The 72,089-nt window shown below is 39.5% G+C and overlaps 2 protein-coding genes across 3 annotated transcripts in view; both read right to left on the bottom strand.

Annotated features, from left to right (window-relative positions):
• The window catches only part of LAPTM4B (lysosomal protein transmembrane 4 beta), a 60,210-nt gene extending 48,545 nt beyond the window's left edge, over nt 1-11,665 (bottom strand). Inside the window, exon 1 of the mRNA XM_039706274.1 lies at nt 11,505-11,665. Within this exon, the coding sequence (XP_039562208.1) occupies nt 11,505-11,600 (96 nt within the window). The 5' untranslated portion in view covers nt 11,601-11,665. The remainder of the gene's footprint in view (nt 1-11,504) is intronic.
• Nucleotides 11,666-24,715: 13,050 nt separating this feature from the next.
• MTDH (metadherin) lies at nt 24,716-60,750 on the bottom strand. 2 transcript variants are annotated; one of them, XM_039706037.1, is made up of 13 exons: nt 60,145-60,750; nt 54,182-54,286; nt 49,884-49,965; nt 49,295-49,474; nt 47,816-47,884; nt 45,062-45,313; nt 42,205-42,291; nt 40,308-40,406; nt 38,008-38,132; nt 37,334-37,453; nt 34,712-34,831; nt 30,780-30,936; nt 24,716-28,528 (listed from the first exon to the last, which is right to left on the bottom strand). In XM_039706037.1, the coding sequence occupies exons 1-13, from the start codon at nt 60,547-60,549 to the stop codon at nt 28,458-28,460; spliced, it is 1,872 nt and encodes a 623-aa protein (XP_039561971.1). In that variant the 5' UTR covers nt 60,550-60,750; the 3' UTR covers nt 24,716-28,457. The 2 variants fall into 2 exon arrangements, with proteins under 2 accessions (XP_039561971.1, XP_039561972.1); XM_039706038.1 differs by lacking the exon at nt 34,712-34,831.
• Nucleotides 60,751-72,089: the final 11,339 nt, after the last annotated feature.

The following is a 72,089-nucleotide window of genomic DNA, read 5'->3' as shown; positions in this document are numbered from 1 at the left end:
AGATACTAAGGAAGCAAATTGCCAAGGACATTAATTTTAGTAGTAAGAAATCCTAAACATTTTTAGTAAAACTTAAGAAAATCTCAAGAAGAACCCATGTACCTTTTTCTCTGTTTGTCTCCAAAAAATTCAAGGCAATTTTGAGTCTGTTCCTTAGAAATTATAGGAAAAAACCATCAGTCTTAAACTACTTTTGCTCCTTCAAACTAAACAGAAGAGTATTTTCTAGCACTTGGATATTTGAAATCAGTATCACTATCAGAAAAAAGTAAGAATGAATGGAAAATGTCTATTTAAGTATCTCAATGTCTAATTCTCCCTATCTACCTTTCCCTTTTCACTAGACATGTTCTTTGCATATTTTCTTCATTTTTTTCTTTAGGCATAGAAGATATTAATAAAAGCAAGAACACTTTTGTTCATCAAAAGGACAAAAGAACTCTACAAAGGCAAAAAAAAATCAGGTTCAGGATTTAACTATCTGGCGTGTCTTTCCCAAACTTCTCTGTTAGTGTAGATAACTAATTAAGGTTTATTGCCCCACAAAGGAAGATTTTTCTGTCTGTTCTCTGTCTCCCTGTTAGGCGAAGCTTTGTGTTTGTAAGTGTTCAGTGGGGGCTTTTTCTGAACCCTGACTGAAGAAGAAACAGGGAGGCAATTTTGTCAAATAAAGGTTTTACGTGAGTGCTGTGAAGAGCAGGCAAATAGCACATGAGGAACAAGAAACAAGATGTCCCTTCTGTGTACCCAAGTTTCTTACAAGTCTCACAGCAGTGATTCAATCTCTTTCCCTGTGGGGGCACAGGAGCTACATCTGAGCACACCACAGCCACTGGTGTGAGCTCCAGGGATGGAGGAGCAGGAGAACCCTGGCTGTCTGAGCAGACACCTCTCTCTTCTTCCTGCTGTGTAAGCCTTCTGCCTCATGCTAATGAAAATGTTTCAACTTCCCAGTGCTTGGGGACAAGCTGCAGATTTGTTAGTGATGCACAGCTTAATGAGTGGTCCAAGTTAGAAACCCAGACACCCTCAACTCAACTATCTTTTCATCCCATGGAGCAAAGCAGCCTAAACAGAAACAGAAAGAGGGACACTTGAACTTGGGTAAAAAGAGAATCCTTCACTGCTTTGACCAGTGAAACTCATTATCAAGCATTATTACTGAAGCCAAAAGGTTGAAGGAATTCAGAAAAGGATGAGCTATTTATTAAAAGGAAATGCAAGTGTTTACTCATATCACAAAAGATCTGAAAAACAAAATATAAGCCTTCCTGCTTCAGGTGACTGCCCAGCCTTAACATTACAGGATAATAAAAGAAAATGTTGTCCCTGAACAAGCTGTTCTTTCTCTCTGTGTGGTTTCTCAAAGCATGGTTCTGGCTGCTGTCTGAAATACTGCACTGGAATAGGAAGAGCATTAGTCAGGTCAGAAGTAGCAATTAGGTTTTTATATTCTTTAATTTGGAGAAGATAGGGTAGAGTCTGCAATTCTTGTCACTATTTTTCCATGCTATTTATGAGAAGGAAAAGAATCATCCAGGCAGGCTCAGACTAGCATATTACAAAGTCCATATTATAGACAGCATACAATAGAAAGCTGCATAAAATATTTCAATCAGACTTTATACACAATTTCAGCTTTGATTGCTATGACACCAAACACTGAACTTTAAAGACTATGCTGATTAAATCGATGTAGGAAGTCCAGAATGATTTACCAGCACTCTTCTATGCAAATGACTCAACTACTGCCTACTGCCAGCCTTCTAACAAGTTTAAAACCCAAACCACAAGAGGTCTGTTATTAGTGAAATATGGTAATAGGTAAACTTATTTTAAAAAATAGATGGACAGATTGTGCAATATGCACATGAGAGGTTTTTGCCTTCCTAGAGACAGAGTTTAGTTTGTTATATACTTGTGAGAGACTGAAATGTTATGGTTTGTGGTTTAAATATTGTTATGAAGGACTTTTTGCCCATTAGGGCAAAACTGTATAAAAAAGCTGCAACCACCAAAGTCCTCCTCTCCCTGAAGATGCCTCCTGAGAGGAATTTGGGACAGTGAGTAAAGCTGCCTAAGGGAACCTGAGATAAGACAAAGGTGACACTACTGTTCAATCATCTCAGGTCTAGGGGGAAGGAGACAAGACTGAGGGAGAATGAAGTATTCCCCAGAAAACCAAACCCAGCAGCTGTCCTGAACACCAGCTCTGGCTGGGTTTGAGGTGGGGGAGGCCACAGCCCACAGACTCATCTGCTGAGTTTGCACAGACTGCCCCCCAACCAAGGGGGCAGGAGGAGAGGTTTGGGTGTGTGGCATAACCTCAGGTCAGAGACAGTGAACACCCATCCTCTTACACCAACCCCACAGGCCACATCCATGGGACATTCAGGAGAGGCAGCTGAGGGGGTGCCAAAATCCATCAAAGACGCCCCAAAGTGCTCCCCAGACTTATTCCTGAGGCCTTGCACCAGAGCCCTGCACGTGATGCCAAGTGATGCAACTGCTCCAGAGTGTGGCAAGAGACTGTGTCAAACTTGTTCCTGCTGGTATCCCTGGGTATTCCCAGCTGGCCTGAGTGTACACTAGTCCACTGAACTCTGTGTTTTGAGGAACCCTCACCACCAAGAAGACCAGAAGAACAGGATCAATAGGACACTATCAGGATCCATGGAGTGGTGATATTTTCTACTTAATCTGTCTCTGTGTCACACTCTTCTTCTCCAGTCTCCTTTTTCTATTTCCTTCTTTCTCTTTCTACCTCACATTTGCTGTTAAATAAAATCCATACTACTGACTTTGGCATATGGTCTTGCTTGCACCTTAATTTGGGCAGAGGCATCTCTTTCCTAATTTTACATAATTTTTAATGATTGGATTATTTAATCTTACATCTTTCCCTGACTCCCTGATTTAAGGAAATAAGATATTTGTATACAAATTTATCAGTGGAGTGTTGCTTTTCCATCGTATTTAAAGAAAGTTTAGCCTGTAGCTAAGGAAAGTGCTGAAAATGATTGCTGAGGTCTTCTGCCAAGCAAGACTTCTAGGGAAATATTTATGAAGAAATATAATCACTTACAACATTGCCAGATCAACTCACAGTTTCTCCTAAAGGTCATCTTGGTTCAGAATGCAGTGGAGAACTAGCAGAGAATTGGTATGCAATAAAACCTTATTAGAAAAAGGGTTGTTCAGCTGGGATTTGTTTGGTTTCTACATTTGTCCTTGACTTCCAAAAATGCATGTTTGAGCCTTGCAGCTGACTGAAAGCTTGAGGGCAGACCTGCTAAAGTGTGACTGTGAAGTGAGCTGTGGCAGCTCCCACAGATCTAGACCTTTGTGTGGACTTGTGACAGAGGATGGGCCAGGCAGCATCGCTGTGGCTGTTACCTGGGCTGGACTGGCAGGCACCCACTGGCCCTGGCAGCACTCTGCGTGTCCTGCAGCAGCCCACAGCCCTGTCGTGCCCAGAGCCCCTCCACCCTCCCTGGGCTTGGCCACGGCACTGCTGACTGGACTGTGCTCTGCTTTTGAGAGCAAGCCACACACAACCACTTCATTTAAAAAACAACCTAACAAAAACCAACACCAAAACACACCAAATCACTGATCCATCATTCTTATGTAGCCACCACAGGCAATACCCACAGAAGCCATACAAGTGACTGCACCCTTGAAGCACTCTGCAGCCCAAGGCAGGGATTTACTTATGCAAGGAAGAAGTGGAACAGATAATTGCAGAAATAGAAAGGAACACGATCACATGTATCCTGTCTGGCTGGCCACAGCTGTTTCACTGTTGGGAAATGCGTCTCTCCAAGGTGAAAATCTCCCACAAATCTGTGTTTCTGCCAAAAGTATTTGTCCTGTCTGTTTTAAGCAGCTTAATGTGTTTCTGGGTAGAACAAGACCTTGCTCAGCACATGCCAGCAACAAAATGAAAAGCAGTCACAGCACTTCCAAAACCCCTTTCAAGGCTGAGTCCAGGATGACAATAGCCAGAGCTGACTGCAGATACCTGCAAAAGAGCTGACCCCCAGGAGGTGCAGGAACAGTGTGCTGGGCTCAAGCCCAAATTAACTGTTCAGGGATGCCTCCCTGGCAATTCACCTCACATCGACCAGGAGCACTCTCTGACACCTTCAGACACAAGTGTGGGTTTTTGCTTCTTATTCTGCTGTTTGGAGATTTGGGACTTTAAAGCTCCAGCCCTGCTTGAGAACAGCACAGAAATTGCCCTGCACATCTTCAAGCCTCGGCCACTTTAAACTTCCAGAGTTTTACAGTCAAAGCACAAGCCTCACAATAAAACAAGAGAAAAAGAAAGCAATCAAGGAAATTAATTCCTGGCTATTTTGCAACATCCGTTCCATATGTCCAAGAATATATAAGACTAATTGCATTTTCACTGACGTCAGTCTAATCAACAATCAGTTTAGGAAGCTTAATGTGTTCTCCTCTGGCTCACTAGGAGATACATATTAACCTTCAACAGAACTTCCAAACACATTTTACTTGATTAATGTAATACCTCCTCTCCTTTCTATAAATATATTCATGATTTTTTGTATAAAAACCCAAATGTAATTATAGCATACTGAACTCTTAATGAGATTCTTTCCTTCAACAAGCATTTATGTAAACTTTGCTCCTCTTACAACCAACCATCTGTTTTCTCACTGGAGGGAATTTATTAAACAATTGAAGGCCTTGATAAGAAAAAACTGGTATTTTACAAAGGTTTGCAGTTTCTGAGATGATAATTGTATTGATTACATGAGAAAACTGTCTCATTATCAAAACAACTGATGCAGATTATCAGCTGTCATTGCAATGATTACATAGTCTATGAAATATCCTACCGTGGTATTTGGGACTATAAGAAAAACTGCCTATGTTAGGGGATTAGAGCTTAAAGACATTTTCATAAATCCTTCTGTTATGCCACAGACTAATAAACAGTTCAGTAAGTGCAAGGGCTGCCCAAAAGACATTTTCAAGAAACTTTATCCCTCCAATGACTTAAAAGTTTTTGCAAGAAAAAGCAATTTTAATAAATGTTTTAATGTCACACTGATGTATGAGAGGGTCTGGGACAAACTAATAAAATGCTGCTTCTACTTCTTTCTGCAGCACAGGGAACACAAATTTTCACCCAGCTATTTTTACCTAGAGCAGAAAGCACAGGTAAAACTGGGGATATGGTGTACCAATGAACCCATGAAAGGTTCAGATAACCTTTTAGCCTGCTCAGGGATGGATTCTGTCACACACAGGTAAGTGATTAGGCTCTTTGCAAGCAATTTTATGGATGGTGCCATTTAAATTCCTCCCATGTGCTCCTTTATTTTGTAATTCAACCGAAGAGCGCCTAAAGCATGAATTGGAGAAAAAAGATGGGATATGGTCCTGCACTGCAGGAACCAACCTGGGCCTGTGCACAGCACAAAAGAGTTCTTTAAGAAGTTCTCCTGATGCCATTCTTGAAGCTAACAACTATTAAAATCATTTAACAATGTATCTTGTTACAAGAAGTGACAATCAGAATTTGATTATTGAGAAGGTCCTTCAGATAAGATCATTTTGTTTGTGCTAATGATCATTATTGATTTTTATTTTTTGCTATGCCATACCTAAAATTAATCATACATATGCTTTCAGTTTGTTAAGAAAATACCATACAGGGCCTGAGCAGGTATTTGTGTGCAGAATCAGTCATTTTTTTCCCCCTGGTCTTGAAGATAATGAAATGGATGTAATCCAGTCCAAGAGCATATACCCTGAACCTCCTTTGACTCCAGTCTCAGCTGGATATTCAACATGTACATCAATCATCAGGGAAGCCTTTAAAAGTAAGATTAATATTCTCCTTTATTCACAATGAATTTCAAGTTTTCTCTCCACTCTCCACAATAGCAAGTATGTGCATAGGAAAAGTCTAATGAGTTGGGAATGTTCCTGGTTTTTTTCCATGATCTTGTCTTTCATCTAATGAAGTACAGACAATAGAAAAACTAATGATCACTTTATAGACATGGCACTTGGGACATAAATATTTAATCAATTCAGCCATTTCTATCAGAAGAATTGGGAATCTCAAGAAATTTCACATTATGACACCTTCACTTGCTAGTGGAGAAATTTCATGTACTGCTGACACTACATCTCCTACCAAGGGATGGGAATTGGGAATGTCATTGGCACCATCCAGATCTTTCCCCTGAATGTACAGCCCAGGTCTGGGCCATGGAGGGGCAAACACCTGGAGAATCCACAGCAGACCCCCTTCTGCAGGAATCCTTTCCCCAGGGCCAGGGAAAGGTGGTGCTGCAGGACAATCCCACCCAAGCCCAGCTGTATTTCACTGGCACAACATGGTAAGGAACATCCCTGTGTGACATGAAGGGACTGAGCCTTTAGTGAGCTGGCTAATATGGCCCTTCACACAGACGTAAAGTTGAAAATCCTTTCTTTTTAGCCCACTTCATTCCATATACAGACAAAGCAAGCTAATTTTCTAAGTAAAAACCAAGGCCTCATGTCTGTGTTCATGAAAATTCCCACAACCTGACACTGAGATAACACATCAGGCTTTCTGATTGCATAATTTTGCTCTTTTCACAACTTCAGTTCTTTTTTCAGTTTTCAAAACCTCCAGATTCTCCCAGATTTGAAAATAATCAAAAACTTCTTAGAATTTCTTTATTTTCCTTAAAAAAAAGCCTTCACAACCTGTCCAAGGGACCCTCAGTCACACCTCTTTGCTGATGTGAGCAGTCTCAGACAGTGTAAAGCTTGCAGGAGAGCAGACAGAGCAGCTTGGAAGGATCCAGTGCAGGGATATTTTGTTTACATGAGCAGTCACTGCTGATCTCTGCCCCCTGCCAAGTAAGCCAAGATTACTGAAATCTTCTAACTGGTATTTAAGCACATTGCCATACATGCTGTTTTGCATGAGGTTGAAAAATGCCAGGACATAAAAGTGGCCTTGGCACAAAATAAATATTTTCACTCTCCTTCTGACATCAGATCAAGTGCACTCTACCAATCTTGTCAGGGTGTTCAACCTTAAATCAGTGAGACCATAGCACATCGTGCTTTTCTTTTCCTTTACAATAAAACTCTACTACCAGTACATTTTTACATCATTAGGATTCAATCCTTTGATTAAAAGATGACTGGGACAGAGATGGATATTAGACATGCTTTCACCGGTATATTCTGAAAAATCCAGAACTGAAATGTCACAACTAGCAGTTCATGCAGAGCTTTCCACAAATAGCAGCTCAAACACTTAACCTACCTTGGCTAAAAGCTTCAGCTTGCTCTATTTATGTTCTTACTGCACATCCTTCAGTGAGAGCCACACAACTCGATAACTTGTGGTTACGAAAGGTTCTCAGCCTCCCATCAGTTTTTATTTTTAGCCCCTCCCTGTCAGGGCCTCAGGGAGCAGAGGGAGGGCAATGGTGACTCCCGGGCAGGCCCCGCTCTGCAGGAATCCTCTGCCCAGGGCCAGCAGCACCACACTGGCACTGGAGGTGCTACAGGTGACACTGCAGGGGCCGGGGGGGACTGGGGGACCACGGGGAGGAGCAGCCTGTGCCCAGGGCTCTGCGGCCCTGAGGCAGGTGGCAGGAGGCACTGGGCACACAGAGCTCAAAGAAGAAGGCTCCTTCTTTAATTGTGTATTTTCTTTAACTGATACCTTACAATTTCATTTTCTCCCCACCAAAGAACCAGAAATAATCAGAATTCCTGCTATCCCAGAAGGTGTCAGTGGATCCTCAGGGTGTGCAGAAACCCCACTGCCACTGTCAGGAGAGTGGAAAATCCTTCCATGACACTGTCAGCATATCTGATGCTGTTCCTTCTTTGTGTTTTAGACAAGGAAAGTGGAGTCCATTTCCTCAGGAAGAAGACACGCTGTGTTTATAAATGCTGCCACTGACAGGGTGTTGCTATTCTGACTCACCAGCCCTGACTGGGGCACTTGGAAACTGAAATGCCAGCTTTCCCCCAGACTCCAGCACCCACTGGAGATCAGAACTGAAGTTGGCTCATTTCAGCATTGTCACTGTCCTAAACAGCACAGTGACAAAATTCACCTATGGGAAGTGACTTTCTAATTTCACTTGGTTTGTTGGTTTTTTTTCAAATACAACACTTGTAAGACTTTTGTGCCCCAAAATGTTTCTGCGTTACTATTGTGACCTCTGATTTCATGTTATAATACAGAGAAGTGTGCAGTACATCTCAGATAAAAACTCAAAAATTAATAACCAGCCAAACCAAACCAGTCCTCAGGTTTGAAATAAGCATTAACCACTAGTCAGCCATATTGCTGATATTTTAATCCTTAGCATGATGTTTGTATTTAACATTGCAGCACCCCTGTTAAGCTGTTCTCCCCAAGGCAGCACACTAGTTCCTGAAGTGTGGGCTATTCTGCAATCCCATTAGATATTCTTTTCAGGAAATTTCCCCTGGCTACTCCAACCTTTAGAAGTCACTTTTCACACTGAAGTACCTCAGTGCTCAGTGACTTTGTGTACATTGCATTGCTATGCTATATTGCAGTATCATGCATTGTTATATTATTCTAGATGTAGTACCAATGGCTCTACCAGGAAGAAACTACTGAAACACAAGAGCTATAGAAACATTAGTATTCTGAGATTCTGTTCTAAAATATAGTAAAATTAAATTATTTCCCAGCTATTGATATGTTATGAGACCATTGTGTCTGTGGCTGCTGTGCTTGTGTTGGAAAACCTTTGTGCTCCTGCCCCTCACTTGTGTGGGAAAACTCCCTCCACAGCAGCACTGATGACTCCATGTGCACTTGGCTTCCCACTCTCCCCACTATTTGTAGGATTCCAAACACCCAGTTAAAACATTAAAACTAGTTAAAACATTATAACTAAAGGGTCCCCAGTTTATTGATGGGGGTGGAATGTTGAGACACAGCACTGATGCTGCACCAGCAGCAGACAAAACACTGGTGTGTTACCAACACCTTTCCAACTCCCAGTGCACAGCGTGGCACTGGAAGGGTTGCTATGGGAAGATTAATTCCATCTCAGCCGCTATTCTTTCCACATTTACTCAGACATTAAATTCTGCCCCCTGAAATTGTGCTAACTCAAAACTGTGAAAATGTTGTGTTAAAAGTCTGCCAAAACTTCTAAGCTACTGCTTTTTCCTCCTTCAGATGCTTCTACTACTGAATCATTGTATTCATTGTCATAGAATTAATAAAACTTACACCTCACAGGTAGTGAGAAATGAAAGAGCAACAAGAAAACTATTCATTCTCAAGGCTGATGTTTTTCCTCAAGTAATTTCCTGTAAGGAATAATGGCAAAGCATATATAGAATGCATGCTGGTGCTGCAAAAACTGAGAGAGGGTTTTTGAGCTTTGAAGTAATGCTCATAGGTCATGTGTGGTTTGGAGTAATGCAATCACCCAAAATACATGCTGAGAAAAAAAAAAGCCACCAGGTCAACATCTATTTTTATGTTAACCCCCAACAGCACGTGGTAATAAAACGATGTTATGGGTTTATATGTTATGTTATATGGTTATGTAACCAAACCATAATTGTTCTTCTGAGCCAAATAAATCAATTTATATATGACTTTATCAACCAGATCTTTCAACCAGGGCCATTCATTCAAGGAGCTACTCCTTCCTTACTTTTTGTTTCCTAACATAATAAGCTATCAAAAAGGTTTAGCATTTATTATCTACATGCATCTAAATATTTACTTAATGATTAAATTTAAAATTCAAATACTTGCAATAGCAAAAAAAGCACAGAAAGAAATATGTACTGTATCAGTTTGAACTAATTTAGAAATCCACCCTGAAAAAGTTATGAAAGCAAAAGAAGCAAGAGGTGTAAATCAGGAAATACCTGCTCATAGGAAAGGACATTTATGACCAAATTTTGCAGTAAAATACTATGTGACATTGGCCCACTGGTATTTAAATGTTTATAACAGATTAGGTAACAGTCTAAAAAGCTATCAGACTTTTTTTTTATATCCAAGCCCAGGTGATGCACTTCCCTCTTCCTCAAATAACTTTAGGTCACTGAACAGCTAAAATATCTGTATCCTGTCTCTGTGGAAGCAATGTGAATAGGCCTCGTTCAGCTGAAGGCTGAAAGAAAGAATAAGCCCCCAAGAAGAAATGTTTAAAAGCTTTCAGGTCATATTACAACTTAGCAAAATTTAATTGCAGCTAGGCAAAGAGAGGCAAGTTTTACAATATTGTCAGTATTGTGGATGTTGCTATTAACCATATTTTATTAAACCAGGAGCAAGAAATGGTTCAACTAATGCAGTTTTCTCAGTGGTGAAATACATATTTTACAGGACATAGAACATTTTATATGATTTCTAGGATATAAATGTCAACCTAGCTTTTTTATTACACGGGTTGAATTTATTTAATGAGCTGTCCTACAGTGGAGGCAGCCTTGCATTTTTCACTTGCTTCTGCAGGGAATTTCAGTAGTTAGCAAATAAGCCCGGGTCTAATCTGCTTCCGTCTGCAATCATTTGAAAAATGATGCTTGGCAAACAGCCCTGCACAGCCTTGCCATCAGACGGAGATTGATTCCTCACACCCAGAGTAGGAGCAGGCTGAGAAGCGCATCTACCTTACCTACAGCAATCAACCAGTTCTTTTTATTCTGAAAACCCTGCGGCTACAGCTGGACCAGCTCTGGGAAAACTGCTTTCCCCACATTGCAAAGGATGGGGAAACAATTGTCAGAGAGGAACTGAGAGCTTAAGGCGGCTGCTCCCCACCGAGTCTTTCCCCGGGCCAAATAACTGAGAGTCAAACAGCCTTTGGTTACTGATGGTAGCGCTGGTGTCTCCAGGGTAAATTCCTCACTCGTGCCCCGTAATCCCCGCAGAAGAAAGGTATCTTTCTAGTACCTGCCAACACCTGCCTGGAAGGTTTCAGCTCCCCAGCACGCAGACCAAAACGCGACTGCCAAACCATTACCCGCCACACAGGGGACAGCAGTGACAAGAACGCCCGAACGCTTTATGAAACAGCCAACAGAGATGATAAAACATTATTTTCTGCCGGGCAGCCTTGCTGGAACTAATGCACCGGCGGGGCCCGTGTGCTGCAGCCGCCCCGGTCTGAGACCACCCCGAAGTTTGGGGGAAAACCTTCACCCAGGGGTCTCCACTTACCACATTTTTAACCCCACACAGCTTTTGGGCCGAGCCCCTGCCCTGCAGTGCCTCTCCTGCCCGCTGCCCCGAGCCCTGTCCGCCACCGCTCCGTGCCCCACTTTCGGCACAGCCCGAGCCGAGCCCGCCGGGGCGAGGCTGCCTGCGCACTTCGCTGCTCCAGCCCCGCGGCTGCCTCCAAACCCGCCCGGGCCGCTGCGATCGGCACCGCGGCCGCGGAGCAGCCCCTCAGCTAGACTGCAGCCGTGCCGAGCGCCCGGGGCCGGGGCACGCTTACCAGGTACCAGACGCCGAGGATGATGGTGCCGGTGCGGACATGGCAGCAGAGACAGCAGCTGTTGGAGTAGAAGCGTGCCCAGGGCGAGCTCAGCATCTCGGCGGCTCCTCGGGGCTCCGCCGCTCGCCTCTCTGTCCGCGCCGCTCCGCGGGCGGGGCCGGAACGGGGCCGGGCTGGGGCCGCCCCTCCCGGCGGGCGGGACCGACAGCACAGCACGGCACGGCACGGCTCGGCTCGGGGGGAGGAGACGGCTCTGCGGTCCGCAGCAGCCGCGCCGAAGAGAGGGAGGGTTTCGGGATGCGCAGTCCGGGGCGTTCAGCGAGCGGCAGCCCGGCCCCAGCGCTACCGGGCCGGGGATGCTGCCCGGGGAATGCTCCCCTGGAGGCATGCTCCCCTGGAGGGATGCTCCCCTGGAGGGATGCTCTCCCCGCCGCGCCTGGAATGCGCCCCGTGAGGGCGAACAGGCTCGGCTCTTCCTTGGCAAAGCTCGTAGCTCGTCTCGCAACTCTTGAGCGGCAAAGCAGCAGAAATAAACTCCATTTCTCTGTAAGGGAAAGATAATATTGAAGGAGGTCACGGAATGTTTTGAATTTACCCCATATTCTGCAGCCATGAACATTAGTTTGCTCTCACAGTGCCCTCCTAATCCACTCCCAAAGATGCTGCTTTTGGGGCGCCCGGAATTTCCTCGTGTCGCTGATATACAAGGTAACATTAAGCTCATGATCACACCTGTAGTTAATGCCCTGATGACCGTGGGGTGTGAGGGAGACACATTAGAAGGAAGGACCCAGGGACCCAGTCCTGCGTATTCAAGCACTGATGCAGATTTGAGCTGAACTTCCTACCGAGCAGCTGACTTCTCATGTTTTATTATTTGAGGCTTGCATTGTCCTCCAGATGAAATAATGAAGAAAACACTGTCAGAAGGTCTGCATGTCTACCCTGACCCTAAGCATAATTTATTTACTGCCATCCATCTTGGCTTGCTACCAAATTCCACGATTTATCATCAAAAAATGTAACATTGAAAATACTCCAATGCTTCCATATATGGTTGCTTTGGGGCTCTTCATTATTTCATTCATACATACATCTGCACAGAACAGGAACTTCAAGATAAAAGCTAACTTGGTACGGACGAACATTTGTAACTATGCTTTATCCCTACTTATAAAGCCACCATAGTAAATGAAATAAAAAATACTTTAAGTCGAAATTTTATATATCCTCTGTTATTAGTTTGACCTTTTAAAACTGGAAAGGGGTTGGCAGGGATTTTTGTGTATAAAAAGAAAAGTCACGTAGCCCTGAATTTATAATTTTTACTAGATTCTATGCATAAGCCAAATATTTTCAAGATTCATAATCAAAAACTAAACTAAAATTCTTGTAAAATCAAACATCGGTATTGACAAATATTCAAGAGTCCAAAGAAAAATCACAAACCATGAGGTCTGGACTATCTCACTGGTGACCTTGAGAGACCTTGTCCTTTAGTGCCAGAGAGTAGGAAAGTTAGAGATGAAACCTTTGCATGCATCCCTTGAGGAAGGTAGGAGCATTTGCTTCGTGAAGGCTATTGACCAAGGACCTGACCTTTTCAAAGCAGAGATGGCAATAGATTAAGGGTGATTCCATAAACTACGACACACAGATGCAAACCTGGTGGCAAAGGGACAAGAGAGACAATGCCAAAACCCAAAAGTGTCAGGTTACTGACTGATGGCCCATTGAAGAGCTTTGGGTCACCTGGAGTTTGTAACTGATAAGAAGGGGCAAACAAGAAGAACAAGGGGGGTTGGGATATTTGAGAAGGACTCTGAAAAACTTGGGAAAGAATCATTAGAGGAAGGGTATTGTAAAGGAGCAAAGGGGAGGGAATAGTTAGAGGAGGGGGATCAGGAAGGAGCAGAAGGAGGATCAGACAGAAAGGCGAATAGTGTGCTGAGTCTGGCCGAACAGACTGCCTGCTCACCCTCACTTCTTATAAAACCCTTCTTAAGTGCCTCTCTGTGTAGTTTCCACTCTCCACACTGTGTGTGTGTGGGGGCTGTGAGGAGCAAGTGCCAGCTGCTGGGGGATCAGTGAGTGATCCGTGGGTTGGTGGGTGTTATTTGCTTGCAAGCATCAAGCAGGACCAGCTGGTCTGTGCTTGGATCTTCTGTGAGTCCTACGTGCAGGAGGCACAGAAGAAGGCAGCACCTTGTCTGTGGCCATCTGTGCAGCTGTCCCTGCTGGGCTCCTGTGCCTGCAAACGGGAAAGCAGCAGCTGCATCCCTCAGCCTGGGATGGGCACAACGAGCTGGGCTTTAGCAGCCGGGCAGGAGGAACTCAGGTCCTGGAGCTGTCAGAGGCAGACACTGTTTGTAATATCCTCCAGCACAGCCCTTCTCTCTCTCAGAAGTTAACTGCATGCCTGCTTTCACTTATGGTTTCCCATCAGTGGCTTTAACCCCCATATTCTCAGAAGGAAAAGGAAGAAAGAATAAGCAGCAAACACTAATCACTTCAGAGAAGTTTCGTGTATAACTATTAATTTCCATTCAAAAAGCCTGATGGGAAAGAGCAGGAAACCTCAGGCTTCATGTCACACTCTGATTTATACCTAGCTGTATTTGGTTTGCTTGGCAAGGTTTTGGTAGTGGGGAGGCTTCGGAGCCTGAGTATTGCCACAGACACAGACCCTGCTCAACACAGCCTCTGTAAGTAAAACTTCCATGTCTCTCACTTTGCCTTACAAAGCACGGGTTACAGAGGTGGCTTTGAATCCAGGATACCTGATCTTACACCCTGATGGTGGAAAATAATTTAAGGTCCAACAGGGACAGCTTCTGAACTGGATGACACCTGAGTTTTGCCAAGGTTCCCAGAGGTACAACAGATACTCGAGACTGTCATCTTTATTCATCAAAACTTGAACAGCACCAGTATGGCTGTCTTGCCCAGCAAGTGAGACAAACTCAAGAGAATTAATAGCTCACTTACAAGCACTTGTTTCAGCTGTGCTGAAAAAAATAAATAATTTTTGCAGTGGCATCCATATGGTAAGACATTTTTCCAAGGGAACTCTCAATGCTGAAATTAAACGCTGCACAGGGTCAAAGCCTGACACACCCTTGCTCAGCCCCTGGCCAGCGTGACGGCTGTGGGATGTACCCAGAAAAGAAATGCAGGCTCATGGCTCCTGCCTGCCCCTCCTGACCACAGCAGAGCTGGAGATCACTAAACTCCGTCCGCACAGCCAGTCATTCCCCACAGCACACCTGAGAGCTCCGGCCAGCTGGGAAGGGACGCAGCCCGACTTTGCTGCATTGCCAATTGTTCTGTGTGCTGCAAGCTGTTTAACAAAACCCGGTGTACTCTGTGCTCTGCTGCTGCTCTGTATCCCCCATCTCTCCCACTGCAGGGACAACTTCTGCCTTCTGCCAGAGGATGCTCTGGTCCATTCAGCATTTTCTTGCGCTTTCCAGTGCTCACTAAAATTGGTTACTGGTACTTCCCAACCCTGTTAATACCTGTCTGAACAAGATTGTTGGAAGAGCACAGTTGGCTTAGAAACTCTTTGTGATCCCCACCTTCTATCTGTACGCACAGCCCACAGAGGTGGTGTGGCATAGTTCAGCTGGCTTTGAATAATTCAATTACCCTGTTGCCCAGCATTGCCTACAGCACTTAAACAAAAGGGCAGCTCAAGAGAATCGCATCTTCTGCTTGCAGGATTAGCCACGTGCTCCAGAGTGAACAAAGGCATTGTTAATTGTTTTGTAGTTGGCAAGTTAAGATAAGAAAAGGGTTAAACATTGCCCAGAAAGCAAGGTCTGAGTATTGTCCTCAGGCACAGGGAGGCGACGACTTTGAGAAAGAGACTTACGTAGTGAAGAACCATTTTAAGAGTCCTTTTGTTCAGCTTGCTTCAGAACCTGTGTTTCAGGATGGCTGCAAGTGATTCAAAACTGTAGGAATACTTAATGTAATGAAGTTTAAAAGATACCTGCACTTTCCAAATGAAGTAAGCCTCCAATAAAAGTCTGACACTGCCCCTCTGCCACAAGGACTGGCTACACGCAATCAAATAGGACTGCTGCTACGATTCCAGTTGGGTTCAAGAGGTCATTCATCCCCTGGTTTGCTTAAAAAGGTTCACAGTGAGAACAGTATTATTTTTCTCCAGCACGTTAAGACTCAGAACACAGAGCCTGTAAGAAAGCCATTGCAATGACACAGCTTGATGTGCAACTGCTTGCAGAGCTAAATTATTGTGTTTCAGCACCAAGCAATGGACAACAAATAGTTGGTGTTCGGGGTTTTTTAAACTTTTTCTTTCTTTTAAAAGTTCTGTTTAAATCATTAAAATTTGTTGAGAGAATTTCTGGAACTTTTTAACTCACTACTGGGATATTTTATCATGATTTGTCTTCTAGAAGATAGTGATTCTAATACCTTAGGAAATTTATATACTTGCCCATTTTCCTTCCTGATGGCAAAGTGTACTTGTAACTAGCATCTTTGGGACACAACTTCACAATTCTACTTGAAGGTAGTGGTTTTAAGAAACATGTCATTAAAATATTTTTATATATTGCCCTGCCAAGAGCTGAAATGTTCTCCAAGGAAAAGCTTGCTTTACTGTATCCTTCTTTTTCCCCTTTTCTTACTTGAAAGCTTACTCAATTTTGCTCTGAAGATATGGGACTCACAAGAAGTGAGTCTAGAGTACACTGAGATTCAGCTCTTTTTTCTTCTGGTCTTCTCATTCATGCCAGCCTCACAGATTAATTTTAACATTTTGGATGAGATGAAATGTGCTACATTTGCAAGAAACCTCAAAAATAAACTGGGCGGTTATCTAATTATTTGCTTGGCAGCAGATTTGCAGTTTGGTAACATGTTCTTGAAGCTTTTCCTCAGACACAGTTTGCTTTCCATGGGCTCCTCAGAGATCTGCTCCACGTGGAGTGGCTGCTTTCAAAAGTGTGTGGATCTTTTGTGTCCATTCCTGTTCTCCTCTCCCTTGCCCGTGCTGTTCTTTCTGAATCACTTTTGCACAGAGCTGCCAGAGGCTCACGTTTTGCCTTGGAGAAGATGTTTACACTGGACTCATAGCCTGGCTCTGCCAGTACCTTAACAAAAAACCCCAAAAATCTCTCTCCTTTTGCCTTTGAAGTCTGTAAATTTGTGTAGTAATTTCAGTTCTCCTGGCTTTTCCACTGCTGGCTCAGCATACCTGAAGATACTGAGAAGTGCAGACATCACCACTGTTTGCAACTGTTATCAACAAAATTGGAAGGTGCAGGTGTCCTGTATCCAGCTAAAACTCATCACCTCTTCCTCCACCAGGCTAGTGAACCCTTTACCACCTCATCTCCTAGTAATTTCTACTCTACACAAATTCTTCTCCAATTTTTTTGATAAATTAACTTTCTTCTTATCAGACACTACTTTCAGTCCTTTAAGTATGTTTATTGCTTCCCTCACTAGTGTGGGGATCTAGACAGTTTTATACAAGCTTTTAAAACTGCAGGCATAACAGTATTCATTCAATCAATGCACACAGTATTGGGATTGTACCCCCACTCCTCTCCACTACTCAGATTAAAACATCCCCAGATTTACATTTGACCCTTCACTACACCAACCCAGTGGAAGGTCATGCTTGGAGCTTTTTGGTCTTTTGGCCTGAATGTTTATGCTGAACACAGTATTAAATGGACTGGGACATTTTATCCATAATCTGTAGCCAGTTATAGAACATAAAGTACAGCATACAAGGATGGGACAGGGCTGTTGGATAAATTGGTTGTTGTGTTGCCAGCAGTCTCACTGCTTGCCAGATTGCTTGAGCAAAGGAAATCTCAGTGACAGTTTTTAATACTGTGTTGAGTTTGCAGAGAGGTCACAGGTCTTTGATTGATAGGAGAGGCAAACCTTCTAAGAAAAGCTAATATACATCAAACAGCATTTACTTCCTTTTAGTTCCATTAGTTAGATTAGTTAATGTTTAATTTATGGATTCATTTGAGTATGGCTCAACACTGGGAATGTTTCCAGATTTAATTCCCTTCTTCATTATTCCAGTATGGGTTTTCCCCTTCTTTTAAAAGACCACCTTTTTTTTTTTGTTTTAATATAAAAGGATGTAGATATTCCTCCCCCCCACCCCAATCCCCCACTCCCCCACAATTTGATCATCAAGCATGTTTTGTTTACATACCTGTTTGGATTTTTTTGGTTATATCTAGTGGAACTCATGATCATTCTGTCTTCTATCAACAATCTCAGTCTAATGATAAATCATGTCCTTCCATTCTATTGAGAACCAATACCGATTTTAAGTACAGTCAAGAAGAATTGAAACAACACATCTTCCATAATTGTAATTTATTACTGCCTGTAACTTACACAAGAAGCACTTCCCAGTTTCAGATTTTTAGATGCCAGTCAGGCTTCAAGCAGTAACTCACCACTTTACCTGGGGACCTGCTTAGACTTTACCCCAGGTGCACTTTGTTCTTTAGAATATTAAGCCAACCATGCCAAAACCTGGAGCTTTGAGCTACCACCAACATTAAGGCAACTGAAAAGCATCAGCATCATTACTTTGAATATCTGTGGTGTTATCCCTCTTTTCCTGCTCTCTTCCAAGTCTGCTGGACTCAAACAAACTCCATGGAATGCCATCCAGTTCTCCTCAGCAGTGTTCACTGCAGGCAGAGGTTTGCCACGGAACATTACGGAAACTTTCAGTCTCACATGTATTGTTTTCTATGCTAAAAAAGGCACTTAACTTTCCCATAGTGTCACATCCTCTGTTGTTTACCCATCCACGGCTTGTTAGGGAATCACCAATGGAGATCAATTGCTTTCCAGCCAAGCCTGCAGAGCATGCCATAGGAGCTGGTGGCTTTGTACTGTGAAAACATCAGCTGGGTTTGTCCCCTTCAGCTGTCTGTCCTGGATCCCCTTGATGATTGATTTGCTGAGCACACGATAGCAATACAAACCCAGTTAGCCAACATGTGCCTTTTTCTGCAGAGGCAAACTGCAAGTTTGTTACTGTACATGCAATGTAAACTTTTATATACACTATAAGTGATTACAGACCCGTGGTATGCCCTTCATGAAGTGCAGAGATACAGCACTAATGATGTTACTGCTTCAAGAGCAAGGGAAACACTTCTGTACAGTGCTGATGGTGCAGAAAGTTTAATTGGATTAAGTTTGTTCCAATTTATAAATCATTTGTATGTATTAGGAAATGCAGCTAGGAAATCTAGATTTAAAGCTACGTAAGATGGAGCCACCAGTACCATGTGTGTGTGTGTGTGTGATGAGACTGAAGCTAATATTGCATATTTTATATCATTTCTTCTAAAGAAAAAAAAGATCAAGGCTGCTAATATTCTCCTAATTATAAAAACCAAAGATACTCTTGGCTTCTCTTCATCACAGGCTCCTAAACATCCTCCTAAGATACCTAATGCCAGAAGTAATAGTGATAGTTTAAATCATATATCTAATTTTTAATCTTTTTTATAACAAATCACATAATAAATGCCAATATAATTCTACTGAAATAGCATTACTTGCCAGCTGACCTCCAAGTGCAGTGTAAACATTGTTTCAAAAGCACGTCTCACAATCACACAGCTTTCTGCTGTGTTCCAATGCAGGTTATCAATGTATATTACTATACTGTGACTGTAAAACATTTTATAGGCATGCACATGTCTGAACATGTTTGATTATAGCCTTGGGCAGCTTTGGGAAATCCTGATAGCCGACATTGCAGAGCTGTCCCAACTCACAGTGGTATTCAGTAATAAACTAGTCAAGGCACAGAGAAAGTGTAATTGCAGTAAGACACAATTGTATCTCATCACCTTCGCTGCAACTCATTTAGTGTCAAACATCTATGCATAAACCTTTAGAATACCAGAGGTTTGGTCTTAGCTCTCAGAAACCCCATCTCCACATCTGCCACTTTGGAGAGAATTTTCTTTTCATTTTTAATGTAAAAATCACTGATCATCAACATGACATTCTCCAAACCCAAACATAGTTTGAAAATGCAAATCTGTACGTATTTCCCCTTCCCTTTTGATGTTTAATGTATATGAGCCTTTAAACCACTTAACTGCCACATGGGACAGTGTTGTATTTGTAAGACAAAAAGACTCCTCACTGTGAGTTTTACCATGCTGATGCTGATGGAGACATCCTTAAAGCCCTGACAGAACACCCTCTTGACAGCTCACTTCATCTGCAGCAGGGCTGAGCTGCTGATTTGCCATAAGAAAAAAAAACAAACAACAAAAAACAACGACAACAACAACAAAAAAACCAACGCTTACCATGCTGATGCTGATGGAGACATCCTTAAAGCCCTGACAGAACACCCTCTTGACAGCTCACTTCATCTGCAGCAGGGCTGAGCTGCTGATTTGCCATAAGAAAAAAAAAAAAAACCGCAATTAGGAATTCTTTCTTCAGTTAAACTTCAGTTAAAATACCATTTTTGAGGTGGACTGTTCAAGAAATATTAGGAATATTTGGCTCTAAAGAGTTTAAAGCCTCCAACAGTATCATGCCCTCCATACAGCATCAACACAAAGCAGAAGTGAAACACTGTGTGAAAGATAACTGTGGTGCTCTCAAGAGATGTTGACATTACATTAAGTGTTCACATAAGAAATTGTGTTTCAGCACAATGCTCTCTGGCAGCACAAATTCCAGGGGCATACTAGTGCAAATTCAAGATTTTTAGAGATGGAATTCTTGATGCAAAGTGAAGCACTTGCAATCCCGCTTTCCCATACTGATTTTGTGCTGCACAAGATGTTCTGCTTCAAAGTGAAACAGACAAAAAGTTATTTTCTAATGTGACACATATGACTTCTGACTAAGCTTGACCAAGTCTAGCATTCACATGATGTGATTGCAGAAATCCAAAACATATGGCAATCTTTGGGTATGTGAAAGCTGCCTCTCTCAGTCATCTGTGTGAGGCTTTGGAACCCTTCAATTATTCATCTCTATTAAATATTTTTTTATATTCAAGGCAGTACAAGTTTAAATGTTTTAATCATTACAAAAACAGTCACTAAATTTTCTGTTCTGCATGCGTCCTAAGGGCTCACAGAAAAAGACATGCTCCTAAATCACCATGAAGAATTTCCACAGTTAACAGCAGGCTGCATGAATTGGATGACTTTGAACTGCATGTCTGTAGTATATGAATATAAAATAGCACAGTATTGATTTGCCAGCTCAATTTTATCAAGTGCTGATCCCACTCCAGAAAAGCACTTACATACTTTTTACTACTAGTACTACTGTTCAAAAGTGTTCACAGGTGAAGTCCAAGTAACATTATTTTTGTTTATTAAAAAGACAGGTTTTCCTTTCTTTAAAATTAAATAAACACATTTGTTCAAAGCAGACTGCAGTTTGCCCCTCCATCCTTGGAAAATGCAGAAAAGATTTCCAACAAAAATGAAGAAAATATTGAAAATACCCACTGACTAAGATTGTAAAATATTTTTAAAATAACCAGCCAGACATGATGGTGACAGATGGTATCTATGAAGGTGGACCTCAACAGTTAAATACAATTGTATGTCTCACACTTAATGCAACATTAATGTTAACCCCACTCTACACAGGCCACAGACTTGACTTGCAGCAGAAACACCAGAGAGCCAGCTGGAATAAGAATAATTCTCAAGCATCATCACAGCCCTCCCCTGATTTAACAGCTGCCTTTGCCCCTGCTGGAGGTGAGGCAGAGGGGCAGGGCAGGGTTAGGGTGAGCTGGCGCTGCTGCTGCTGGGTGCTGGCCACTGCTCTGCAAGAGCCATCCTGCAACCTCAGATTTGGTTTTTCTGAAGTGGCTACTCAGACCATGCAGGCAAGAGTTCATGGAGAAAGAATTTAACCTGAAAAAGTTTCAAGGCAATTGAAAGACTCCAACTTTGCAGCCAAACTAAAGGGCAGTGTAACTAAGGCACAAAACTGGAACAACATACTTCAAAAGTCAAATGAAAGATGATGCTGGCACAGCAGGGTTACTTGTAACAGATGACTTGAAACAGGCACCTGAGGCAGCTGCCCTGTCCTAAACTGCCCCTGACAAAACTCAGTTGGGCCAAGACTACAGGCTTTTTTATCACGGAATTTATAGGCTTTATTCCCCCCCACACTATCACCGATGGATTACATTCTTCCATAATTCAGAAGCCATATGGTGGTGGTTATGAAAAGGATACTGTTTAACACTGCAGTAACCTAAAGCAGTTGAGTCTTTGAAGAACACATGACAAAGTCTCAAACTTCTGGAGAAAATCAACTTGGTAACTGCAGAATTTGATTGATAGAAATATAAATCTTGAGATGTATTTTATGTATACCACAGGAAAAAAACCCAAGCCACTTATGGAAAGACAGGAAGCAGTGATGTAGAATTTTATCGAAGTCTGTTTTCTGTTCATAATTTTACTGCATTCAAACAAAAAAGTATCTGAGAAGCTTTATGGCATTTAGTGGTACCATTGTTTTGTGTTTGTTTGTTTTAAAGTACAGTACAAGGATCATCTGATCCAATCCTTGCTGGCAAAAGCACACTTGAGACAAGGTGGCCCAGCAATCTATTCAGGCAGATCTCAAAAGTCTCCAGTATTGGGGAAATCCACAACTTCCCTGGGGAGATAATTCACATGGTTTATTGTCCTCTTTGTGAAAAAATTTCCCTATGTGTCCAATTGGAACCTCCTTAGGAATAACTTGTACCCATTATCCCTTGTCTTTTCCATGTGACTTCTTGTAAAAAGGGAGTCTCCGTCTTCACTTTAACTAGTGGAACAGGGTGATAAGGTCTCCCCTAAGCCTTCTTTTCTCAAGGCTGAACAAACTCAGTTCTCTCAGCCTTTTCCCCTGTCATAGGCTTCCCAGTCTGTGGCTCTTCTGTGGACTTTCTCCAGCCTGTCCACATCTTTTCTGCACAGCAGGGACCAAAAGTGAGCACAGTATTCCAGTGTGGCCTGATGAGCACTGAGCAGAGTGGGACAATGACTTCTGGATGGCTGCTGGTGATGCCCTTGTGGATGTAGCCCAGCACCCTGTTGGCTTTCTGTGCCAGCACTGTTTGATCATGTTGATCTGATTGTCCACCTGGATCCCCAGATCCCTTTCCACAGAGATGCTCCCAGCTGGGTAGATGCCAGCCCATGCTGCACACCTGGGTTATGTTGCCCTCGCTGAACTTCATCAGATTCTTGTCAGCCACTCTCCAGCCTATCCAAATCTGCCTGCAGGGCGGCTCTCTCTTCCAAAGTGTCCACTTTCCCACTCAGTTTGGTATCATTGGGAAACTTCATCGTGGTGCACTTGATCCCATCTTCCTGATCACTTTATGAGGATATTGAACAGTGCTGGGCCTGACACCAATCCCAGGGGGACCCCACTCGTGCCACGCTGCCCATTTGAAGAGGAGCATGCACCAGCACCCTCTGGGTGCTGCCTCTCAGCCAGTTCCCACCACCACATGGAGCACTCATCCACACCACAGCCCATCTGCTTCTCCAGAGGGAGGCTGTGGGAAACCATACTGAAAGCCTTGGAGAAATCCAGGAGGCAATGTCCACCCAGCCCACATCAGCCAAGCAGCTTACTTTGTCACAGAGGGTGACCAGATTTGTCAAGCTCAACTTGTCCATAGTCAATCTATTTGACTTGTGATAGCTACCAGGTTTTGTTCCATAATTTTCTCAGGGACTGAAGCAAGACTGATAGGCCCAAAATTCCCTGGATCTTCCTTTAAGCCTTTCTTGTGGATGGGGGTACATTAGCCTTTTTCAGTCTTCTGCCATACCCTGAAGTCCACAACTTCTCAAAGATGATGGGGAGCAGCCTTGCAATGTTGGCTCCTGTAATAGCTCACCCCCACTACTGGCTCTGTGTTTGCAGCAGCCTAGATTTTTGGTCCCAAGGCAGAGGCCCAGCAGTGCTGGTGCAGAGGTGAAGGAACTGTTGAGAGCCTCTGCCTTTCAGCATTACCAGTGACTAATTCTCCTGTCCTGTTTATCAACAGGACAGTAGTTGTCTTCTGTTTCTGCTTGCTGTTTTTATACCCAAAGAACCCATTCTTGTGTTTTTTGACATCTTGGCTGAATTCAATTGGAGCTGAGCTTTTTCTTTTCCAACTCCATCTTTGCACACCCTGGCAATGTCCACATTGTTCTCAGTGGGTATTTATCCACATTTCCATCTCTGGTGTGCTTTGCTTTTGAGTAGACTCAGAACCTCACAGTTAAGCCAAGGGGGCTCTTGCTCCTGCTACATATCCCTTATCTTTAAAGGAGATGAACTATTTTTGTGCTTTCAGAAGAGCATTGTTGAGAAAGTCCCAGCAATCACTAGCTTCTTCACCCTTCAGGAAAGCTTTTCCTAGGATCTGTCCCTTTTTGAAAAAAAAACCAACAAAAACCAACCAACTCTACAGTGATTTCAGACATGGCTGCAGGTATTTTCCACATTCACTAGCTGCCTCTGTGAACAGGTGAAAATACGAAGTTACCAATCTCTCCAAGTGCCTTTGAAGGCTTCTGAGAACAGAAGCAAAGCTTACACATGGTCCTTACACATATGCCCAACCAGTCAGCAGCACAGGGACAACAGTTGATACAGCTCCTACTTTTTTTGGCTAACTGGCTACAGCTCAGGAAGGCACTGGTCTCCTGGGTCCCAAGCCTCTTCAAAAGACACATTAAAGTCTGGCTGTCTGAGAGCAAGTCCAAGTTACAGAATCACATCATAGAGGAATTCTCTCCCATCTGGATCTTTGTTTGCAGACATAGCTCTAGGCATGACTTTATTTGTTAGGTACATAGGTGAGACTGGCCAAGGAAACAGCAGTCATGAAAAACAAACTGTGGCAGCCTTTGTCAGAACAGCCTCTGAAAAAACCCACCTCAGTAACAACTTATTTGGTTTATACTTCACCAGGTATTTGAAATAAGGAATCACTTGAAGTCAGAGTCTATTGAACAGCTAAGTGGAAATACTGTTAGTACAGGACTTGCTATCTATGAGGAAACGGGGAGCCACCTCATACCTAGTCAGCTTTGAGTTCATTGTGGCAATCCAGTTCCAAGTGATCCATGGCTTACCCTCTGCCATGGACTGAATTAAACATACTAAGCCAAGGTAAGGGATCATTTAATGCTATAAGACAGCAAATGTGTTTTATAATTGCAGATGTTCCTCAGCATTTTTTTTAAAAGAGTATTGTAGGAATTCCTGAAACCATGAGTTTCATGTTAAGAATTTTAAATGCACTTTTCAGAATACACCAATATTAAAGGCATCACAGTTTCAGTTAAAAACCCAATTTTCAGTGAACCAGAAACCTTCAGCTTGGTACAAATAGCCAGAAATGAAAAGAGCACAAGTTCAATAGTTTCCTCAACTGAAGGACCCACTATGGAAATCAGACAATTTTTGTAATGCAACTAAGTTTCAACAGGAACAACCCATAAATCATTAATAACATGATACAGAACACAACCAACAATAATTCCAACCCATGAAGAAACAGAAATCATCCCACCTTGCTCCCAACATCCATCCAAACTAACAGCAGTTCTGTTAGTCCTGCAGTGAACAAAATTCATCGTGTTGCCACATTACCTTCAAATTAAGAACTATCAGTCACACAGCCCTTCCTGCTCCTTCTCCCCAAATTCATTTGGCTGATGCTCTTTGTTCTTAAAATGAAATAATTCACTCAATTTTAACAGTAAAATATTTTTAGCAGAATATTTTAAGAAGCAATTAAAATTTTCAGGCTTTGTCTCCTTCCAGTTACGGCAGAACAATGAAGAAATCTTTTAGTACTGGCCTGAAAAACCAGAACTGCTCATTTTTACTCAGTGGTCACCAGGAGTAGACTCACAGGTGTAAGTGTCTGTAAGGGACCTGCAAATTTTAACAACTGAAATCCTGACTGGCAGTCTAGTTGAGTTAAAGGCACAACAAATAATAGATGGAAGTCTGCTTAAAGCATGTACTCTGATGTCTGCACTTTTCAAAAGCCTTATTCACAGGACAATCCCATGGCTAGGAACTATTAATAGGGTAGTTTCAAGTGAGCTATAATTCAGTTACAACACAACAGTACTAGCAATGTTTCTATAAATTTTGAAATGCTTTTAATATGTACATTCTTTCTTAGTAAATATTAAAGTAGTGCTCTTCACTTGCACTTTTTTTTTTAGACTTCTAAAAGGGCACCAGAAATACAGTTTTCACCCCCCTCCAAACCAATGCACAGTTACCTTTGTAACAAGCACATATGAATTCTGTACACCTTCCCCTCCCCACAAAGGAAATAAAAATATGCCATGGCTATCCAATTACACATCATCACAAGTTTAAATTACACATACAAATAATTCCAGAATATTCAGAAAAAAACAACATATTGGATTTATGAAACCATTCCATGCATTCAACAACAGAAAAAAAAAAAAAGAAAAAAAATTAAGTTTCTTTAAAATGGTGGTTTTTTGCTCTATCCAGGTACCAAAGTCTGGATTCAGTGTATCATTAAGACTAACCACTGCTTGAATCATAGAAACATGACAGCACATAGATAACCAAGTTTCTATTTATAGACAACATGATATAGAGTTACTACCTCTTCAATGAATGTCAAATAAAGCAAGTTTTGCTTTCTAAGACATTGAAACTGCATATTAAGAAAACAGTAAGAGGTGCTGCTAAATAGGTAACAATGTTTTGAAAGGAAGGCTATGTATTTATATGACCCTGCTCAGCAGCAGCAGTTAGTTAGCAGGGTTCCTATGCTTTAGCTAGTTTGTTTCTTTTTCCAGAATGACAAGCTATTTGACTAACTCAGAAATATCACCGATATTATTTTCAAGAGAAAAAAAAAGAATTTATGCAGTGAAAGTCCTTGGGGCAGTCTCTTCCATTACATAAAATCTTTGTATTTTCTATAAAAGAGGCTCATAGCATAACATACAGATTAGAAACAGATTTCAGACATACATTAAAAACCTGAATTCAAAGGGTATTTTTTAACCTTTACTATGAAGTCAAGTAAAATTATAATATTATTTACATGCAAAGGACTCTGCATGATTTCATAATATCCTATTTTTCATGTTTACCTTAAGATACTCCTTGAAAAGCTGTACTTCAGTTCTAAATTTATTTCACATGAATAATGACAAATATCATTCTTAAACATTACTCCCTCCCAGTAAATAAATCAATACCATCAATATGCTCAATTTATTTTAACAGTTCAATTTAGAGTGTCACGTTCCTGACATACAGGAGTTAATACCTGTGGAAGTTAGTATCCATTTATTAGGACAGCTCTCCATTAGCAGGTGCATTTTCAGTACAATTAAACCCAGCTTGCTGCATTATCTGCTCTTGCCTTGCAATACTGTCAAACTGCAGTTGAGTACAGTAAGAGCACAAGATTGTTGATCAGTACCACGTGTTACAGCTGTTAACAATTCTGTTTGTGCCACAAAACCAGAAGTCAATCATTTGAAAAGAATCCTGACTCTTTAACTGAACTTACCAGGTGATGTTAAATACCATCCTTAGCAAACCAATTTTTGTAAAAGCTATTTACAGTGTACATGGCTGAGCATGTACCTTACAGACACAAACACATCTCCACTTTAATACCACCTCATTACAGTGCCTGAAAATGACAACACATCTTCAATGCCATTTTAATTAACAGTTTCAAGCGGGAAATGGTCTTTATTTTGTAACTGTTTCACTTGCATAATTTTAATTTTTTTAAAATATAAAAACACTAACTCCTCTCCAGAAGTCTAGACACATTCTATATACTACAGGTTAAGGCAGTAAAAAAATGTGTTCCTGATAACTGTTTTTGACAATGTCAATTAAAGCTGTCTGAAGCTACTCCAGTTCTCCAACAATCTTTGAAATCCAAATAATTTGTGAGCAAAAAATTCACTTTGATTTCTTCAGAGTTTTAGTAATATAGACAACAGAATTGGGTATACTAAGTCAGCAAGTATTAGGAGAAGGAAAAATTTGATTTCAGTTCATTTCATGAGTTTAGAAGCTGAAAGAATAGTTTTTAGACGGGATCCTGAATCAACCAAGAACTGTAGGGAATGAAAAAGATAACCAATTTTATGCACATTACTGCATTCTTAAAAATATACTGTTATCTTCAATAATTCAAGTAAGGTAATAGACATTATAAAAAATAACTTCATGAACCATACTCAAGTTTCAAATCACATTCTCAAACTTTTAACCCAAAGCAGTTTTATTGTGTTAACTTCATATAATAAACCATGAAGGTCTGACTGTACAAATGGTTAATGATTTGCACTTGAGATTCCTGCAATAGCTAGCAGACTTGCTAACCAACTTACTGTAAAGATATGGCAGATTATGTATTGAATCAAAGCACTTTGATTTAGGCATGAAACAAATTCAAATGGTTGACATTCTGTGCTTCTAATGCATCACTCATAAGAGAGGCAAGAAACACCCATTATTGTACAGACAATTATTTTTACAGAAAACCCTTCCTTGAAATTAATCTTTTATCCGTAGCTGTAGATGAGAGTATAATCTGTTGTAAACAGGGCACTGTGTTGTAAAACCAGTTTTTTTAAATTAAGATCTCTCTCCAAAAGTTGGAAAAACAGACTCTTCAGAATGTCTTTCAAATGTAGCATGTTCTGTTTGTTATATCATAAAGTTACTTTCATTTGATTCCTTTTTAAAGATGTTTGTGTTCACAGCAGTTCTGTTTTTAAAAATTGTTTGAAATTTATATAAAATTCTGTACATGTTCACAAATTATTGCATAAACAGCATAATCTTCATGACAATATTCAGCAACACATGTCCATCTTAGTAAGTTCACGTTTCCCTTCTTGCTTTTTTCTTCTTTTTAACTTGTTTGGGAGATTCCCAGCTTTCTTCAGACTTTGCTAAAAAAACAAAACATAATTATAGTGTTAGGACTGAGAATATTTACACAGAATTCGCTTTTAAAATCCTGGATAATACTCATTGTATTATTACAAAGTGATTCAGATCAAACAACTAGAAGTTTTATGCATCTGCTTCAAATGAAAATAATTTCATTTGAAATGCATCTAAAACAATGCTTGCCAATTTCATCCTACTTTTTTACCCCACAAATACTTAGAGTGATAAACATCAAAGGCCATTCATTTTGCAGATGTATTCTTTACAGCAGAGTCATTGTTATTTTCTGGCCTAGAAATAACATACATTTAATTGACATTAAATGCTCACTTTTACCAGATTACACTGCTCTTAACCACCACATACAAGTAGTTTTTAACAGTATTGAACTATGTAAAGATGTGGTTACATGGAATCCATAATCCAATACAGAAGCACTACGTTCTTAATAAAACAGACTGCCTCAAAACATGCTGGCAAAAAAGTTAAGTATTGTACATACTGAACCCAAGAGATGTTCTTTCAATTGCTGAGGCATGAATCAATCACAAAAGGTTTCATATTTTAGAATCAGAACAAAAAGTTCTAAGTTGATACATTGACTTGAAATATTCCATTGTTTCATGTGTTCAAAGCCAAGAAGCCAATTAATGCAGCTGAATGAGATTCTGTAATTATAAAGTCATCATGATTCTTCTGCAGTCATTAAAAACTCATTTACTACTTCAGCACTTAGCCAGCAACTTATTATGAATTGTCAGTATTTATTAATTTTATGAAAGAATCTGAATCAAAACTTTTTTTTTTCCAAGCAATACTGAGACAAACTTTAAGGAATTTAGATATTTTAGAGGAGCTAAGATTTTAGTTAGAGATAAGCTTTACTGGAGTTAATTAAAATAAATGGGTAGGCCTTGATGAAGTTAAGAGTTAGTAGTTAACTAATAATTGATTGCTTGTCAACACAATGTTTGGTTAGCTGGGTTTATAATGAATAATACAGAAACTGATAAATAGCTTTTAGGAACGTAAGACAATTGTGGGCCTCCTCTGTTTTGAAATCAATTGAAGACAGGGAATGGGAGTTCTACCAAGGGTTCATTTGTCATATTTGCATTGAGAAAGTAGAAAGGTCAGTACAAGGAAGACATCATTTAGTTCCTCATTTTGGGACTCCTTCCCATGAAGGGGACCACCAACCCATTTCAAGGAACAAACTACACATGCTTAATAGCTTTTGAACTAATTACCACACGAAGCAGGGAATAGGATGTACCACAGTTATGAGTATGTATTTATATTTTGGGTATTCAATACTTGTATAGATAAAAGGACTCTGTAATCACCTGTAAATTGCAATGTGTATTTGGGAGCTATCCCCGGGCAGTCGCAATAAACATACACTTTCTAACTCTAAACTGTTAGAGAGGTTTTGTCCATCACAGTTGGATATCTATACTGATCAATATCCGTATTTTTTTAATAAATCAATACCGTCCACATCCTCACTTCCCTCCTAAATTTCCTGTTGTACTGTGTAAGTATTTAAAACGCTTTTGAGTATGAACACTTTTCTCAAGTACAACAGAGGGTACAGTTGACATTTCTGGGCACAGTCTATTTTCAAAAAACAATATACCTGCAGCAATTCAGCCAGGTCTATCTACTGTTAGACTACAAAAAAACCTCCACCCAATACCTTTCTACTCCCAAATAAGCAACTGTTTCCTTCTATGATTACATGGAAGCATATGGGAAAAAATGCTAATGAGCTAAATTGAGAAATCAAAAGACCTCAGTAGGCTGAAAATTGAATTATTTGTATTTTTCCCAAATTTCTGGTAGCTAAATATTCTGTCAACTGCAATGTTAGTAACCATCTGTTCTCCACTGAAGACTTGCTAGCAGCCCTTTTAAACAATGTTGGCAGAACTCCTTAGTCACAGCACAGAGCTCCAGTCCCAATGGTAATGAGTACATCCAAATGTCTGTTAAGGACTGGACATTTAAGCCCAACAGACATTTTCAGCCATCCAAGCATATGAAGCCAATTTTTCATCACAATGAAAACAAAAATATCAATGTGCTGTTAACTTCAAGGAAGTAAAAAATATGGCAAGATGTATAAATAAGACACAATGATCTGATACGGCACTTTAAAGTCAAACCCCAGGGCAAAGCATTCTGACTACACTCTTTGGGGAAAAAGTACATCCTAACTTCAAATAAACTGCACTGAGAGATACTTACTCTGTGGAGGAGGCACACTGTTTTGTTTAATATTGGGACTAGAAACATCTGTCTCTTGCAGCATCTGTGGCACTTGGGAAGCGATCTTGTCAGAATTGCTCTCTGATACAATTACAGATGGCTCAGTAGAAACAGCAAGCGAAGGAGCCTCCTCAGACTATTTGAGAAACAAAAATAAGAGTTTACAAAAGTTTAAGTAATACAAAAGCAAACACCCTTAAATGGTGTTATTTCAGCAGTATACTTAACAGCTGCTGAGAAGATGGCATTGAAAAATTAAACCAATATTAAAAGCCTTAAATTTTTTTAATTGAGGCTGCAGTACTATGACTGCCACCTAGTGCCAACATTTTTAATTGCATACCAGCAAAGATAAACGACATTAATTCTTAAAATACAGCACATTCAAAGAAAGGGAGACCAATCTATAAATCATCAAGATCCTGAAAGGATTCTAGAATATTCAACAGTGATGTGAAACAGTGACACATATGCCTTTGGTTGCAAGGTACGCAGGCAAGTTAAACAGGACCAAATAGATAACTCAAACCCAAAACAAATCATATCTCCAGTCATTCCTATAAACTGCTCAAAACACTCTGTATGCTTATAGAATAACAAATATTGGCAAAAGCAGTCAGCAAGTATTTCACTGGAACTTATTGCACAAATAACTGCCAAGTAAAATGTCCTTGTAGTATTTTCCAATTATCTAGTTGATTTTGAAGGTTCCCACTACAGAGACAAAATGTAACTGTAACCTAGTGTGTAGCACTTACTGTAATTAAAATTACAGCAAAACAAAAAACCCGAAACATTTGACATTCCAATAAGAAAGTCAGAACATAAACATAAGATCCCACACCAAGCCATCAAATGACAAAAGGCTTCAAAAAAGAATGTATTAGAACACAGCATCTTGCCAAGCAATAAACCCCAAACTTTAAGATGTTATTAAGAAATCATAGCTGTAGTTGTGTCACAACAGCCAAGACCTGGAACTATGAAAACCAAATAATGAAGTCTACATCCTTGGATGCAGATGCACAGATAATAGGTCACAGTCACCAGTTTTTACTGCTACTATCACTATAATATAAGCATCTCAAAAATTCAGTCAGAACATTCAAGAGAGCAAGAAGATACAAATTTATTTTAAATCATATCATACTAAGCAAGAAATTAAACAGATTTAATTAAAAAAAACCCCATGAATTTAAATTTCTCTAACCTTTCACGAGTAGTTTGCTGTGCTCTTACACATCAACTGAAACAAGTTTTTTTTTAATATCTATAATTGCAGCATTTATCTCAATTTACTGAAAAATTAGTCATCTCAAATTTTTTTCACCCATGCTGATAAAATGAACTCCCACCCTACAGGAATTCCAAGCTTAGCCCATTCTAATAGTTAGCAATCATCACTTACATCACTTACATAAATAAATGAACTTAACAAACTGTGATTTCTAAAACAAAAGGAGGACAAAGCTTCTAGTGCAAGGTAATCAATTCAGATTTGGCATCACAGTTTTGTTGGGACAGTCACACTTGACCAGCAGGTAAAGCAACTCAATTAACATTTTAATAGCTCAGCTGCCTCAGGTTGACTAAGAAACATGTTGCAGCTTGAGTGTTACAGCGTGCAGTATTACTGCAAATGCAATGGTATAAATACATACAGCACTATCTGGAAATTTTTCCAAATAGCTCTGTCCAAATTTTGACTACAGGAAAGTGGGTAGTGATGAAGACATGAAAAAATGAATACTACTCTTTGCTAGATATATTTTCTGCTAGTTCAGAAAGGAGGCCTGAAACAACAAATAAAGCCTATTAAATAATATAAATAGTTATGTACATAATTCTATGATTCAATAATGAAGTAGTGACTTGTCAAACTGTTATTTATTTTTCCAAGTATCTCTCTTCACTTAAAACTTGTGCCTGCTGGTAGAATGCAAAAGGTTTCAATGCATAGCATGGGGAAATGCCATCACCAGATACCGTGATGCAAAACACAAGGTTCAGCATTCAGCTGTTCCTGATGTTTATGAGGATATACTGAATAACAACTTGTCTGTACTCTGTTTTTCCCTGTATTTTATTCTTGTGTTTTGGAGCATTTGCTTAAGACTAAACTACCTACCTTGGAAACTTAAGTCATCCGTTCCACACATCACAGACAGTTTCTAAAACTTTGTACAACAGCCAAGTCAAACAATATTGGAAGGCATCTTTGCATGTGTGAAATTACAGTGAAGCCCAATCTGATGTCAGGGAGACTTGATAAAGACTGACAGACCATCTGCACTGTCAGAGACAACAATTCACAAGTTGTCCTTTATCAACTATTCTCTATTTCAGAGAATATTAGCAATAATTTTGTTTGTCCTTTGCCCCCACACTAAGTTTAATACAGAACATGTCTTGCTTCACAGTTACCACTTACATAGCTATACACAGACACATACATGAACAGACTGAATTTAAGATTCAAGAGTAACAGAAGCCCTCAAGCCCCTCAAAAAAGACTGTAGTGTAGGTCTACATGAGATGCTGATGCTATCATATCACCTAGAAGTTGGGTGTGATTATAAACTGTAAAGCACTGAGCAAAATCTACTGAAACTGGTGAAACTGGGCTTGTATTTTGGCAGTGCTGACAACTTGCTTGTGAGAAAAAAAAATTAACTGCAGATATTTTTCAAATCAATTTAGATTTCTGAACAGCAGAAGCTGTAGTCTTCCAGGATGCACTATTATGCCTTTTTCTAGAAGTCAAAAACCTGCCACCTTGAAGTCACAACCCAAGTTTTCTGTCTACACATTTTCAACTAAAGCCTCTAAAATAAAACAAAAACTTGCACTTCCAGGAGTCTGCATACACAGGCAGATGTCTTTTCAAATACAGCTTCAAAAACCCACCACAAAACCAAACAATACACTAGTCAGGACAGAATAGGCAGCTGTTGCCAGCCTTGATTAAAGGTTGAACTGATCTAAACTGATCAGCTACAGTAAATAACTGTAGTAAAGCCCTACTTTGATAAGCCTTAAGTATGTCTGAATGTGCTTTTCAAGACATTTTCAACCAAAAAAAGTATTTCTGTACTTTTAATTTGGTGACTTGCAGTCCCTTGTAAAATATTTCATTCTGATGTTTTCATCTTAAGATCTCATTATTTCTATGAAACTAATGCTTAACAATTAAAAATTAAATCTCAGTATTCTGATATATACTCTCTGGTACCAAACTGCTGTGTCACTAGTGTTGTTCACTCTTGTGGAAATAAAAAACAAAAATCAAAGCCACTATTAATATTTAATATCTTACACCTCACTAGAAGGAGATGCTTTGTTGGGTAGCAGTACCTAAGAAAGCTGCTGTTTGGAGAAAGATTGAAAGAGAATTTGTATTGTCTAGAGTATGTTTCAACTGTGAGCTGAAGCAAATAGTCTGTGAATTGGTTCAAAAAAAACCTTTTCTTATTCAGTCATTAAGCTCAGTACAGCTATCAAAAATCAATTTTAGACTGCCTTTAAGTCAGAATATATTAACATAGTAACACTTCATTGTGTTGCAACATAACAGTAGCATTTGTCACTGGTGTTGTGCTCAGAACTATTAGTTCTTAGGTTTCTACATTTCCAAGTTTTTAACATTGCTTGAATATTCAAACAAGAAAGTAACTTGCCAGTAAAGAAAGTGACTACTGATTTGGAAGATAATGCTTTACAGAGCAGACATACTTTTGAAAACTCATAACTGACCTCTACCTAAAATTCAATTGTTCAATTCCCTTTATATTCATAAACACACAGCCTGAAACAGATTTCCTACCATGACCTTATCTATACAAATTAATCTGTCAAATGACTTGAGCACTTCCAAATCAAATTGTAACATAAATCAAATTTTGCATCCCTACCTTAGCTGGTTCACTAGTACTTATGGTCTTCAAAGAAAAAGCTCTTTCCTGCTGTGCTTGAACTTTTGAGGTATCCGCCTGAAATTGCTCTCCAGCTTCTCTATCCAGTTCTTCAGCATCCTACAAAAAGGGGAGTGGGAGGGGAAAAAAGAAGAGTCTGTGTTTGCAGTCAATTTTGACTCTTCTCCCCTGTGAATGACTTTTATTGTCATAATCAGCTTCTGTAACTCAGAAAATCTATGAAAAAGAATAACTGAAGCAGTGGGCTCATACTAGCCTATGCTAACACTCAAAATGTATAGAACAACATAATAAAGAAATACCCACAGAATCCAATAAAGAAATACCCATAGAATCCAATAAAGCAGGATGCTTCATGCATACTAACAAAAACCCCAATCTCAGAATGAACTGCACTCCTGTTAAATTACAAGAGTGTGAAATTAAATTAATTTACTCTACACATTTTGCAGAAATATCACAATGACACTTGACTGCTCTTGGTTCTGTGCTTTGTTACAAGTTTTAAATGCAAGCTGTATAGTTTTCTATCCTTATGATGCTTTAATATTTTTGCAATGCAGTTTAGTTTACCATAATGCACGTAAAGTAAACCTCAGTACAGAAGTTGGAAATATATCCAAAGTATCCAAGAGTTGCAACCTTTACTCCTTAGACATTCTAAAGTGGAAAGGTTTCATTTTACATGTGGAATTAGAGTAGTTACACTTGTTAGTGGCACTAGAAGAATCCTGTGGTTGTGAAGAGGTCTCCGAGTTTAAATTGGAAACACTGTTCCTTCACTTATTTCCTAATGAAAATGCAGTCACGGTCTAAGTCTGATTCCTGACAGGAAGGAACACATATTGGCTTACTCCAAGCTTTTCAGTTGGCTTCTATTGCCTTAACAAACACTGAAGTCAAGAAATGAGTGTGAACATTTAAGTATAATCAAAGAGAAAGATGAAGGTGGTTAAATGAACGTGTTCCGTTTTTTAGAGGATAAGTACACAAATTTTAAATGAATTTGAAGTAAGACTGGCAAGTCAAATCAAACTGTTATAACAAGGGTTGCTTCTGTGAGCAGCTCAGTCTGCTCCTATCAAGCAAAGCTCCCAATTCTACATAAAAATTTAAAACAGATAACTTCTTATCTATAACTGACTATGACTTCATAGACTGATGGACTGAAAGAAAAAGCAACAAAATTGGAATTGCTGGAGAACAATAAGTACAATAACAAATCTGAGTATGTTAATGTAGAAAGTCGGGTTCTACTTGACATATATAATTTAAAAGACAGCTCACTAACAATGGGAAAAAACTCAGAATACCCCCACTGACCTTAAGATTATTGTAGGACACTCAAAAACACCTGTTAACCACAACTTATTAATCTTGACTTATACTTAGAGTCATAACAGAGCCCAGAATAAATTTCAACCTTAAGATTAATGTAGGACACTCAAAAACACCTGTTAACCACAACCTATTAATCTTGACTTATACTTAAGAGTCATAACAGAGCCCAGACTAAATTTCAATTAGAAAAAAAGCTTCAGCCCTACTGCTCCAGACTGAATTTGCCTCAAAAGAAACAAGGGAAATCAACACAAGCTCCACCTCCACACAGACAACTTGAAAATAACATTTCCTATAACAGGAATTTAATGCTTTACAACTTTTAATCAACTGAATATGTGATAACCATAAAAGCTAATGCAAAGCAAGTATGATTGAAGTTTTTGCTTTCCCTCTCTAATTCAGTCTAATCTAGTCAGATTCCACTGAACACTGGTCAGTGGAAAGTGCAAAGAATGTAAATTATGAATAGCTGTCACAATAAAACACAAGCAGGATGCATTCTGATCATTAGCTATTAAAAGCTTTCTCCCTTTAGGAAAGTACTTGCTTCATCTATTCAAACATGATTCAATTGCCATGTGAAGTACAATCTGTTTTTCCTACTTTTACAAATCTGTTTCAATGCAATTCTTCAAAAGCTATTTAAGTAACACAGAAAACTCCAACCATCCTCAGTTTGAAAATATTCTTTCCCTCATTGAAATTTGACTCACAGAGTAGCTCCACCAACTGAGCTTGAAGCACGGGCACTTACCATTTCACAGAAATCAAATTAAAACACTACTTCAGAAAGCTGTTATATTCTCATACAATTGGACTTGAAGACAGCTTAGGAGAAAACTTAGATTTCTTTCATTCTCCTAACTAGCTATATTCACCAAAGCAGCTGTCTTTTAAAAGGACATGAGGAAAAGGCTTCCCATGCAGAGGACACTTCTACCTGGAAGCATCGCTATGTATAGAATCCAGATTTGACAGAAAGTAAGTAATTCAGGATAAATACGTTGCATGTATTTTGTGTTTTTCATAAATTCAGCAAAATTACAATTATTCCATGTTCAACTCGTGAATACAACAAATTAAGGAAATATTAGTAAAATAAGAATTAATTTAACTCTCGAAAAACAACTGTAGACAATCCAATCCCATAAAGAAATTAATTTCCCAAAAATCATTTTTGTTCAAGATGCTGATAGCCAAAGATAAGGCAATTTTGTGAATTCCTTGCAATTGCCTTTTAAACCATTAAGATTTTACCTGTGCAGGAGAGTTAGCTTCTTCACCCTGCTTCTTCTTTTTCTTCTTCTTTTTCTTGGATTTGCCACTTGTAGAACTCTGAAGAATTGGCTCTGCTTTTTCTCTTTCATTATCTGAAATCTTCATATGGGAACAGAAGGTATTTAGCATTTAAATGACAATGAAACACACCTTGTATAGACTCAACATAAATCAATAGCTATAAGGAATTGCATACACAAGTGGAAATGAACACAGTCCTATCTATTCAGTTCATTCAAGAAAGACCACATTCTTTACATGCTATCTGGTAATACAGGCAGAGGAGTTGGGAATGGAAAAGGCAGCAGACCACCAGGCACTAGTGGCACAGAAATGCTGGTTTTTATACAGATAATTAAATATTGTCAAGAAGTATTTATAAAAACAGATCTAAACCTTTCAAGTCTATACTGATAACATAGTCCTTATAATTATGGCAAGACAGGAAGGTTTAAGACAGAGCTAACTGATTTTTCTCTTCTCAATAACATTCAGTGTTTTCCTTCTCTGTGTACAGAGCAAACACAGTCATGCTACTCTTATCAGTGTAACTGTGATGAGAGTTTACTTTATCATACCCTTTTAGTTACTTTAAGAAATGGCAGTGGTAAGGCCAAAGTCCGGGAGCTAAGGAGAAAAATACCACCTTTTACCTTCTGAGTATCAGATCTCTCTTCACGCTGAGGAACAGCAGTAACTTTTTCTTCATCTACCCAGTTTCCCCACTCTTCTGCTGGTGCATTCCAATCAGAGCTTGGATCAGCTGAAGAAAGTCCATCTACAAAGATTAAAAGATTTTTTTCAGGAATATTGCCTTACTCTACACATGCTCATTTCCAGTTTAAAAATGAAAAAAACCCTACACACACATCCACTTCTTGATATCAAGATATAAATAGCAATTCCCCATCTTTCTGAAAAAAAAAAGGTAAAGACTTTATTGATAAGTGGAGGACTTTTTAAAGTAATGAGCATGACAGTGATTTTACAGAGCCTAATCACAGCAGTAGCTAGCTAGATGCAGTTGCTTCGAGACTTTTTCTAAACTATGTGAAGAGGAACAAATTCAAGAGTTGTTATCTGTCTTAAGCTGTTCTCTGTATTTTCTTTCTATCTGGTGAAAAAATGAGGATGAGCTGTAACACTGATCAATCTTGCCTTAGTACGACTCCTTCACTAGTGATATATCTGAAACTGTAAATGTTACTGATTCAAGTCATCTTATAACTTCGCTACTTTTAATAATATTTTTTTCCTAAGACTCTTAAGTCCATACTCTATTTTGATATTATTAATTTATGATGGAATGATAGGTTTAAAGGATCAGTTGCATAAAAACTAAGAATATCAGAAGGGAAGAACTAAGTCTTAAGACTGTCTGTTTAGTAGAAAGTTGCAGCAAGTGGATTTTAAAACAGAACACTTTGTAAAAGATTGCATTTTCATTTCACATTCACATTAACATTAACACCACGAATATTTCTTCCCCCCAGTCTATACCAAATTGAAGAACAAGCAAATTTGGTCTGCCAACTATGGTGGCATTCAATTTAAACAACTTAAAATAAAGTCAAAATAAAAAGCAGTAATAAATCCAATTAAATTTGTTCGCAAGCATTGTGAAGCCAAAAATACAATTAAGAGATATTAAGATTAGTTAGAACATTTAGAATAGTTAGAAATTTTCCTAATAAAAATATTGTTTTAATGACACCTACTTCAGATGCTAAAATTTACTGATTTGAAAAATACTACTCGACACTTTTTAATTTACTTACTGCCCTCTCAGTAGTTGCTTAAGAAAAAAAAATCCATTCTTAGTAACAATAAAAACTAGTATTTTTTGTACATACAGTTAGTTTTCTTATCCCAATAAAGCAGCAGGGTGTATCTGTGTATTGCTTTGGGCTAAACTTGCATTTGCCCACTTCTGTTAGTGTACTCTTAGGTCTTAGTTGACAACTACGACAAAATTCTATTAACAGAATGCTTTGGGCTAAACTTGCATTTGCCCACTTCTGTTAGTGTACTCTTAGTTGACAACTATGACAAAATTCTATTAACAGAAGCTTGAGCCATAAACATTCTATGCTCAGATATGTGAATCAGTTATGCTTTTGATAAAACATAAAACTGATTACTTTCAAAGGATTAACTGAAACGCGCTTTTCTTATCCTTAAACTAAATAAAACACAAAAGGTAAGTTTCAAAATTATCTGATAACAGAGCAATCATGCCAACAGTGGTGGAGTCAAGGACTGTATCAATTTATTCCACTTTACCAGTAATTTAACTGCAATAAGTTCTTCTTAGAGAGAAGATAACATGCAAGGCTGCTTCTGTCAACTTCTGGAACAATTCTTCAGGACAACACCTAATGAGATGCACTACGTTTTTTCATTAACAGGGAGGACAAAGTAGGGAGTAAACACCAACTTTACTACAACTCCCAAGTAATTTCAGTTATTTCTATCCTGTATATGCTTCCTATATATGTAATAACTTCCTAATGTTTGCTGAATGAGAAATCAAGTTAGATTAAATACAAGAGTCTGATGTTGCCTTAACTTTCCAGTAAGGCACAAACATATAAAAATGAACTGACTCAAGTTCTATCTACTAAATACATATTTTGCAGACTTGCAATAGATTTTTCTTATCACTTGCAGCAAGACTGTTTCACTACAAAGATTTTTCTGCCTTAAAATGCATGAGCACTCTGACTTCTGAGTTTGAATATCCAAGTATTTTTCCTAAAAACCAACCATTTCCTATCAGAATTTATTAAAATACTTATTTTTAATTCCTTCAAACTGTCTATTAGCTTACAGAATTCAAGTATTTCAGGTTTTTTCTCAGATACCCACCACTGTATAATGCAATTAGCTAATATAAATAACTACACTTCACAGTAATTAACATTTTGTTAATGAACATTTTAGAGGAACATACTTAACCCAGACCATTCATCATCAACAGGGGGTTGAGCATGACTTAAATCCCACTGAAAATCAGAAGTACCAGCCTGAGAAACTGATTCACTGTTGGAACCTGAAAGGGAATAAATAAAATTGTAATTGTAAGTTAACAAGCTTCCTGAAGTTTTCTTGGGGAAGGAAGTCCAATCAAAGTAGGAAAGGAAAACAAAAGGCTCAAAGAAAAGTGCCAGATTTTAACGACTGCAGAAGACAGGAGAACTAGTAGGGTCTTGTGCATAAGGTATATTCAGAAAACAAGGAAGCAGAAGAAGGAAGACAAAATAAAGTCATGAGAAGAACTTAAAAAGATAAGAAAAAAGATAAGAACAGTGAGTAAGAGCAGTCTCCTCAAACTCAAAAACACAAAGAAATTTTATGGGTAATAAAATTGTTACCCTCTATCAATAAGATCTCTTACAGGAAAAAGCTTAAAAGAAGAGATCACTAGAAATGAACCTCATTAATTACACTGAGATCAAACAAATGATACATTACTAAGAATCCACTTCTCATTTAAACAAAGGTTTCAAGAACATAAAAGCAGCAGGATGCACAACAGTAAGGCCAATACCAGTCATGATAACAGAAGGTGTTACACATCTAACTTAACTGTTTTCAGAAAAATAAACAGCAAACAAAATTTCATAAAAGAGTAAAACAAACAAAAACTAATTGTAAGAATTAAACAAATTAATATTTTACTGTATGATGAAACGTCTGAAATTTGGTTCAATAGAACGTGGGTCTCTATTTTACATACACCTCTGCAAAAGATACCTCAGATGACAGAAATATGGGCATGTTCTCATTTCTTTTGTGGTCATTTTGCATTACAACATTGCTGGCTAAGGTGCACCAAAGAAAATTGTTTCTCTTGAAGTTGAAATGGTGGTATTGTAGATGAATCTTAGCTCAGCGTGCCATCCTACTTTATTAAATAAACTGCCATAAGTTTTAGCTTAGACACTGAACTTGGTTTCAGGTGGGTGCTTGGGATCTTTTTTAAAATTAAAATTCTCTGTACAATTAAGATGCTGGACACAAAGCCTCAGTTCAACAGTTAAAAGCCTGTAAACAGCAATATGAGCAAATGTAGCCTAAATACATAAGCACTCAGCCAGCTACTTCTGAAGGAAAACTGCCATGCCAAGCTCATGGTGTAAGCAAGCAAGAGCAAAAAACCTGACATATGATCCCTTTATTGCATAATAAATCATTGTAGGACTTATGTTAGTTGTTTAACACACAAGATTTATTATGAAGACAGGTTTGTACTCTACAGCATACAACCCTTTAAAAAAGAAAACCCCAGACCTTCAGTATTTCCATTTGTCATACAGAGAAAAGACTCAAGACTTCAAATCCTGCCTATGGAACATATTTTCAAAGTAGTGATTTAGTTCCTTCATAGGGAAAAAATCAATCATCAAATAACAAACTCCCCCACATACTGGGGCAAATGGGCTTTCCTAGAAAACAATCTTCAGATCTCTAACTTGAGATATTGCAATGCTATGAAACCTCTTATGCCCATTATTTAGAGTTAACACACAAACAAGGCGGCTAAATAAAAAAAATCACAGAATCATAGAATGATTTGGGTTAGAACATACAAAGATCACCTCATTCCAAACCCTTCTAGTTCCAACCTTCTTGCTAATATTCTGTGATTGATCTAGGTTTTGATTATCAATTTAATACAGTTTACTGCATAATTTCAGCATAAGAAAATAGCTTTTTAAGTGTCTTCTGCCTCTTTGCAGTACTATTTTCAAGAAATATGAAAAAATGCACATTAGTATCACTTGGCAAACTCTATTCCACTGGTGGAGTAGAAGAGAGTGGAAAAATCTTTTGAAAGGCACACATACCAGAAACTCCAGGAGTTAATCCAAATGAGGAGAAAGAAGTAGAATTCTGTTCAGAGGTATTAATCCTTGCATCCACATTCCAAGCAGCTGTGGGGAAGGGGACAAAAAAAATAAAAAGAGCATCACACACTGCTGGCAATGTTGAAAATTTAGCTATTTAATTATGAATTGGATCAGAAAAACACTGGCTAGTCCAGCCATGATGGCACTTCACATAACTGAGGCCATTAATTAGTGCTGATAGAGATGTGACTTTATCAACATACAGCTTGAAACAATTTTCAAGCTTTCCAAGACCATCTTCCCTTTATAGCCTTTTCTAAATATAAGCTTCTCACAAAAGAGAAGTCAATTGTTTTTTGAGCCCCATACTGTTATTCCTCCCATTACTGCAATCACTAATTTTTGAAAAGTACATGTAGATGGAACACAGCTTGGAGTACATTATATATATATATATATGTTAAAGAAGGGAATAAAATTCAGAACAATTTTTGATGAATAGGAGATACTGCTTAAAAACAAAGACATACTAGACTGTTATATATAAGGCAGAAAATAAGCAGGAATGGCCAGTAAAAACTACTAGTGGCTTTTATTTAGAATTACCTTTACTTAATTGGGGGAGAAGTGGCTAAAAACTGGATAGGCATTCCAGATGTTGCCCAAAAAGTAGACAGCCACTAACCCCCAATTTACTGACTCCTGTTTAATGCATCCCAGTGTATTGTTTGTTTCCTTTGCTACTAGGATCTACAGCTGGCTCATGTCCACCTTGGTGCCCACCAAGACCCCTTTATCCACAAAGCTGCAAGCCAGGCAGTCAATATCCAGCCAGGATTGCTTCCAAGCAGATTCAGCACTTGACATTTATCCTCACTGAACTTCTTTGGGTTCCTGTTGGCCCATTACTCCCATCAGGTTTAGGTCCTTCTGAATGGGATCCCTGACCTGGACCATTTCAACTGACTCCTGCCCCCACATTCAAGTTTGAGATAATCTGGAACCTGGATATGAATGACATGGTTGCCTCCTCCAGCTCACTTACAAAGATGATAAACAGGACAGTTCTAAGTAGAGCCTTGTGACATTCTCCTTGTCCAGCCCCCAGGGAGAGTAGGACTCACTGACCATTACCTTGGGCCTGATCAGGTTTACACCTGTTCTAGTCTGGATACAACAACACTGTGAGAGACAGTGTTGAAAGCATTAGTGAGGTCATCATGGAAGCCTTCCACTGCTCTCCTACACCCAAAAAAATATTCATTTTACCAGAAGCAAATCAGATTGATAGACATGATGTAACAAAACCAACAGTAACAAAACCAACAAATGTTGGTCAGTCACTACAAAATGCCTTGTTCCTTTCACTGCTCTCCTACACCCAAAAAAATATTCATTTTACCAGTAGAATATTCATTTGTTACCAGATGTAACAAAACCAACAAAAAGTTGGTCAGTCACTACAAAATGCCTTGTAAGAATACACAGCAGAACACATCTAGCCAGAACATGAAAAAAAGCCCTTCACTTCTACTTGGCAACAGTAAAGCTCCCAAGGGTATATAAAATCTAGCCTCAGGAACTTAATTTCGAAATATGCCAGAGAAATAAAAGAAGGCCTAGACTTCTGCAGATTATGGCTGGGGTAGGGCTGTGTTTTGGATTTGTGCTGAAAACAGGATTGGTAATACAGAGGTGTTGCTGAGCAGTGCTCACACAGAGCCCAGGCCTTTCCCACTTCTTGTATTGCTGGCAGCAAGGCAGCTGGAGCTGCCTTTCCCAACTGGAGCTGCAGTTTTCCCAACAAGAAGTTGGAAGAGACGCAGCCTGGACAAGTGACCCCAACTGGCCAAAGGAATATTCCCTACCATGTGGCATCATGCTCAGTATATAGTCAGGGGAGGAAGGGAAGGACATTTGGAGTCATGGTGTTTGTCTTTACAAACATGTGATGAAGCGCTTGAAGCTCTCCTGGTGTTGGATGAACACCCACCAGCCCATGGGAAGTAGAGAATTATTTCCTTGCTTTGTTTGAATGAACAGGTTTTGCTTTCCCTATTAAACTGTCCTTATGTCAACACTGGAGTTTTCCAGCTTTTCTCCTTCCAATGTCTCCCCTGCTGGTGAGACAGTGAGCGAGTGGCTGGATGGGGCTCAGCTGCTGGCTGCTACTTGACAAGACTGAGGTAACACTGCTGATGACAAGGGAACACTGCTTACCAGAAGAGATGAGGATACTTAGACTGAACAGTGGGAAGGGCTATGTTACAGCATTTACTAATAAGCTGATGAATATTGCCCAGAGAGAAATTAAGAAATCTCTTCTCCATTATTACTATGGACAGCGCAAGAAAAAGAGGCAGAAAATTGTACTGAGCACTAAAATAAACCAGTTTCTAATGAGAAGAACAGTGTAACACTGTGACAAGAGTTAAACAATGTTTATGCCTGGGGCCTAAAAAAACACCTGCCAAAACCATACACAATTAATTTTATCATGTTGGATCAACAGAATCCAACCTAGCTTTTAAAGCATAATTTAAAAGAAATTACGCTTCAAAATGGCTTAGTAATCATCTTCAGAATTTTATGAAAGTGATATACAACATTACATTCCTTCACAGAAATAATTTTTTGTCAGATAAACTCAAAAAAACCCAGTTTAACTGTACACAGAAACAAAGATGCTAAGCCATCAAACTTACAGTGAACAGAAATTGTTCAGTTAACATTTCACTAGACCACGTCAAGATGTTTTTAATATATAAACATGAAAATATTTCAGAGATCCACTACTGACAAATACATTTATGTAAAATTGCTTACATGAAGCAAGTTCTTGGAAATAGCTTACCAATAGGAGTGAACAAAGAACGCTCTTTCCAGGGCCTGCCTACCAGGCTTACACCCCAGTCCTTTCCATTTCCATTAGCATCTCCAGTGTCCTGGCCCCAAGCCAATGTCTCAGTCTTCCTCTTCCCAGCTGCAGTTGAAGGAACAGATGTCCATTTCTCCTCCCCTACACCAATCTGTGAGGAGATTTTTACAGACTTCTCATTCCAGCTTCCTCCATTTACTGTGTGGCTTTCACTCAATCCCGGAGAAACTTAAATACAACAAGAATAAAAGGATTATTTAAAATAACAACTGGATGAAGAATTAAAATATCACTTATATGCACATTCACTTAATAAAAAACCCCTGAGTGAACAGAAGCTTTGCTACACAAGTGTGATACAGACAGGGCTGCTGCTCTGTCTCAGCTGATTTTCCAGTTCAGATGATATGCACCATCTGTCTACTAACTTGAAGAGAGAGGAAAAAACAGCACCAACTGTACTCTCTTTCCTCATCCCTTTCTTTATAGGGCTTGAACCTGGTGTGGGTGAACTGGTGTCTCTAGATTAGAAAAAGGGTGGGGAGGGTACTTCAACACTGTCAGCTAATTTCTCTTAGAGAGGACTATGGGGATGACTTCTGGAAAAACCCATGCACTAAATGGAGAGTATTTTCTGTTTCATAACTGCATGCAGCAGTTCTCCAAGCAGGATGTAGACAAAATTACCAAATATTAGAAAATACTTCCCAAACACTACACAGGATTTACAAAGAGCATAGGTATCATACTGACCATAGAGTCCCTCACAGTGAGAGACAGAAATCATAGTAGCACTCAATTTGTAAGTAACATATTTTATGATTCACTAAGGTAATAGTGAATAATATTATAAATAAGGTAAAAGACCACAACACTGCAAGAATGTCTGTTACAAGTTACCCTCACGAGAAATTACCAACCACTGCAAGTTTAATGTATTCTTTGAGAAGTCAGCAGTACACTGAGACAAAGATCATAATGGAATTTTTAAAATTTATGTCCCTATAAAATATAAGGGCTAGTGCATCCAGCCTCCCTTCCTATATATCACAAATCTTTTTCAAAGTGCTTTGTATATCAAATCCCCTTTATCTTTTTATATATGCAGTGGAAAAAACAGAAGAACTGTTCTTCTACAAGCAATTAAGAAATATTTGCATATTACAAGTGTAACACTTAAACAGTAAGCCAAACCCTTATGCACAAGTCAGTATCATATGCCAAAAAAAATACAGACCAAACATTTTATTTCTCAAATGAACTTGTAACTCAGGCAGCATCAACATGCCCAATTCAAGCTGGCCTCACTGACATAGAATTAATTAGGTGAGATATGCCTACATTTTCTCAGAAAAATCAATTCCAAACACAGACATCTGTAAGGTCACCATTGCTGTACAAAAACCACTGCCCTTTCTCTACAGCACTAGCATTGCTCCTGTCAGTCAATGTCCTCCTAGAGTAATATGAAGTCTCAGGGAAAGGCAACAAAAGAATACTGAAGAGACAGAAACCAAACTGCAGCTGCTAGAAAAACCTTTTTGCAACTTTGCAAAAAGGCAGCTGAGGTCCTGAAGCAGGAGCTTGATTATTCTCTGTATATTACTCTTTTGTCAAAAACTAACTTCTAAATGACCAGCCAGTTCTCACTAAATCACAGAAAACTGAAGATTGAAAAGGATCTCCCAAAGTCACCTAGTCCCACCTTGTGTTCAATGCACAGCTAACTTCAAAATTATACTGCATTACTGAAGTTCTGGAAACCATAAAGGCTGATTGTCCAGAGATGCTTTGAACTCTCTCATGAAAAGCTTTTTTCCTCATGACCTTCCCCTTACTGAAAAACTTGATTATTTTCTCCTGTGTTCCCATCAGGCATCTCTGAAGAATACAGCACCCTCCTTCTGTGCCATGGTACAGGAAGTTTGAGTGTGAAGTAAAACTCTCAAAAAGAAGCAGAAAGGAATTCACTTTCTGGATCTGTGTGCTTTTAATAACTCATTTGTTGACTTATTTATAGTAGTTATTTTGGATTAAGGCAACACAGCTAATGTTGGCTATATGTAAGTAAGAACCATCTGGATTTCATTATGTCAAACTAATTCACTTCAAGTATTATTATAGCAGTATCTGTTATTACAAAACTGTTAGGATTTACTAGTCAAATATTTTAAGTTTTGTGTATGACATATGTCAAGTATATTCTTTTCATAAACATATATTTATATGTAACAACTTTCAAAACTAATGTATTTATGCATCTCAAAGGAGAATGTAAAGAACTGAGTAACTTATATATTCAACCTGAAACACGTGTAAACAATAATCAGGACTTGTGAACTCTCTGTAGTTATCTGTACCAGGGTTTCTTTGAGAAAATAATTAATTAACTCACAAATAAGTGAGTCAGTCTGAAAAGTTAGCATAAATTTTTTTTCAGCAGAGCTTAAAAATAAATATTACTGTTCTGTACATAAAGATTTTTATAATAGGTCATCTACATGAAAATTTAAAATACCGAATTGTATTTCTACACGTAACAGAAACTGTTTTCAATTTCTTAAGAAATAACTGCAACTTAGAAGTATAATATTTGCATAGCCAAAAGAGCCAGATGTACAGTAAATTTCTATGTCAGTAACTCAAAATCCTGCACTGACAGTTGCTGTTTTCACTTCTGTAAAATACTTCTCTAGTTACTTAGGATGCCCAATAATAAAAACTTTTTACCTTGTGGAATTGATGACTCCCCCTTTGCAGGTTTAGAACTGTTAATCTGTGCATTCAAAAGTGCATCACCTGATTAAGAAGAGGAAACAAAGCTAGATTAAGATTTTTTATAAAGCAACACCTGTAAAAATCTTCTAAAAATCCATTACTAATATTTTAAGAAAAAAATATATTAGTTCCTCACAGTAAGTTAAGACACTTACAGAAAACTTAAGGACAAAATTAAAATGCTATATTTTTATTTGTGTTTATGCTGCAGACAGAATGCTCTCAAAGTGACTTAGGACCCATATACCAAATAACTGCAGATTTCAAAGAACTTAAACTACTTTCCCAATGAACAAAGAGCACAAGCCTAAAACATGGGTTGTTATTTACAAGCAAAGAGTGGCTCTAAGTATTTCAGACCTGTAACTATTTCTAACTTCTACCTCACCATGAAAACACTGGATACAGCTAAATTCTTTTTGCATTAGTCTTGTACAAGGTGATACATAAGATACAAAAAAAGTATGATACTTAAAGGATTCTCACTGGAGAGGTTACAGTTGTTATAGTTAGCAACAGCGCATAAAGACAGTTGGAATTACCATTTCTTGGAGCCCTGTGTAAACGGACTGAAAAAAAGGCAGGAAACAGCTGATGTAGTCCTCAGGGCAACAATTATGCACTCAGTCAAGGTGCAAATGAGCCTCAATGAAACAGGAGGGTGAGGCATACAAATTTCGATAAATTGTTTCAAGGTACCAGACAGGTGTTCGGCTCAGTCTTTTTGTCACTTTGTTTGCTAGAACATTAAGTTTCATTTAAGTAAAGCACCTGTTTCTCAGTTTTACCCAAATAGGAATTCCTGTGCCTACACATGCTTTAAACCAGCCCGTGCTATCTTTTGTTTCTGTAAAGACAGCAGCAGCATCTATTGAATCTTCAGCTACAGTAACTGACTAGTAAATCTCAGCCACATGTGCCTTACCATTATGAACAGCTTTAGTACAGGATACTACTAAATCTACGTTGGAAAAAAATACCTACGTGTTAAGCAGTGCATGATATTTTAAGAGAACTTCAGAGGCATAACCTTCCCACAAGGAAGCACTCAAAAAGTTAAGGAGTTGGTGCTGCCTGCAGCAGTGCTGAGGATGCCTTTGAAGCTTCTGAAAACAAAGGGCACAGTCACAGAGCACAAGTGAAGGAACAGGGACAGGCCTATGCAGCTGTGCAGCAACCAGCAGCACACCAGTGTGGATGCAGGCCAGTGCCTTAGCCACTGGCTCCAAAACACTCTTGAGTTTCCCCAAAAATGAGGCTAGAAAATAGGGAGTTTTGCACAATGAGAAAGTACTGCTACACAGCTTGAAATATTTTCTTCAAGAGTTTCACCGCCAAATATACCTAACATGCATCCAAAACAGAGTCACTATTTAAGCATTCAAGTAAAGTTATCTTTCTAGGACACATTCACAGACCTATCAAGCATACCTTTATTTTTTCTGAGACCAACTGGAAGTGATGGTGTAGGCATCAGCTGTTCAATGGATACAGTAACCGTGTTTTCTACGCCCTGGAGATTTAATTCTCCTGAGCCACCATCGTTCAGCACCTTGTCACGTTTACGCTGCTGACGCTTCTCTCTGTTACTGATTTTTGTTTCCCAAGCTCCTAAAACATCACCAAAGGAAAACATCACTAAGTCAGAGAGGAAGAAAAGATTTCTAGCTTGTATCATATCAAACAGAAGTCTGAGGGAAGTTTAACCAGTCAGCTTCAACCTTAGATTGAAAACACAAATGGCCAAAGGTAAGTTTTTCTGTGATAATACTTGGCTTCACAAAGCAAAACATGAATAGCATGAACACCTTACTATCAAATTTCTCAGTTTTTATAAGATGACTTTAAAAAATCAGTTGAAGTTACTAAATAATGTTGTTTCAAAGATCAGATTTCCATATACAATATGTGACTATGGAGTTAGGAGTTTCTTATGTTTCTTTATGAAGCAAACATAAGTAAATCTTCAACAGTACTTAAGCCATAATGTTTACATTTTGTGTATGTTTGTGTTCAGTACCTTCATCAACTTCCTTTCCATCCAGACGAGAGGTATCCTGAACTGTTTTGGAATCTCCCTTTGATTTCTTTTTTTTCTTTGACTAGAATAAAAATAAAACATGTTCTTAATAATTACTGACTGATCACTTGATTCAGAACTCCCTCCCCACCTAAAATACAGGAATAAATTCAAAACAGATTCTCCTGAACAACCTTCTGTGAAAGACTTATGCAGCACAGAACTGGCAGGTGGGGGGAACATTACTTATACTACAGAGTACAAAGCCAGGCAGAAGCAGCTATGCTGGCAGCATCGCAGTCACAGAGGAGTAATGAGCTGTTTAGCAGGCAGATGCCACTCTGTCAAAATTTGTTTTATGCAGAAGTATAAAGTTACACATGGAGAAATAAATAATGCCAGCAACTCCTTAAAAAAAAGTCCAGCTTGGAAATTACTTCAAAACACAAGCTGTGATTAGAGCCCCTACTTTCCAAACTTTTTTTTTCCCTCAAGGTTTCATCATTATGGCTTCTTGGATGCAAGAGCTAAGCTAAACAAATAGGAACAGACATGACAGATGCAGACTATTTGCAGACAAAACTGCAAATAGTTTTGGTGCAACCAGGTAACTATATAGAGTGTGGAAAGGATAGTATTGAGAAAAAAAATCAAGATATTGGAAGAAAATATATTGCAGAAAGCCTTGGAGCAAATTGGCTTGACTACCTTCTTAGAAAGAAAACACAGTACTGAAAAGCTTTACAACCTAGTGAAGAAAGGCAAAAGAACTACCAGGTAAACATGAATGAAAACCAACAAGGCTTTAAAAAGAAATATGGTTATCCACTCAAATGTTATAAGGGGAACTATTCACTTATTTACTGTCTCTTAAATATTCTAAGAATGTTGGATGTCTTTCTGGCTTACATCTGCCAGAGTCAGACTAGAAATTGCCAGTTGTATACCTGAGTTCCCATGATTTTGTTTTCTAGTCTTAAATGCCCAAGAAGTGTCTAACAATCTCTCTAGAATTCAGAACTGGTAACACCTAAATTATTACTACATCTGCTGCAGATATTCTATGGGCCCCCCCCAGTATCACTCAGTTAATATGCCTTAGAGTTACCACATCCCCAGAGTAATCCACAGCTTCAATACAGGTACTGAGAGCAGTATAGCTTGTTAGTGCAGCAGAGATGATAAAAAATTCACTGCTTATATGCAATGCTGCATCACCACTCCTATAAAGTTTAGGGAACTGATTTGAACAGTTAGCTCATGGTTTCATGTACATGGAGACCCAAACTGTAGATGCACCCAAATGGAATTTTCATTTGCTCAGCAGACTACCTTTGCCCACACACAGCTAACTAACTTCTGAAAAGCCTCCAAAAGACAAGGGCTGGTTTCAAAAGCAACCTGAGAAGAATTGGTTCTAAAAATATGAACAAGTCAAATTATATGCTAGGGCAACTTCTAATGAAAGAATTAAAAAGGAAAATGAGAATTAGCTTTAAAATTAGTTATAAATTGCCTCTTCAAGCTCAAACAGGGAAAGATTACAAACAGAATAAGTTTGTACCTTTGTCTCCTATATGCAGCTACACTGAGACCGGAACTTGAGATTTGAAAGTTTCTATCCACAAAGCTGTAACTACTCAACTGTCCTTTGGCACTAAGAGAAGACCTGCAATTACTTCAGAAATCTCTTGGACAACAGTTCAAGATGACTACTCTTCCAAACTGTAACTTCAGTTTCCTTAAATAACTAGCTCCTATGGAAGTACTGCCATCAAATTTTATACTTTTCAGGAAAACGTCAAAGTTTAACAGCTGAAAAAGAAGTTTGTGATTAACAAACACTGTTTTTAAAAAGATCTAGAATGCAAATCTTGAAAACACGTTTACTTTTCTAAACTGTGTTACCCTGTTTTGAAAAACCAGAACCATCCTTTTTTATCCAATTAACCCACCAACTGCTAAACTTTGTACTGCACCAGTTGATATCTCAGTATCAAACTGATGGAAACAGCAAGAGATGCTAAAGCCAGAGCAAGCCAGCTGGTCATTCTGCAGAAGTCTATGCATTCAGAAGGTCACCTTCTGCAAAACACAAAGATGCCAGTGTTGGCTCTGCCAAAGAGCACATGAGGAATACTGCAGGCCTGCCAAATTTTTTTAAGTCTTTAGGATGCATTGTGCCCCATGCAAGAACAATAGAAAAATAAATCTTTCTTCTTGATCCCTAGCTGAGTAATCATTTCTAGTATTCAAGACAAAGCAGTTGTGTGCTTGCAAACAGAATGGATGATGACATTTTAACTTCCCACGATCTCATCCACAGATTCATGTCTTAGGGAACAGTCCCTTACACTAAACACTAAAAAAACCCTGTCCTGTACTGTGGCAAGTCACTAACTGCAGAATAATAAACCTTGGGAACAGCCAGAGCCCAGACATTACCCAAAGCTTCCCCTGCCATGAAGCAGGAAAACACACATGATACTCACAACCCTGAAGCAGCCAAGAAATACAGAAACACAAAGGATGTGTGACTTTCACTAAGCACATACATTGAAGCACAAAAAAATAACTATGCCCTTCAGGCCACAGGTTATATGCTTTCATATATGTACACACAACTTCAATCCCAGCCATCGTCTAACACCATCCATCCCAAAGATGGTACACAAAGACACACAGGACCCACTACAACCTCAGCAGGTTTGTAATGTTACAAATGTTATAGATGCCCCCTGAGAAGCCTTACCAAATAATCAGAAGCCTGTACAGTTACCTGTAGTTCAAAGCAAGTTCTTAAGTATGCTTTTAATTGAAGGGTAACAATTTACTCCTGACCCAATTAATTTTTTGCCCAGGATCCCCCAAAGTGATATGAAACCACAATTTGAATAATCATTCACATCTGCTTAGTGGTACTTATTTCCTAGGGCTGCAGTTTCAGCTTCACATTTTAAAATTCAGGTCACTATGTCTGCAATTTTAATGTGAAGTTGAGGATTTAAACACCTAATCTACTTGAAAACCTGCAAACAGAGTTATTCATTCAGGTTCAAATTGTGGTATGTACTTGGGGAAAAAACCAGCAAAGTCAGTCTGATATACAAAACATGGAGAAGAAGAGCCACACAGCATGGAACTTTACAGCAAACCTATTTCACAGAAAAGTCACTCAATTTGCCAATTGCAAAAACATTTAAAGTCCTACAGCAAACTAAAAGGATAGAGTCTTTTAGCCAAAAGTGTTAACTTTTAACAACAAAAGAAGTTATTGGAAGGTAAGCAAGTGTATTTATTAAAGCTTGGATTGGAAGAGACCTTGAAAATGATCTAGCTCCAACCCCAGCCATGGGCAGGGACACCTTTCACTAGACCAGGTCGCTCAAAGCCCTGTCCAGCCTGGCCTTGAACCTTCCAGGGATGGGGCATCCACAACCTCCCTCAGCAACTTGTTCCAGTGTATCACCACCCTCACAGCAAAGTTTATACACAACCTTTTATTTTTCCTCAGTATAGCTACAAAAAAAGCATTTTATTGAAGAAAAGTCAGAAAACAATGACAGTGGGAAAACTTTATGCACAGTGCTAGCAAAAGAACCAAGCAAAAAATTATCAAAGGCCCAAGCATATCCATGTTGCCCATAAAGGACAGCATATGTAATAAAAAAAAAAAAAGATTAGTCCTCACAGTTCAAAAAATAACACTGCCAGTAGTAAGGTTACCTTTTAGATTAGACATTGCAGATGGATGTTTTAAAATATATTTTTAATATAGCTGTTTAATTTGCGTAACAAAAAAGCCCGCACCAGACTTCAAAGCTCACATTTATCATCAAAAATCAAGAATTCCAATTACTAATGGATGCATCTGGCAAAAGAAATAAGCAGGCACATGGTCTAAATCCTTTGAATAGTAGTCTCCCAATTGGTAGACCATTTACAAGGCACTTAACAATACTATCATTATGCTGCATCCCCATGAAGCCATCAAGATGAAACAAACTTTATTTCTGTAGGCTTAACACTGTCACATGATGAACAGAGATATCAGTGTTTAGTGGGGGGCTGGGAGTGGGGTTTCCTTGACAAACATTCTGTGATAAGGCATGTCTCAGAAGTTAAGAAAACACTACTTTAGCTCTTTTCAACTCCAAATTAGATTAGTACTCTTCACAATAAGAAATCTGCCTCTTCATTCAAATAAGTAACAGGATTTTAAACCAAAACCAGAATTCTTAGATACTGAAATATTATAAATCAAACTTTAACATTTTTGCTTTGTAGCCGTAACTAACCTTTTCATTCTTCTTTTCTGTGTCCACAGGCTGCTTTATATTGTCTTTATGGACAGTTTGTATTACTTCATCTTCAGATACCTCAAGGAAAGAGCGTCCATTAGGCTGTGTAAACAATGAGCATAAATAATAAAATTAGAGAAAGCAGATGAAGCAAAGTTCAAATTACACAATTACTGAAATGCAATTGTTGACGGAAAAATGCTTGTAAGATTATTGAATAGAGGAGATCAAATTGTGGATTGTTGTTCAAAGGATCTACTGCAATTCTCTATTTACCAAACACAGAAATGAGAAAGGAAAGAGAACAGGTCTTCTCATTTAATTTCACTCCTATTCAATCCAGGAATTTCAAAACAAAAGGTAATTTCGGAAATTTACCAGCTTTTACAATCCTATAGCTGTTCTGAAAACTGATTCAGAACAGCTACAGTTGTACACGCCATAAATTATCTAATTAACACAATTACCACTTTGTAGCAGTTCAGCAAGAGGACTAATTTTTAAAAATAATTTTTACATTGACCAAACATCTGCAAGTTCTCTCTATGCATATCCCTCCCAGCTCACTTCCTTCACAAGTTAAACTTCATAGTAGAACAGAAATTAGAAATCAAACATGAAGCATGACTAAGCAAGGTAGCCCACTGTTCTTTTCAGACAGACTTGATTACAGGTGTTACATTAGTCTACCATTTCCCTCTCACACAATTAAGGAAAGAAAATTAGCATATATTATTCAACATATAAAGTTAGAACTCTGGACAATCATTAAATGAGTCTTTACATTGCTTTTGACAACAAAGGCATACACCTTAGCCTACACATACCACATACAGAAATGTAGTAATTTAGAAATCATTTACTTCTAACAAATGGTGAAGTTACTATGACTGAAGTTACTCTGCTTAACTGCAAAAGAGATGAAAATATTTTACTACAGTCAGCCATTAATTTCACTGCATGGAAAGCAATTGTTAAGAATAGTAATTGATAGAGTCCACACAAATGTCACTGGTTCACGTTCAGAGTGACTCAGATACATGAATGACTGAAAACTAAATAAGCATAAATAGCTACTTCAAAGCTGCTTTAATTCCCGCAATTCTTTCAAACTAAATATCAAGCTCAATTACCTTTAGTTATTATTTTTGCTATTAAAAACCCAAAAACCATTATAACTCTGCATCACACAAACCTAATTGTTTTCAAGTAAAACAAAAGCCATATCACAACTTAGCGTGGCCTATTCCTTCAAATATTAGATCTGATCCTCAATTTAACTGTTACAGGCATTTAAGTCTTGCCACGTTGTATTATGCTTACAAACCACCCTTGGCATGATTTCACTAGTGCATAACATAGTATTGCTTACTGTAGTTAGCAAGCACGCCAACTTCTTCAAAGCAACTATAAATAGAAATTGAAAGATCAGGTCACCTAACCCCTCTTCTCCTTCAACAACCAGCTTTAAACTAGACTTGTCATATCTAATATGCAGTACATTTCCCTCAGCATTCTGAAAACAAAGTATATTTTACAAGTCTGGTCTAGGAGCTCTCTCTAAAAGCTCTTCTCAACCAAGTCCACCTTATTGGTATATTCCACAGGGATACCAAAGAACTGATATTTAATCTTGAAAATAACTCATTGCCAAAACTCAGTTCTTGTGCCTATTTTCTCCACGGACTGTTTAGAAGTAAAGTTAGACAACATATTTGATGCATCTAGTATTGGATGTGTAACAAAAAAGTTTACAGCCAACTAACTTTTTAAATTCTGTACCCTGCTTCTTAGCTATTACATGTATACCTTAAAGAGAAATCTACTTTCTTAATTCCTCCCAACTATTCAATAAATTGAAGTTTTAATATTTAAATTAAAAAAACCAAACAAAAAACTTCAGCTTGTTCTCTAAACTAATAAACTAATTAATATCCATTAAAAACCCTCTGGAAAAATCCATCCACATGACTGTTCAAAATGCTGTCTGATCATCTGATCATGTAAAGAACAACCTTTAGAAATATGTTAGAAAACCTGGACTCCGATACATTTGGGAGAAATACATCCCTTAATTGTAATTCTCTCCTTTTCAGTGGAAGCTTTCCACATTTATTTTCTGCCCACAGATGAATCATAGAATTGTAACCAAAATCCATGTGACCATTTTTGGATATACCAAAGAAAGAAACAGAAGCAAGAAGGAAGAAAGTTTTTCTACAGTATTCAGAAATGTTTCATTTTAAAAAGATAACCATAGCCCAAAGTTTAAAACTTTATGGGTAATACATTAAATATCCACTGACAAAATTAAGTCAAAATTGCGCAATTTATTATTTGCCATCCTTTTTACCCTCATCTTAAAGCTGCCAGGCAAGATGCAATAAGGCAGAAGTAATGCTGTCAGTAACAGTATTGATTATTGAATGCTTTTTTTGCCTGAGGATCTTAAAATTCCAATACTTAAATAAATAAACCTTTTTCCACATACATTCGTTTGAGGAGGTTAAGACACACCAAATGTAAAAAAGGTTTTGCTTAGACTGTCAAAACAAAAAATACTCTTTAAACATGGCAGTGCAAAGGATAACTCAGTTTTATGCTTCAAACAGTATTAATGAAATTGCTATCACCTCAATCTTACAACGCTGCATTAGCCAAAGCCCTCAGTTACACATTATAAAGACACCTCTTAGAATATCTTGGGCAATAAAGAATCTGTTTGCCAATGCTTTCTGCAAGCTTCTCTTCATAAAGAAACTGAGCAATTTCCCCAGAGGCCCAAAGAATCCTACAGCCCTATGTTTGCCTTTTGCCCACTAACATACACACGAACCAACACAGGAGTATCAGCTGAAAGTATAAAGTCTTCACACAATCTGAGTGCACATAAGCAATAAACAGCCATAGCCCAGAAAGTTCTTTCAAGCAGACCAAATATGAAACTTGTTCAAATGAATGCAAATACTTTTACTAGAGTGTGTAGCATTTATTCTCCAGGTGCATGACAAACAATAGGAAGTAAAAAGTCAATTTGGTATTTTCCACACCTACAAATAGAGAATGGTGTGAATGGCTCCCTAAAGTGGCAGCAGAGCACAGAAGATGGCTACTCTCAAGTTTCTGTGGTGTTTGGCACACTGCACAGAAACCATGTAAGAACAGCTTCAATTTTTTCTGCTGAAGTAGGAGAGAGAGGCACTGTAATTATTCAGAAGGGGAAGGAATCAAAATTAAATATTAAGTTTTAGGGACAGAAAAAAAAATTCTTAATGAGGCCAAAGACCTTTGCCTCTTGCAGGAGTTAAAGTAAAAATGAAAAAAGAAAAAAGCAGCTTCAAGTTTACTGCACAGAATCTGATGTAAAGACACCATGATACCTTGTTCCAATCAGCCTGAAAACCAGAACTGGCTCTGTAAACTTTAATGTCAATGAATGCTAAACAGTTTCAGCTCCATTTTTTTCTCAATCTATTAACAGCAAGTAAATAAACAGAACCTCATAGATACTACTGCATTCAGTCAGTGCAGTGTTACTCAAAGAAACCCATTTAACTAAGAACACGAGGTAAGTTGTACCTTACTTACAGGTACTGAATAAAGCCACATGCAAGGAAAAAAAGCAATTGATACTCATCCTCAGAAAACCTGCAGTGAAGAACACTTCTGATCCTGCCTGATGAGTGTTACACATCACCTGCCATACAGAGAGCTCAGGAATTCTGTATTAAAGTAACCCTACAGCTTTTAATTAGACATCTGCAGTGTGTTCTTAAAGCCACAGACCAGTTGCTCTAAGCTTTCTGAAACGCCTGCAATGGAAATCTAGACCCTGGCACAGCAAGCCCTGTAGTAAATCTACTGGTAATAGGCTTACTCTTTTCCCCTCCCAGCTATTAGCATCACAGCACACAAACCACACGATGAAAATCACCAGGCAGCAATCTGTAAGATTTTTTGTTTCATCTTTAAGTTTCCAACGTTATTTGAGAATTTCTCACATGTAAGTCAGAAAACATTGGGGCATGCTAATATTGGTGTCTTTAAACTTATCTTGGAAAATGAGCACAAGGCAGGTCTATTAAACTTTGTCACTGGTATAAACTTATTTGCACCTACAATTAATGATTCAGTTTGTGCATTTCCTTCTGGAAGAAGGTAGGATTTTTGCCATCACACAATGGAAATAATGAATACCAAGTACTATAAAAATAACTTTTAAAATTTTAATGATACAGAATGACAGCTTAAAAACTACCTTGCTCTTTTGATTACAAAAAGATTTGCTCCTACATTGCCTTAACCTTATTCTACGCCTATGTAAACCAAGCTCAATAGAGTACAATTATTTACATTCATGAAAAATGTCAGCTATTTTTTATATAAAATTACTAAAGTTTGTTTTTATGAAGCTGTATACTACAAAGCATTGCCAAGTCAAGAGTAATATCTACCTATTCAGTCAATCTCCTGTGGAGGCATTTTTAATGTCTTCAGCAATGACTTGCAAGAGTTTATGATTTGTTTTCATACTGGAGTTTCAACTAAATAGATGAAGCAAAATCGATTTAATTTCTAGGATTAGTCTTTGTTGTCAAGAAAGCATAACACTTTTTGACACTGAAATATCTGCTTCTCAAGACGGCAAAAACATTACATCTTTAAAAGCATGCCTTCCCCAAAATGGAGAACCTAGCTACACTGGAAAGATTCTGAATCATGTTTCCTCTTCTTGGGGCTCAGCATTCAGTCTCTTGCAACTTCCAGAAACAACTTCAGTAGTTCACTGTTCAAAGACAGGTTGATGGCATATGCAGACTTTTTTTTTTCTGTTTAAGATATTCTAGCCTTACACTCTCATTAAAAAGTTTCCCAAACCTCTCAAATCTCAATGCTGTCACAGACTCAAATGAAGATACAAACCCATTGTCTCTCCTTTCTCTCATCATTAGGGAAACAACTCAGATTTTATAGAGCAAGATATAATTATACGACACAGTTGTAATAGGCAGGGGACATCTGTTACACTTTCATTCCTATAATCCATTTGGACATAAATAGGATTACAAACATCCTAACAATATAAAAGCTATAGAAGCAATCCCTTCAAGCCCCAAAACTTTAAAAGGACAGTTGACAATTTCTGCATTCTACTAATTTTCTCTTAAGTGTATGCTGTCAAAGGTGTAAGGTTCCCACACTACATATTGAGGATTTAAAACAATATAAATTACAGGCATGATCTCTTTTTAAGGGGCTGCTAAGACACAGATTTCCTTATTAAAGGAGATGATCCTTACTGTAATAACTAAATCAGACACATTCCTACTGAGGCACACTCACAGCAACGTTGACACTAACACGTTCCATTGAAAATACAAAGCAAAATGCTTACTCAAGTTTGAATCATCACAGCATTTATACGGTTTAGAATGCTACTTCCAATAGTCTTTAGCTGCCTAGACTACAACTCCTGACTTGAAATTCTAAGCCACTCTAAGGTCTCCACTACTGGTTGGTAACCCTATTATTCAGTGAATAATAACAGTAATAGCAGATTTCATATGATTTTTGTTTACAATAAAACGCTTCCAAAAAGCCAGCCTTTTCCTCATCACCCAGGGCTATTAACGTGCAGTTTACTTGTGGCAGCGCTGCTCCTCCAGGTTTTCAAAGTAACAAAACAACCCAGACGACGCGAGACGGCTCCAGAGCAATCAGGACCCCCACACCCTTCGTCCACAGGCAAACATCGCACGGCGGCTCGGGAAGCGCTCCACGGCACCCCGATCCTTCCCACCGCGACAGGGCCGGGGCAGCGGCAGCCGGGCTGGGGCCGCTCGCCAGACGCGAGCCCCTCGCCTCCCTGGGAGCCGGCCGGGTGCCGCAGCCCGCCCGGCCCCGCCGCTGTCATTCGCCTCTCAGCCGCGCTGCCCTCCCGGCCCTCGCACCCCTCTTACCCGCGCCGCCTTCTCCGGCAGCTTCTTCCTGTTTCGCTTCTTCTGCTCATCGCCTTTGAGGTTCAGCTGCCCGGAGCCCGGGCCGGCCGACTTGCCCTGGCCCCCGCCGGCCGCCAGGCCCGCGCCGACCGCCTCGTCACCCTTCCTCACGGCCGCGCTCCGCGCCGGCTTCTTGCGGAGGCCGCCCCCGCAGGCCGCGGCCAGCAGCAGCCCCAGCAACACGAGCCCCAGCGCGGCCGGGACCGCCAGGGCCAGCCAGCTGGGCAGCGCCTGCGGGTCCAGGCCCAGTTCGAGGCCCAGCTCGGCCCGCAGCAGTCCCAGCCCGCCCGACAAGGCGTCCCGCACCCGGGCCGCCGCATCCTCAGCCCACCGGGCCGCCGCCTCCTGCCAGCTTCCCGCAGCCATCGCGGTCCCCGGCCTCGCAGAGGCCCGAACCGAGCGGGGCGGCGAGGGCGCGCTCAGGCCGAGCGCATCGCGGCCTCGGGAGAGCCGCGCCGGCCCGTCCGAAGCGGAGGCAGCGGGGGTGGGGGTAGGACGGGGCGGGACGGGAGCGGAGCCTCCGCTGGACGCGGCCGCCTCAGCCTCGGGGCCGCCCGGGTCTCCTCCTCTTCCCATCACGGCCAGCGCCGGGGCGGGGCCGCGCCTCCCGCCACCGCCTCCTGCCGCCTCCCGGCCCGGCCCGGCCCGGCCAAGGGCGGTGCCCGCGGGGGAGGCAGCGATCTCGACGTGGCAGGCAGCGAACGGAGCGGGAGCGGCCGAAGCCGAGGAGTTGGAATCTGAGGTCATCAAATCCAACCTATGACTGAACACCTCCCTGTCAGCTAGACCTTGGCACTCAGTGCCACGTTCAGTCTTTTCTTAGACGCCTTCAGGGGTGGGCAGCCTATTCCAATGTCTGACCACCCTTTTTGTGAAGAAATTCCTCCTAATCTCCAAAGTGAAGCTCCGCCGGTGCAGCTTGAAGTGATGTCCTCTCGTCCTGTCACTGATTTCCTAGAAGGGCCTGCCCCAACCTGGCTACACCGTCCTTAAAAGTGGTTGTAGACAGCAATAAAGTGATCCCTGAGCCTCAGTTTTTTCCAAGCTAAACACCCCCAGTTCCCTCAGGCTCTCCTCACAGGACTTGTGCTCCAGCCCCTTCACCAGCTCCTTCACTGCTTTTCTCTGGACACGCTCCAGCAGCTCAGTGTCCCTGTAGTGAGGGGCCCAGGCTGAGCACAGCATTTGAGGTGCAGCCTCACCACTGCTGAGTGCAGGGTGACAGTCACTTTCGTGGTCCCACTGACCAAGCTATTTCTGATGCAGGTCAGGATGCCATCAGCCTTCTTGGCCACCTGGGCACACAGTGGCTCATGTTCAGCTGCTGTCAGCCAGCATTCCCAGCTCCTTTTCCGCTAGGCAGCTTTCCAGACACCGTGTCCTAAGCGTGTGGCACAGGGTTGCTGTGACCCAAGTGCAGGACCCAGCACTCAGTCTCACTGAACCTCTTAAAACTGGCCTCGGCCATCGATCCAGCCTGTCCAGGTCCCTCTGCAGAGCCTTGCTGCCCTCCAGCACATCAACACTCCCACACAACTTGTGTCAGCTGCCAACTTGCTGGGGGTCAACTTGGTCCCCTGGTCGAGGTCATTGATAAGGATGTTAAACAGAGCTGGACGCAGTACTGATCCCCGAGTAGCACCCCTAGTGACCAGCTGCCAACTGCATTAGTTCCATTCACCACCACTCTCTGGGCCTGTATTTCATCCAGTGAGCAGTGCACTCACCCAAATCGTCAGCAGCCAGGAGAGTGCTGTGGGAGCCAAAGGCTTTACTGGAGTCCAGGTAGGCAACATCCACAGCCTTTCTCTCCCTCATCCACTAAGTGGGTCACCTTGTCATAGAAGGACATCAGTTAGTCCAGGATGCTTTAGCATGGACTGTTTTCATTTTTCAGAAAATATTAACTGTTGTTGTTGCAACTGGTTGCACATTTGAGCCACCCGAACATCCCAAATAATGTATTCTGTAAGTATTTTAAGAAGTTTAGGATGTCGCACTATATAGATAGAGGTGACAGAACAGTCATAATGTAGTTATAGTTTTAAATACATCAATCAAGGAAATATGCATAACAAATTTGAAGGCATCATTCAACTACAGTGAATGTTTTGTGTTTTGTATATACATAGATATATAGATATATAGATATATGTATACATACTTATACATATACCTATACCTATACATAGAGAGAGAGAGAGATTAAACCGAGGCCACAGAACAGCAAATATTGTCCATTTTACAGAAAGCACCGCAAGAACCTGGTGGGTCTGAGTGCCACAATCCAAGCGGTTGACACGATGGTTTTCACTGCGGCGCCGGGGCACCACCAAGTGGCAGCATCGTGAAGAGCCGAGCGCTCGTCGGAAAAACATTTCTGTCTCAAAAAAGAACAAAGGGAGCGGTTCCGCACCTGGAAATAGCCAGTTTCGGTTTGATTCGGCTGGTAAAGTAAATTAATCTGAAAGGAATAAATATATTTTTATTCTGAAGTAATGAGATGTAGCCATAAATAGGCGTACAGTTGTAGCAAATTGAAATATTTTGAAGAAAGTCTGTGTGACTCATTAAAACAGTAGGGAACAAATATACCACTCTGGCTGTACTCATCAAATAAAGCAAACATTTTATTTGGAACTAATTTCGACACATATTAGTCTAGTATTAATCTTCAACTGTATTAATAGATATGATCAAAGTTACTCCAAGGACTCTTCCAGCAGTGCTAATATAAAATATCATCTTTTTCATGCCATTCTCTCAAAGATCACAGCATAACACCGACACATTACACATGACACACTAAAAAAGAGAAAATTATGGCAAAACCAAAAAGAATGGAGACAAAACTTAATTTTTTAAATGTCAGCTCTCTTGACTGTGCAAACATTCCTTGTTTTACCACAACAGCTATTAGACATACCTTACACAGTACCTTTACCACCATATTTAAAGCTCCATGGCCGGTTGCCATGGCATGAAGGAAACCCAACTATTGCTTTGCAGTCTCAAAATACCTGTTTCAAGGGTTTTTAATGATTATCTTGAACGATATTGAAGCCATGTGTCTTGCAGCTGTAGAAATTCTTTAGATTAGAAGTCAGATGGATATGGCAGAAGCAGATAAAGCCTCTGATCAGGTAAATAAGCAGAATCCAAATAAAAGCACATTCAAGGTTGTTGTGACAGGAAATTGAAAAAATCTTGAACAATAAGCTATTTTGCTGTCTTATATGGATCGTGACTGAGTTGCTTTAAGGTGAACTCAGTACATAATTCACTGAAAATACTAAGTCATATACCCATTATTTTTCTGGAAGGAGGGAGCAACAACAACTAGAGCATCCCTGATCCAAGAATCACCACCCTTGGCAAAGTTAACAAGTAGCTAGAAAAGGGATGAGTAGTCTGCAGACAGAATTTTCACTGAGAAATTTCTCATCCAGGTCATGTGTGGAAGCCTTGAGCCAAGACTCAGCCCAGCCTGAGGGATGGGCTTAGAGTTAAATGTTGGATTAGGAGAATGAGGCTCATCATGCCTGGAAATGCACATGGTGTGGAGTTACCAAGAGCTGCCAAAAAGGGGTGGAACATGAAAAGAATTCTTCCTGGAGACATTTTTCATCCAGGCCATGGCTGGGTGTGTTGGAGAAGGCTCAGCTGGTGTCTGGGATTAGGGTTAAAGTTAACATTACATACCTGGTTGGGAGAGAGATAAAACCTGGGGCTACAGTTGGTGGGGGGGCAGAAAAGGAGCAGCCAGAGTAAGGGGTAGGCTGCAAAAATACTTCTTCCCTGAAATCTCTTTATTCTGGGCGCTAGGTCAGGATCTGGAACTAAGGTTCAATCCATCCTTTGCATTCAGACTAAGTTAGACTTTTAACGAGGCAGAGACAAGCGCTCCATTTTGATAAAAAGATCTGCTGTAGGAATTTTCTTATGATAACTTGTTTATCATGGCTATGGCTTGGAGACTTCAGTTAGTCTCTGCAGAGACTAACTAACTTCAACCAAAGTTGAAGTTGTAGCTACAATTAGGCTTAGGGGCAGGAAACAGGCCAAGTTTGAATACCCATTTGGAGTGGGGCAGGAAAGAATTATTTTCAGAGAAGTTTCCATCTGGTTGATGGTTAGGGGCTTTGGGCTGTCTCAGCCTGAACCTATGATTAGGGATCTGGTTATGTTCAGCTTTGAGAAAAGAGAGAAATCCTAGCGCTTTCTTTGGTCAGGGATTGAAAATGGATTGCCAAAGGAAGGGATGGGGATAAAATAATTGTTCCCTGAGGACATGTTCACGTGGACTATGATTTGAGAATGTTGAGCTGGATCTCACCTGACACCTAGGTTTGGGATAAGTGTTGGAAGAGACATAAAGAGTAGAAGCTCCAGTTTAGTCCAGTTAAGCCTCCAAAGAGGCTGCCAAAGGGAACAGTAGACTATCAGAATAATTCTCTCCTGAAGTCTTGTGCTGTTTTCTTGGTTTAGAGGCAAGTTTAGGGGAAAAACACTGTGGAATGAGTATTTCCTCTAAAAAAAGAAAAAAAAAAGTTCCAACAGTCCCTTTTTGTCAATATGAATACTAGTGGATGAAAGTGAAAAAAACCCCCAGCCATTTATTGACAAACAGAGTGCCCACATGGCACAGTAAAAAGTAAATAAATGCTAGATATTGAATTGTCAGAACTTAGCCCCCTCCACCCCTATGCCCACATACACACCGGAACAAAAACCCAAAATGCCAGGGAAAAGAAAAAAGCCAACAGCAGTTTGCCTCTTATGTGTACAAAATGGGATGGGTTTTCAGGGAAAATAAACAAAAAAACCCCCAGTAGATTCAAGCAGCAGTTCAGGCAAACAGATGTGAAACCTGGTGAGTCTCTGACGTCAGCCCCCTCTTCACAGCAGAGGAAGCAGGTGAGCTTTCTCTTGCTGTCTCACCTTTTCCCAAGATGTGAGGCTGAAACAGAGAGGCCCCTCGTCTTTCCCACTAGTCTCTGATCTCCAGTTCACTTTGAAGTGCTGCTGAAGAATTGCTGCTGCAGCCTCTTCAAGTCCAGGAAGGACAAAGAAAAACTTCTGCCTGGCCTAACAAAAAAATCCATGCTAGCCAAGCAAAAACCCAGCCCACACGGCATGATGGACACTGGGGGTGAGGCTTTGGAAAAGCTCACTGAAGAGCTTCAAGGCTCCCATCTCCTTCCAGACCCACCTTAAAGCTACAGCAACCATTTTTGGGCATGAAGCATGCAATCAGGGAATAGACTAATCATCATAAAATCACCCCAAGACAGCTGTGCTTAAATTTACATGACGACATGTTTATCTGAGTCATAGCTAGGAATTAATGGTCTCGTCCAACACAGAGTCTGGGGTAGTTGGGGCAAAGTCCACACAAACACATAAATTTGAGGTTGGGAGAGAGACACAGCACAGAGCTCAGTTAGAAGAGAAGCTTGAAGGAGGTTGCTGAAGGAAGGTGCATGTTGCAAAAAACCATTGTCCCCTGAGACCTTGTTTACCTGGGACATGGCTGGTGGACCTGGGCTAGTGCTCAATTGTCTTCTCAGAGTGGTCAATGATTGCCTTGTCAGAGTGGTCAAAGCAAGACAGAATAGTTACAGTTTTTCTGAAGCACTGCTTCTGGAAGGATTTCTTTCCTAAGGGAAGAGGAAGAGCTCATTATATGAGTAACCCATGTCCCATTCTGACCTTCAAAGTTCACCTTATTTTTTTTTCCTGTTGGCATGGTCAGCTTTTTGGGTTGAGACAGAATCCTAAATCAAAATTCACTGTTAAGGAGTAATGTGTTCTTCAAAGTCTTTCTCAATTTTACATGATTTTTCATTTTATTTCACATTCTTGTGCATAACCATATAATTCAAATACAGAAACATTCTGCTAAAAATACTAAACTTAATTCCCTGTACAATGGAAAAGTCTGTTCTCATTAACCTTGCCATAAGTAGTGTTTAGTCATCAAAGTTAAGTTGTCATTATGACTGATAGAGCTCAGTGCCTTGGGAGGTGAAGAACACTTTGGCATGTTCAAATTTCTATCAGCCCCAAACAGAAAAATAAATATGCAAAGACTTGCTACCCATCTGAGAAAAACTCCTTGAATTAATGGAAAGCAAACACCAAATTATAGGCCTATTAGCTCATATCATTGGTTATATAAAACTGTATTAAGTGTACATTAAATATCTCCTGTAATAAGTGTGTTTGGAGAGTTTTCACAGTTTTTGTTTTTTTTCATAGACAAGACAGTTTTCCTAATACAGCATTTTAATCAAGAGGTGTTGCTGTTCATAGAAGTGACACAAAGTTAACTTTAAACCATGTTGGTTCCTTTATTAGCAATGCAATTACAGAATCCAGGCATGCAGGTTCATTTACACATTTAGCCTGTAGCACTGCAGTCTGTGTTGCTCACTGTCCTGCGCTCTCAGTACATGAGCTGGCAAGGGTCAGAAAACTGCTAGGATGTCATTGTAGACATATTCAACTTCTTTTGGTATGTCCTACTCTAAATAACTTCTTTACAGCCTTGGACTGTTCTGTCATTCTGTGCCAGAGGTAGGTGGAAATATTTCAAAATACTAAATCAGCTCAGGGAAATTGCAGTTACAAAGGAAAATGTCTCTCTTTCCGTGAGCTTTCAATGCAACACGTGTTTGATGCCTTGTGTAGGCTGACCTAGAACACAGATTACACAGAGTTAAAGGATAAAGTAGGAGTTTAAATTAGGAGGCTTCAATAGATCCACCTTGGGCAGCACAAGAGCCCAGCCAGGGCTGTGCTCACGATGAACCCAAAATGGTCACAAAACGGATGACTGGTCATGGGATCTCACACTTTTACAAGTTCTGGTCTATTTGCATATTGGAGTTAATTGTCCAATTACAGCTTTAGCCCATGAAGTCCCCTCCTTCTTGTTTTTCTCTCTTCAGTCCACTGTTGCTTATGCTCTTGGGCCTGAGATTTGGATTGGTTATCCTTGGTCCCCAGCTAGAGAAGGAATTATTTTGTCTATCTACTCTGTGAAGAGGGCTTGATATCCCCTAATATGAAGCTCAGAAGTATACACTAAAGCAGTACAGAATCTGAAAAATATTAAAGTTAAAACCTGAGGCATCACCTTAGGCACACTAAAGGAGCCTAATTTCATCCTGTTCTCCCTGATGGCTCATGTAGCAGAGTACTGTGAAGCTTGGGCACCCTTGGCTGTGAGGTCTATAACAGAAAAGACCTGTTCTTGGCAGCTGTTATCTTGGAAACCCAGAAAAACAAATCCCTTGCCTGAGGTAGAATATCATGTATTTTACATCCCTTTTTTTAGTCAATGGAAAGCTGTATAGTCCAATGGGAGAAGGAAAAAACCCACCAGTCAATCATGAAGCTATGAAAAATACATAGAACACATGTGAATTCAGTCTGAAATGTCAATCCTAGAGATGATATTTCCTAACTTTTGTGCAATTGATTTGGCATTCTTAATTATCCTTAACTGAAAAATTTACATACAAATTAGACTTTTTAGAAAATCAAGCAGAAAAAAAGTTTTCCTGGTTTTAAAATCTGCTTCAGAGAGAGACATTATTCCCATACAGAGTAAAAACTTCAGCCTCATTTAAAACTAATTGAAACCTGTCTCTCAGAAAGACTGCAGTGTCTATAATATATGTGTCTATGGTGCTCAATAAAACAATCCCAGGGATTGTTTCAGTTCCTGGCTCTGGGGTGGCACACTCTGGCTCACACCCACACTGCTTTAACTGGTGAACTGTGTCCATGCTGAATAAGTTGTGCCTCTGGGTTTCATTTGGGTACCATGTGATGTTCCTATGACCCTGAGAGATAACTGCTATTTCATTATATGTTTTTTCTTAGGTCAAGCTGTCAGACACAATGTGAGGGCTGTGGAAGCTTGCCAGAGAGAAGTTTTTATAGAATGAGATTGAGGGTTGCATGCTTTGCTGTGTGCTGTAAGGGTCTGTGAAGATATTTCAACACATGAAGGTTGTGTAGGTCCAAACCACATCAACAGTGCTTAATGTAAAATATCCTGAGCATGCTGCCTGAGCTTTGGTTGGAAAGTTAGCTGATGTTGTCCAAACCAAGCTCAGAATGCAAATTTCCTCCTTGCAATTGGCCAAGCTCAGCCTGAAAGTCTAAAGCAGAGCATGAAATACCACTTGGATTTCTATGGAATGTGTGCACTAGCGGCCAAACCAGTGCTTTTTGGTAGTCATGTAGTTGTTACTCAATCATTCTGTGTATTTTGATCTAACCCAGAGCACTACTGTGCAAAACATTCACATTTAGAAATACAGAGTAAATTGAATTGGAGCGACCAATGTATTCCCATTGCCTGCAAGAAGTAGGGCTAATTCTGAAGTTTGATCTGGGTGCTCAGGCTTGCCGAATCAGGTTTTGAAAGTCTCCAAGAATGGAGATCCTTCAGATTCTCTAGTTTCACGTGCCAGTACTTGGCCACACTCTTGTGAAAGCTATTATCTTTATCTCCAGCTGGGATATCCTGTAATGTGGCTTGCAGCCTCTTACGTTTTTGCAGTGCCCATCTGAGAAGAGTCTATGGCTTTTTTCTCAGCAACTCTTCTTTAGTTAGGTGAAGATGGTAGTTAATTTCCTCTCAGCCTTCTCTTTTCCAGGCTAACCAAAACAGAATCTTCTTTTAAGGCATATACTCCAGCCCTCTAAGTATGGAAAAATATTGAGAAACAGTAAATTTTACACTGAGAAAATAGATTTTAGAGCCTGAAATCAGTATGTAAACAAACAAAAATATAAATAAAAAGAAAGCTTAGACCAAAACAGATACTCGGGGCTGAAAACTAAACCTGGACAAAAGCAAGTCTTCCTTCCTGCAAAGAAATTTTAGAATTTTATGTATTTTTAGAGTTATTTATGTCTTTTTAGAATTAGGCCTTTTGCTTAGTCTTTTTCTTGTTTTACTTGTTTTTAAAAAGAGAGAATTTTATTTTGAAAAAAAAAAATTTCAAGCTTTTGGCATGTCTGAACAGAAATATTTTATTGCAAAGAAGCTTAACTGTTTCAATCTATATGGATTTTCCACCCTGTCTTACAACTAAAAGTTTTAGTCATCAGTTTGACCCAAATTCATAAACACTCCCTTTAGTTCCATTTTATCATATTCACTATTAATTCCTTTTTCTGTGTGTTGAGCTTTAAGAAACATTTTATGGCTTCCAAAAGGTGAACAGGCATGTTTCATTAAAAAAAATGAAGACCTAAAAAGTCACAGGTGTTGAATTCCACATATTTTTCAAAGCATTTCCATGATCATGAATCAATGGGATCACTGGCAATCACTGATGACTGCACACTGTATTTCTGAGCAGCATCCCAACTTTCTGCCTGCAGCTGTGCTGTCTCTGCGCCATCAGAACATCTTACTGGACCATGGCCTTTGACCTTAAGAAAACTGCAAGTCCCCTTTCCTTCTTTCTTTTCATTCTATTTGTAAACTCCCTTTGAAGTAAATAATAATAAAAAAAGCAGTATTCTAACCTAAGGAATAACTTTTATGATAATTTGGTTTATTATGTGCCATTTGTGCAGACTATTCAACAATTGCTTCTCCTTTTTTACTGTATCTAAAGTAGTCATTCTGTTTCCTGTATTAAAAACATACTCTCAAATCCTCTCATGAATTGTAGGATATTCTTTCGGGAATTCCACTCAGAAACAGTAAGAAAATATTCCCAGTACATCAGCAGTCTGTGTGCATTAGGGAAGAAATAACATTTCTTTACAAGACAATGGACTCCTGTTAAAATCCAAGGTGGTAGTTATGCAAGTGCCAAAGTGCCTCCAACAGCTACATTAAATTCCTAATTTTTTAGAGTAGTTATATTTATGGTGACCGTTTTTCTCAAAGTTTTCTCTAATAAATCCTGAAATACTGGATTTCTTGCAGTATCATTTGAACAATAATGGAGAGAGTTTTTTAAAAGGCCGATAGATTGTTCATTTATTCTACAGGGTACAAATATCATGCTGCATGCTCTGGAGTGGATTCTAGGAGTTTTTCCTTTCTTGTTGGACCTCTTTTCTTTACTGCCATTTGTGCAACCTCATCTGTTTATCCTCTGACTTACCTTCCTCCTAGACCTTTCAGTTCCCTATGACCCTGCCATGTTTTTCATTCCAGAGTTACGCCTGCATTCTTGCCCTTTTCTAATTCCATAGTTCCTGTAATTCATTCCTGGCTACTTCTTGTTATGAAAGATATAATGTTATAATATATATTATTACTACTATAAAATATATATATTTATTACTGAATAAAACCCAATATAATATAATTTGAAAGTTTACTAGCCTTTTCCATGTGCATGTTACATCTAGTTTTCATCCTATCTGTGTTATCATAAATCAGACCTGCTACAAGGGTTGCCTTAATCTGGTGAAGAATTGCTGAGGCTGGTTGGGAAAAACATGAGCTGAGCCTCTTTCTTACCTTGCACCTGGCTCAAGTAAGGCCTAACAACTGAATGATGTTCAGAGCAAAGTGGAGGCCTCACTGCTTAGTGTTGTTCCAGTGAAGCACAGAAAAGCACCTGTGCCTCAGACCAGCCATTGTCTTCACTCCCTCTTTCACAGTGCCAAACAAGGCTTGCTACAAATCTGGTCCTTTAAGGAGATAAGTATGCATGAGAAAGCTCTCTGGTGAATGTCAGACATCCTTTACTGCCTCTTTCATAGCTGGAGGAAGACTAAAGTGTTTATTTTACTCTTTCTATCAACTATGAATTCTGAATGAAAGTATCCAAGACTGCCATGGAGCCTGGTTTGCTTATTAACTTTCACCCAGTAAGAATGCAAGTGGAAAGAGAACGTGCCTTACGAGTGTTGTTACAGTCACCAATCCCCACCTGTAACATGCAATTGTTCCCCCCTTTTGAGATGGGCTAAAATTTATTGTATAAAAGAAGAGGGGTTTGGGGCAGAAAAAGAAAAAAAAATATAAGAGGGGGGGAAAACACCTCTGCTTGTCTGGGATCAGTCAATGGACTGTGTCTCTCCTCCTTCCCAAAGGGAAGCATTTAGGTGAACATCTGTATTGGAGCAGTTCCAGGAATATTTATTTACATATATATACACACACATATTTGTAATAGATCTCTGTTACTGTACTTTCGGTCGCTATACATACTAACTCTCTTCAATTAATGCATTTACCACTGTCAATCCAGAACTTGTTTTCCTGTTTCTTCAATAAACCATTCTATTTGTGGCTCTTGATCATGTAAGTTCTTACTGAAATTGGCCAGAGCTCCAGTATCAGAGTGGTACATTCTTATTGATTAGACTCAACATGTACTGTTGAAATTGCACTACTTGTGAACCTGTGCTCATCAAACTTCTTACTGAGCATGACCAAACTTAGAGAGCTGAACTGGTTATAATCTGAAATTAAACCCAGCAACACCCAGCCTTCCTGATCTCTGAGAACCAGCTGGAACACAAAGGGTTTATTTTCTATGAAATTTCTATACTCTTAATGGAACAAGTGCAAAATGTTCAGGGCAGATCTATATCTCTTTTGATGCATTATTTCAAAAAATTTTTTGTGGGGTTAGGTACACTGGCATCCCTTTTATGTATCCTTTTGGACACCACTGCAAAATTGCTTTTTGTTACAGTTGTAAGGACCCAAACACTGGAATGGATCAGGCTGGCTGAGGAAAGGAAGAAAGAGGCTCCATCTGCTATATGATTTAGAGAAGAGCGACATCCTGAAATCGGGAAAAAAATTTGTCTCAGTGTCTCCATTTTTGGCTCTTCTTTAGAGATCTCATATCAGTCTTGGCTCCTAGGGAGTACCTGGCACATTTCCATCCTGATTAAATTGTCTG

The sequence above is a fragment of the Passer montanus genome, unplaced genomic scaffold (assembly GCF_014805655.1).
Source record: "Passer montanus isolate IOZ18808 unplaced genomic scaffold, ASM1480565v1 scaffold19, whole genome shotgun sequence".
Lineage (NCBI taxonomy): Eukaryota > Metazoa > Chordata > Aves > Passeriformes > Passeridae > Passer > Passer montanus.
This window is presented reverse-complemented; position numbering and strand designations above follow the sequence as displayed.

What these genes read in the sequence shown, in the direction of transcription:
- MTDH (XM_039706037.1), bottom strand. Translation starts at nt 60,549, where the DNA reads ATGGCTGCGGGAAGCTGGCAGGAGGCGGCGGCCCGGTGGGCTGAGGAT. An exon ending in TGCCGGAGAAGGCGGCGCGG is followed by an intron (nt 54,287 to 60,144) that starts GTAAGAGGGGTG and finishes TTGTTTACACAG; the next exon opens with CCTAATGGACGCTCTTTCCT. An exon ending in TGGTCTCAGAAAAAATAAAG is followed by an intron (nt 47,885 to 49,294) that starts GTATGCTTGATA and finishes CTTCTTAATCAG; the next exon opens with GTGATGCACTTTTGAATGCA.